The sequence below is a fragment of the Halichoerus grypus genome, chromosome 5 (assembly GCF_964656455.1).
Source record: "Halichoerus grypus chromosome 5, mHalGry1.hap1.1, whole genome shotgun sequence".
Lineage (NCBI taxonomy): Eukaryota > Metazoa > Chordata > Mammalia > Carnivora > Phocidae > Halichoerus > Halichoerus grypus.
In genome coordinates, this window is record NC_135716.1 from 34,004,864 (window position 1) to 34,076,952 (window position 72,089).

General features: G+C 44.6%; 1 long non-coding RNA gene across 1 annotated transcript; it reads right to left on the reverse strand.

The window, feature by feature from the left end:
• Positions 1–4,286: 4,286 nt before the first annotated feature.
• LOC118553154 (uncharacterized) lies at positions 4,287–47,361 on the reverse strand. Its single transcript, XR_013447753.1, has 5 exons — positions 47,283–47,361; positions 39,212–39,373; positions 10,690–10,752; positions 8,430–8,593; positions 4,287–5,697 (listed from the first exon to the last, which is right to left on the reverse strand). It is a non-coding gene; the product is annotated as an uncharacterized LOC118553154 (long non-coding RNA).
• Positions 47,362–72,089: the final 24,728 nt, after the last annotated feature.

Genomic DNA, 72,089 nt, shown 5'->3' on the forward strand with positions numbered 1-72,089 from the left:
ACAAAACATAAAAAGATGGAAAAGGAAATAAGAAAGGAATCAAAACAGTACACTACCAAAAAAAAAAAAAAAAATCAAACACAAAAGCAAAGCAATAATGGAGAAGCTGAGGAGCACTGATTTCTTTCCCAGGTTCTTCTCTTGATTTAACTTTTGTGTTAACGACTGCAAAATAAGATGAAAACAAGATACTGCCCATTGACGAATATTTTGCAATGTTTCTCCAGCAATTGGGTGTCACAAAACAGAAGCCATCGCTCGTTCGTCTGAGCCTCCCACTGATTCCTAGTCACTGCCAGTCCTTTCAGTGGACTGGGGTGATGGGGGCTTCCGTGGGGCTCCTGTAGGGCAGCACGGGCACTAGTTTAACTCATTTCTTGAGGTTTTATTATGCTGTTTGAAAGATGTTTGAGTTAACTTTCTTGTATTGTTTTTGACCATGATCTTATTTACATGCCTTTCATGTAAAATATTCAAAATACCTGAAGAAGCTCAAGTAGACAGTGAATGCAGGGAAGTGGCCTTGCTATGTCAGGGTCTATGACAACTGATGTTAGCATTTGAAATTCTCGAGCCCCTTTTAGTACAATTGGGTGTTAGTGAAACGAGATTTGGAAACATTCAGGCTCTTTCCGCCTAAGATAGAAACCCCGATGTAAGTTAAGAGGAGAAGAAAGCCTGTTGGCTCAAGAAACTGAGAAGGCCAAGGCTTCAGGCACTCTAACTATGTCCTCAGGACCTGTAGGTTCCCCCACCCCTGGGCTCTGCTGCTTCCGTGGTGGCTCACTTCTGAGACAGGTGCCCCCGTGCTGGTGACATCGCCGCGGCTCCTACAGCTTCACATCCTTCCCGGCTCAGGTAGAAAGGCCAAGTCCTGGGACTCATTCTGACCAGACTGGTCTTGGGTCTTGGAGGATTTGGGTCCCTGATATCCAGGCCTGTCCCGGAGTCTGGGTCGGAGCCCCACCCAGAGCACAGGGACAGGGAGTAGGGGCAGGGGTGGCTCCCCTAAAGGAACTCAGAGTGCTACCAACGGATGGGGTCATGGATGCAGGGGGGCCTCTGCACTCCTTCCTACATAGAATGCCAGATGGCACCAAGACCACCGACGTCCACACACTCTTCACGCAGATGCTCTAGAGGGGAGATATTGGCCAAGAAGGGAGTCAGTCCCAGGATGCAAGAAGCAGCCGTGTCCTCAGGGACCCTTTAGTCCAACCCCTTCGTTGTGCAACTAAAGAAGCTGAATCCAGAAACATTAATGAGGTCTACAAGGTTACCACTTCTTTGTAGAGCTTGGTTGGGAAGTGGGGGAGTCCAGGTATTCTGACCCTTCATGCAGACCACTCTAATAAGTACCCCTAGCAGAAGGGGTTAACTAGTAGAACTTCCTGAGTGCCTTAAGATAAAAATCTTCCTCAGCAATGGACAAAGATTATAATTTCTATTTTCTCTATCTCCCCATATGCCCAATAAGATGTTGAAGTAGATATTTGTATACGTACATGGGTAATACATACAGATTTATATGTATATGTGTGTATATAGATATTGCATAGATCTATGTGTGTGGGTATGTATATATATATATATATACACATATATACATATATATATGGCAAGAGAGAGAGAAAGAGATTGATTGCATTTTAGACTCATGCTTAAGTAGAAACACTTAAGTAAAGAAAGGTTTTTTTCCCCCTTCAAAATGCATAGAGTTATGGGATAATTATAGTTCAACACCAGGGAGAAGGAATTGATTATCTTCAAGTTCCCCCACAGTTTGTGTTATTTTTATTGATTTTTCTGAAGCTCGTTTCCAAACATCTGAGTAAATATACAAAATAAATATTCCTCTTAAGTCATTACTATCGTTGCTGGGGCTGGGAGCCAGGCCCTCGCATCTGTCCCCTTTCCCATATGCATCAGTAAAGTGCCAAGTGAACAGATGGCTTGTGTGCTCTGCTGAAACATCTGGCGAGCTTGGGTTGTGTTTGGCTACAGTCACAGATGCGGCTGGGCACTGCCTCCAGGCACAGCTCGTTTGACTATATCATACGGGGACGGAGGGAGAGGCCCTGAACTGAGGACATGAACATGGAAATCTCACACTTGGGACAGCGGGGTGTTTGTTCCTCTGATTTAAGAGACATCAAATGAATCTAATCCAATAATCCAGCAGGCGTACTAGGCCCAACATTTGCCCCCTCCCCCCCCTCCCCCGCCCACAGATAACCCAACATGCAACATATCCTACCAAAAATAAGCCTTGTTAAGACCTCCTTCTGTAAGTTGGCTGCTCACCTGGTCTTTTCATTGTGGCCACTAGTCTTGACTACAGTTTTTAGGTGTGGATCACATAAGTATCTAAAGGGGTCCTTTGACTTACAGCATTTTTTTAAAGATTTATTTTAGAGAGAGAGAGAGAGAGCACAGGGAGGGGCAGAGGGAGAGAGAGAAGCCCAAGCCGACTTCCCCCTGAGCGGGGAGCCCAACGCAGGGCTCAATCCCACAACCCTGAGATCAGGACTCAAGCTGATACCAAGAGTCGGACACTTAGCCGACTGAGTCACCCAGATGCCCTGACTTAAAACTTTATAAATGTAATAGTAAGAAGGGAAATATTAAGGGGGGGAAATCGGAGGGGGAGATGAACCATGAGAGACTATGGACTCTGAGAAACAAACTGAGGGTTCTAGAGGGGAGGGGGGTGGGGAGATGGGTTAGCCTGGTGATGGGTATTAAAGAGGGCACGAACTGAATGGAGCACTGGGTGTTATATGCAAACAATGAATCATGGAACACTACATCAAAAACTAATGATGTAATGTATGGTGATTAACATAACATAATAAAATAAAATTTAAAAAAACTTTATAAATGTATATAATAAAATGAACTTGGTACAGCCGTTTTTGAAGACAGGTTGGCAGTTCCTTATAAACTAAACATACCCTTACCACACCATCCAGCAATTGTGCTTCTTGGTCCTATATTTACCCAAAAGAATCAAAAGCTATCAGAAGCTTATGTCCACACAAAAACTTGCCCATGGATGTTTCTAGCAGCTTTATTCGTAATTGCCAAAACGTGGAAGCAACCAAGATGCCTTTCAGTAGAATGGATAAATAAACTGTGGTTCATCCAGGCAATAGAATATTATTCAGCACTAAAGAAATAAACTGTCAAGCCATGAAAAGATATGGAGGAAACTTTAATGCATATTATTAAGTAAAAGAAGCCAATCTGAAAAGGCTATATGGTGGATGATTCCATCTAGAATCATAAGATCTGTGGTTGTCGGGGGACGAGGCCAGGGATGAATAGGCGGAGCACAGAGGATTTGGGGTATGGTGAAAATACTCTGTACGATACTATAATGGTGGATATATATTATCATACATTTGTCCAAACCCACAGAATGTACAACACCAAGAGTGAATACAAAGATAAACTATGGACTCTGGGTGATGATGATGTGTCAATGTGTCAATGCAGGTTCATCAATTGTAACAAATGTACCACACTGGTGGGGGATATTGGTAATGGGGACAGGAGGCATATGGGAAATCTCTGTACCTTCCCCTCAATTTTTCTGTGAAGCTAAACATGCTCTAAAAAAATAAGATTTTTTAAAATTTATTTTTATTTTTTTTAAAGATTTTATTTATTTATTCGGGAGAGAGAGAGAGACAGGCAGAGGCAGAGGGAGAAGCAGGCTCCCTGCTGAGCAGGGAGCCGGATACGGGACTCAATCCCAGGACTCCGGGATCATGACCTGAGCCGAAAGCAGACGCTTAACCGTCTGAGCCACCCAGGCGCCCATAAGATTTTTTTTTTTAAGATTTTATTTATTTATTTGACAAAGAGAGAGATAGCGAGAGAGGGAACACAAGCAGGGGGAGTGGGAGAGGGAGAAGCAGGCTTCCCGCTGAGCAGGGAGCCCGATGCGGGGCTCGATTGCAGGACCCTGGGATCATGACCTGAGCCGAAGGCAGACGCTTAATGACTGAGCCACCCAGGTGCCCCTAAAAAAATAAGATCTTAATAATACAAATAAATAAATAAAATGAACTCTATGCAACAGCCACCAGTTAAATTGAAGCTGCTTACATTTATTCATTCATTCTAAAAACTATTACTGAGTGCTTCCTACATTCTAGGCATGGAGCTGCTGAGCCAAGGGCAGGAAGCAACACCTCGAATAATACACAATTGTTTTTATAGGAACCCATCCTCCCTCTTATGTAAATTGGTAAAAACCCTTAGATAGTCTTTTTTTTTTAAAGATTTTATTTATTTATTTGACAGAGAGAGACACAGTGAGAGCAGGATCACAAGCAAGGGGAGAGGGAGAGGGAGAAACAGGCTTCTCGCAGAGCAGGGAGCCCGATGTGGGGCTCGATCCCAGGACCCTGGGATCATGACCTGAGCCGAAGGCAGACGCTTAACGACTGAGCCACCCAGGCGCCCCAACCCTTAGATATTCTGATCCAGAAGTCTCTCTCTGTGATTCAACTCGGCTCCTTTCCTTCCGTTGTCCAGTAAACCTTTTCTCCCTCACTCAAGAGTTTGTGCTGTCAATAGCTGTTAATCCCACCTGCAGAAAATTTGCTCTCCATTTGTACATAAAGTTCATTCTCTAAGTTCAGCCATCTCTTTGGCAATAATATTCATGAATATGGGCTATGGCAGGAATCCACATACTGCTGGAATGTAGGAAATCTCGACTCTTTCAATATGTATTTTTCACAGTTTAGGCTGAAACCAGGTATCTTGTCACCCGCTCTGCCTGGAAATGCAGCTCTCACGATCCCTCAGAACTTCGGTAGAGTATTGAGAGGGCTTTCACAATCACTCACTCTTTGAAGGAAGTGAAAAGCTTCTAAGTTGAGAACAAATTCCAGGTACTTCAATTACCTGGAAGAGTTTCCTCTATTGCTAAGAAGTTCTTGAACTAGATGATACTTCCTGTTCAACATCATCAGGAGCTTCCTCTAAAGTTGGCATTCTTCCGGCTCCCCCAAATGGCTACGATTCTCTTCCATAGTTCTACCTGAAGTAGGGGGTTGCTAATATTAAATACTTTGTTTAGTGCACTAAACGGGAACTGAATGGTCCTGGGGTGGGTAATTGAGAGAAGGTCAAGGTGTCTCAATAGGAGTTTCCCATGAGACTCTTGGTTTCCCATAAGACTCTTCAGGACCTTATTCCAAACTCCCCTGCTCCCCTGACCTGCTCAGCTGGGCACTGTTCAAGCTCCAGCTCAAGCCCACTTGCCACAAGTCTACAATGGACTGTCTCTTTCCCTTTATGCATTTTTAAGAAAATGTTTCATTTTCAACAGTCATATTTAAGGTCAAGGGCACGGTCCGGAAAACTGCATAAAGTTGAGAGTTTTGGATGGCAGATTTGGCCAAGCGATCAGCAGTCCCTGTTCTGGCAAATTATCTGAAGGTTGCTTCTTCCGAAATTCACTGTTCATAATTACCAGGACTTGATTAGGTCAGCTTGCCAAAATTGGCCAGGTTTTTAATTTATTAAATAGAAGAAAACTGTTCAAACTATTTGTCCAGTAGATATCCCATTCTCTGTCTGTTCTGGTGTCCCAGGCTCAAGGCCCCCAGTGTCATCAAACTTGGTGTCCGTTAGTGGAGGGATGGATGAATAAGTGGGTAGGCTGCATACTGTGGAATCCTGTGCAGCAGATAAAGCAACAAATTAGATGATGGACAACAATTCTTAGCTCTTTAAAACACAGTACTGGGTGAGAAAAAAATAGTGGGAAAAAATAATACATAAAGTGTATATACACAAAATACTATATTTATAAGAAAGGCATATTTAAGGAACATAGGAAACATATGAAAGTGGCTACTTAAGGTGGGGCGTGGGGGGTTGGTGATAAAGGGGGAAAATACAATACAAGAGAAGCCTTGTTCAAATTGTGATCATAAGGTAGTGTGATCTGAGGATGAGATGGACTCTTTCGAGGTCTCAAAAAAGGCATCAATAAATAATTGTTTTCAGAAACATCATCCTGTAAATTAGTGTGTCCCAACGAGCTTCCATGGGACTTGAGCATTCTGAAAGGTGTTAATAGGTATTCCCCAAAAGCAGATTCTACGATCAAGCACATTTGGGAAACTTAGGTGACACAAAGCTAATCAGGGTTCTTCACTTTGGGTGTTCTCAGAGCATATAATACATAATGTAATCCAAGAAGGATATATGCAGCATTTCCCAAACTTCTTCGGTCTTCGAATGTTCTTTGCCAAATGCCATTTTTGCAAAGCCCAGAGCAGGAAATGCTATTGTAAACATTTACCCCAGTTAACTTTCTTCCCTCAGGACAATCTTTATAATCTATCCCTACCTGTGCTCCAGGCCTCACCTCTGCCGTGAAGCACCCTTTGCAGCCCACAGTAATCTCTATTCTGATTTTATTGCTACAACTCTCTGGCCTTCGGACAGAGGCCAATGAGCAATAAGACCAGAATACTTCACTGTTGCTGCAAAATAGTTATTACTGCGGCACTAAGATCAGAATACAGCAGGAAACTTTACTGTTGCTTTTGCAAAGACTGTTTGCTTTCTTAAGGAGGAGTGTGAAATAATCGTTCCTCTACATCCAAGCTTCTGGTTAAGTTGGCTTGAATAATTACAGGGAAGGTCCTTTCAGCCAATCATTTTACCCCATCTATTCAGATCAGATCACAGTAATATTTACTGTCTATTTCTCTCACTGGCAGGTGAGGGTGGGTGAGTCATATTTACAAAGCATCCTAACAGCCACAGGGGGAAAAAAAGTTTTCTTCAGAATGTTTTGATGCTTTAATAAATTTAAAGAAAAATGAGAGGGCGAAACAAGGAGCTTGCAAGCTTTCAAACACAGCTTCAAGTCGGTCAGATGGTTTCATAGCTTTGCCTAGCTGTGTCCATCACTAGTATTCAATGACGATGATGACGATGAAGAAGAGGATGAGGATGCAGGTGGTGGTAGGTAGCTACCTTATAAAGTCCATACTTCAGGCAGCTACTATGCTGAGCTCATCTTCTACCCTCACAGGTTTAACGAGAGAGGTCACTAAAAAGCGCCTTTGACCAAAACCACCTTCCCCACCTGCCTCCCAGAGACCCAAAATTTCCATCTTTATATATAAGTTCCTATAGCCCCTTCTACATTTGTAAAAATGCCACAAGTATTATTCTTGATGATACCTTTGTATAAATTTGTTTATTGTGGATTTTACTTTTTTTTAAAAGATTTTATGTATTTGAGAGAGGGTATGAGCGGGAGGAGGGGCGGAAGGACAAGCAGATTCCCCGCCAAGCAGGGAGCCCCTTGCGGGGCTCGATCCCAGGACCCTGAGATCATGACCTGAGCCGAAGTCAGACGCTTAACCAACTGAGCCGCCCAGGCACCCCTGCTTATGATGGATTTTAAAAAGTCACCCAGCAGAAGACATTGTTCAAATATTCAGCTTTGACTGTGGTGTGAGGGAGTACTCTTTGGGAGAACAGAGACAGATGAAACAAAGCAATCCAGTTTTCCTCCTAGTTTGTACTTAATTAAATACTTGACATTCACTGAAAACTCACTATTTATAAAAGATACTTTCAAGGTCCCTGGAGTTTTAAAGATCAATATAGACTACAATCTTTGCACTTAGCACTTATCAAGGAGGCAATCACAAATAATTATAATATGATAAAATGCTTTAATAAAGACATGAGAATTAGGTATGTCAATCACCCAACCCAGATGCTCAGCACAGAGGAGTTGCTTTTTTCTCCCTGTTCCTCTGTGCAAGTCAAAGAAAGCGTCACAGAGAAGCACTCTATCTTGGAGGAGAAGTAGGAATCTTCCAGGCAAAGAGTAGGAGATGACAATGGTGTGCTAGTGAATGTTTAACAACCGGAACTCCCAGAGGGAGGAAAAAAAAAAAAAAAAGCCCTGATGTGTAAGATTTGCTAATTTCCATGGTGTACATTTTCCTACTGTGGCAGATTTCAAGGTACCAACGTGATGCCACTGAACAGAGTTGGGACCAGAGATGTGCCTGAGCTAGTAAGAACCAGCTCCAGCATACCACTGGAGGACCAGATGGAGGGAACAGCACATGCTAAGGCATGGAGGTCTGAAAAAGCCGGTGATCGGTCGGCTCATGTCCTGAAGGGTGTGAGCTAGGGTCCGGAAAAGAGATAGAAATGGGGAAGCTCGCACAGTCTGATCCAGATAATCCCTGAAGACTAGATAGGTGTAGCCTGTGTGTGGAGAAACAGACCATGAAAGAACTTGGAAAGTGGTTTGGGAAGAGATTACAAAAGGCATTAAACTTTTGCAATTTTCTCTTTTACGCAATTGATAGCAATCTAAACCATCCAGGATTTGCCTCTAAACTCTAGTGGCAGTGTGGAGGACTTACCGGAGGACAGGGAGATGGGGAGGAAGGTGACTGGTTAATAAATTTTCAAAACAGTCTTGAAAAGAGCGCCAAACTGCCAATGCTTGGCATCTTTGGGCCACAACTCAGCCATTTCGGTCAGACTCATATATATCCCATCTTGTGGGGTTCTTTAACTCAGGTCTCTGGAAAACAACAAAAGGAAATAAAACTAATTTTTAAAACACAACTAAATAAAAACTATACAGTATAGTGCATGGCTTTCTCAAACATAAATGTTTGCATATATTTTTATATACAGTGAATTCTTTTGTGAATCCCTGTTCCTCCACAATAGGGAATACTTTGTCTGCTTCTGCTTATCTTCTTATTATTATCTCTTACTGCCTCTTCCTGAGTATCACCCTGGTCCCATTAAACTCCCATATTTGTGATATATTTGCTTGATGTTCAATTATACGAGTGCTCACCCCCTTAAGCACAGAAAAGTCTGTTTTTGCAGCCGCCGCACCCCGGCTGCTCATCACGCTGAGCCAGATTTCCCAGGTGGGAAGTGCTGTCACTGAACTCAGCACCCACCCTGGAGCTGTCAGACTTTCTCAGGCCTAAGCCACACTCCTGGCCCGCAGCCGCATGGCCGGGGCGATTGATGGCCCTGTGTCTCTGTCAGCTGACCGGCTGGAAGGCTCCCTGACATAGTTCTAGTTCCCTGGTCAATGGTGATCCATCAGGTGGTCATGTAACTGTAGCCTCTGCCACACATTACTGTGTGATGCTTTCCAGGGACCCGCAGTTCCTTGTGGGTGGTCCTGTGATTTACAAAGAGGGGGGTGAGCATGACAGTGTCTGCGGAACTCCATACCCTCTCTCTCTCTCTCTCTCCCCCTCTCTCTCCTTCTTTCTCATTTTTTCCTGTTTTCCTTTTCCTTCTGTATTTGGCATCAGAACCAAGCATTTATTACCAAAGGCTGCATTGCCCGGCTCCCTTAACTCTGGTACCACCAGCAGGTGGGGATAGCAGAAGCAACAGGAGAGCTCAGGAGGTGAGGGAAGGGTGGAAAAGTCCACTGCGGCTTCTCACGCCCTCTCAAGCTCACATCTGAGCCAACAAGGCAAGTCTGCTCACTTCCTCCCATGCACGCTAACCCATGTCTCTGCCCCACTGGAATGCAGGGGTTGAACGTGCGGACCCTAGAGTCTGGCCACCTGAGACAAACCTTGTTCTATCGCCTCCCAGTAGCGTGACCTCAGTAGGATTGCCAGATTTAGCAAAAACAAACGAATGCAAACCGGAGACTCATTTGAACTTGTCAGATAAACAATGAACACTTTCTAGTGTAAGTACCTCCCACGCAATATTTATACTAACCTATTATTTGTTATTTATCAAATGTAACTGGCTGCTCTGTATTTTATTTGGCAACCTTAGACCTCAGGCAAGTTACTTCACTTCTCTGTGTCCAAATTTCCTCGTCCAGAACTTGAGAATAATGAGCTGCCTACCAGAAAGGGCTGTCAACTTGAGGACTAAATGAGATGATATATATAAAGTGTTAGGAACCTGCCTACTGGTACACACTAAGACATGTTATGTGGATATTCAATATGGTACGGTGGAATGCATGGACTTGGGAATCATATAAGACCAGGTTCAATGTGACCTTGGGCGAGTTAAACTTCTCTGTGCCTCAGTCTCATCATCTACAGAACGGGGATAGAGTTCTTACCTTATGTTGTTGAGAGGAGTAAATAAGACTATACATGGAAATCATTTAGCACATTGTCTGACTCATAGTAAATGCAACCAGTAGTATCCTATGTAATATACAGTCATAAGAACACCATCCTCACTCCCTCCATGAGCCATCTTTTTTCTTTTCATGTAAGCTTTACTCCCGACGTGGGGCTTGAGCTCAAGTTCATGACCCCAAGATCAAGAGTCCCATGCTCCACCAGCTGAGCCAGTGAGCCACCCTTTTGTGTGGCACCTGTGCTATGCATCTTTTCCATCCTATTCCAACAGGCACTGATTTCACTTCCTCTGAATTTCTGCGGTCCTTGCTGATTTTACCACCAACTGAACCCTTGACTATATTCCACCATGCACTGTTTGCTAACTGTCCCGTTCATGGATGCCTTATCTCATCGGTCAGATCCCGGAGGCCTCTTCTTCCAACTGCTGCCTTCAGTGCTGGACACCATTTTCAGTACCTATCTTTTGACTGATTAATTTTTTTAGTGCCATCGTCATGGATGTAAGGACCGAAAGAAAGAGTCCAACCTGCATATCCAATGATCTACTTCCTGAGATGGACAGTGCAGACTCTCTCCTGCATGTAGAACCCTGGAGAAACAAGACAAAGTGTCAGGGCTACCATTATGGTGAGCTTGGTCAAGCAAACCATTACGTTGCTTGTCTTCTCCAAGTCTCTGGCACTGGTAGGCTCCTTCTCTCAAATCCTGCTGGTGAGGCTTAAGACATGAAGATGTCCAGCACACGGGTACCGAGCAGATCAATGATAATGCACTGGAAACAGCCTTAGTACTTAAGAAGGGACAAAAACAGGACGTTTAGGTACATCGGAACAGGGTGACAATAGTAAAACCTCTATCCCAGTGATTCTCAACTTGGACTTAATATTATAATCACCTGGAGAGCTTTCAAAACTACCAACATTCTGATTTAGTTGGTCTGGGTGGGGGAGCCTGGCTGTCTGGAGTTTTGAAAGTTCCCCAGGTGACTTAAATGGGCAGCCGTGGCTGAGAAACTCTGCTTATACTGCTTTAGATGGAAACTGACGGCCTGCCTGACATGTGATTTTTGCTAAGTACGGAAAGCTGAATTGGCAACAGGTTGAGACCTAAATACCTTTTTTTTTTTTTTGCTTCTGGACAGTAGATAAAACAACTCTAAAATGACTTGATGTTCTTCCAAATTACTGTGTAATTAACTATCACTGAAAAAACTTCTCGCAAGGCTTTGCCAATAGCATATTTCTATATCCTGTTCGGCGAGCACACGGAGAGCCAATTTTCCAGTGTGGGGTAAACTCTGGTTTGTGGGTACTGATTACTAAAATCACCGGGTGGCCCCCCGCAAAGGCCTGGCTCACAAAACTACAGACTGTTAGAGCTGGGATGCTGGAGCAGAGCCTTCTGCTCTTGAATGTGCACACAAATCACCTGGGGTCTTGTTAATGCCCACCTGCTGACTCAGTGGGTCTGGGGAGGGGCCTGGGACTGTGCCTTTCCAATAAGCTCCCAGCTGGTCCCAGGACCACATTTTGATAGCAAGGCCTTGGAGTAAATCTGCCTTATGGAGCTTTTAAAAATTTCTTGTGCCTAAGCCCCACCCCAGACCTAGTGAATCAGAATCTTTGAGCATCAGCATTTTTTCAAAGTTCCCCAACTGATTCTTATGCGAAGCCAAGACTGAGAACCACCCATCTGGCAGCTGAGGAAAGTGAGGTCCATAGAAGTGAAGTAGTAAGACAGCTGGCTGAGGGACCAATACTTTGAAACCAGCACCCCACACAAAAACCTTCTTCCTCTTCTTCTTCCATTGAGACAGAAAGTAGATTAGAAGTTGCCGGGCCCAGAGACAGGAAGGAAATGGGGAGTGACTGCTAATGGACACAGGGCTTCTTTTGGGGTGATGAGAATGTTCTAAAATTAGCCAGGGGTGATGGTTGTAGAACTCTATAAATGTACTAAATACCACTGGGTGGTGCACTCTAAATGGGTAAATGTTATGGTATGTGAATTATATCTCAATAAAACTATATAACAAACTTTTTAAACTTCCACTTCTCCTCACTATCATTTTCCTTTATCTGATTAAAGAAATTCTAACAAGAGCAGCTGGAGGTGGAGAGGGGGGCGGGGCAGGGTGTATATAAAGAGGTTGACACCTGCTTGGATGTAGGTTAATTCAGCGCTGTTCCTAGCTGAGCTTCTTCCTCCCTGGGCCCCGTTAACTACCATAATTTTAAGGCATCCTGGGGTCTTCATTCTGAATGGGCTTTCAGTTGCAGGGTGAAATTTGGGGTTGAGTCATCCAAGTTTCAGTCTCTGCCAGGTCACAGGCATCTCAAAAGCAGACCTCTTACACTTAGGGAAAGAAGACTGTTCTATGCAAATGAGGGCTGCCATAAAATAATTTCCTTGAGATGGCTTTTCACTTCAGAAGACAAGGAAATAGGAAGTGAAAATTTTTTTCCATAGAACTCATCACCATCATTTTAACATATTTATGGTTCAAGCATATTTATATTTCAGAAGATTAAGTAGATCCCAGTAATAGGTTTAGGGTGATAAACACTCAGCAATCTGTTCGTAACTGGTAGGCAAAGTGTTTAAAAGGATATATTCACCAATTTAACACTAAAATAAGGGAAAGAGATCCTGAAATTCTACATTCTTAATCCTCTTCATAGCAAAGAGTGGAGAAGTTAGGGAGAAATATCTTCATGGGATCTGATAGAGTCTCCTTTTTCAATTTTACCCAAAAAGGGTTTCAAATGACTCAGGCCAACTATGATTCCAGAACATTCCATGCCCTGAAAGACATTTTATTCTACCAGTTAATTCCTAAAGTTCAACTCTAGACAGTCAGGGAGCTGTTCCTCCAGTCACTGGACTCAGACTAATTGTTAATCCACACACAATTTCAAGGCCATTAACCAACAGAGGATTTCTTTATACACACTCTTCAAAACCTTTCTCTTAGGAATAGGAGGGTGAAAGAAAGCTGTAATTATTCTTTCATTGCTTCAGTGAAAATGGGAAGTCTTAATGATTGATGTGAAGGCAGGTATTCAAAACCATTCATTTACTGGGAAAGGATCAAAATCCCTTTCAGTTCGCAGGATGAATTTCCCATCCACTGAGGGTGGTTAAGGAGTCTGCAAGATATGGGCGCCTGGATGTCTCAGTCAGTTAAGTGTCTGACTCTTGATTTTGGCTTAGGTCATGATCTCAAGGTCCTGAGATTGAGCCATGCTGGGCGTGGAGCCTGCTTAAGATTCTCCCCTCCCCCCCCCCACTCTCTCTCTCCCTCTCTTAAAAAAAAAAAAAAGTCTGCAAGATAAGCCACATTTGTTCTGCGGCATCTTCTAACCTACCTTTAAGGGAAGATAAAAGACTTGGGTCTTTTTTTTTTTTTGCCTTTCTTTCTGGAAGGGTTTTTTGTTTTGTTTTGTTTTGTTTTTTGCCTTTCTTTCTGGAAGAAGCTAGGTCCTTGTTACTCAAAGTGGTGTCTGAGGACCAGCAGCCTTGGCACAACCAGGGAGCTTGTTAAAAAATGCAGAATCTCAGGCCCCTCCCCAGAACTACTACATCAGAACCTGCACTTTAATCAGGTGCCAGGTAATTCATTATCACATTAAAGTTTGAGAAGCACTAGTCCCAGTCAACTGTTGTTGAACTTGGCTGCACATTCTAACTACTTGGGAAACTTTTAAAAGTCCCAGTCTCTAGACCAATTAATCAGAATCAGACCAGGCATCGGTCGCATGAATATTTTTTAAGTTTCCCCAATGATTACAACGTGCAGCCAAAACAGAGACTAATGGTTCCAGGTCAGGTGTTGGCAAACGTTTTCTGTAAAGAATCAGATAGTAAGTATTTTAGGTTTCCTGGGCCATACTATTTTAATCACAATTTATCTGCCATTGTAGCAGGAGAGTATCCAAAGACAATATATGAATGAATGAGTATGGCTGTATTCCAATAAAGCTGACACTGGACGCTGAAACTTGAATTTCACATAATGTCATGTGTCATGAAAAAAATTTTTTTGTATTGTTTCAACAATTTAAACACATAAAAACCATTCTCAGCTTGAAGGTCATACAAAAACAGGTGACAGGGTGAGATTTTGCCCTCCAGCCCTGGTTTGCCCATCCCTTAACTGGGTCACTTCCTTACCAAAGGGAGGAAAAAGCCCTGAAGACTTTCACTTTAATTTAGGCTGATGCAGAAGACTGACGGCCAGCCACCAAATACCAATTAGCATTCTAATGCAGCGAGCCTGATTAGAATGCTCTGTCTACAGAGGACACTGGTGGTGCTCCTGGGATGACCCCAGGTGACTAACGAAAACCTAAATGGGAGTCCTCCCACTCAACTGCCACTGCTCACTTCGATTTTGAGGATTTGGGTTCACACAGCTCAGTGTCAATCCAGGCTCGTTGCCTGCAGGACATTTCGTTCGTTGCTTGGAGGAGTTTTAAAGGAACTAAAGAAAGCTAAATTCCTGTCCTTGAAGGTCTTGAAAGGTAATGGGTGAGAAGACAAAAGATACTGCAGGAAGCCGGACATATAGTATGCTTATTTTTTCTTGCTGGCATTTTCATTCTAAATAGGGAAACGGTTACGTGAGCATCTGGATCATGGTCCTCTACCAGATTAGCAATGCGCTTTCATTGGATATAGTCATGCCTGTTTTCTAAAGAAGTGATTCATAGACTCATACGGCAGTCAGGGGGAATAAGGGTCATTTAATTTTCTCCCTTGATTCAGCCTTGGTGCGGTGGTTTTGTGTGTGTGCACATCTGCTTTCCCGACGATTTAAAGCTGAGGTGTATTGTTTAGCATTTCCATTTCCTTTAAGATTTAGATTTGCCATGCATCCTTCCCACTCCCAGCCAGTTCCCAGTGTGATCCGGTGCCCCAGAGGAGGGGCGCCCCTTCGGTTGCCCTATGGTCACCTGGCCCCAGCTCCCTTCTGTAGGCTGCCTCAACGGGCTCTTTCTAACTTTCCTCTTAACCCTTTCCTGATGACTTCAAGAAGGAAGTCTCAATTAGCTACTAGTGGCCTTTAAGACTTCGCTAACAATTGGTACTTTAAAAAAATTTTTTTAATTATTTTTTTCTTAGTAATCTCTACCCCCAATGTGGGGCTAGAACTCGTGACCCCAGAGATCAACAGTCGCGGGCTCTACTGACTGAGCCAGCCAGACACCCTGCTATTTTTCTTTTTTTTTAAACATAAAACAGTCTTAGGGCTCAGGGCCTACAGTCAGCAATGGTATCCAGCTGGAATTCAATGACATCATTTTATCTTTATTGTACTACTTATCATTACACTTAGCTACAACCGAGCTATCCATTTAGAGCAGTGAAATAGAGTTTTCAAAATGAACTGATGTAATCATGGTACAAATGTATTTAAGTTTATAAAAGTAAACTGATTTAAATAAAAAATTATGAGGGCACCTGGGTGGCTCAGTCATTGAGCGTCTGCCTTCGGTTCAGGTCGTGATCCCAGGGTCCTGGGATCGACCCCCGCGTCGGGCTCCCTGCTCGGCGGGAAGCCTGCTTCTCCCTCTCCCATTCCCCCTGCTTGTGTTCCTGCTGTCACTGTCTCTCTGTCAAATAAATAAATAAAATCTTTAAAATAAATAAATAAATAAATAAATAATTATGTGTCCCGCAAAAAAGGAGTAATTGTGATGAGATAGAGGCATGAGCTCACACTAAGGTGGTAATCATGTTGCAAATATAAACGTATCAAATCAACAATTAAACTTACACAATATTATATGTCAATTATATCTCAATCAAAATAAAAATAAATGTAAACATCATGTAAATAGTCTGTATCTATATGTACAGCAGGTACGTACATTATCACAAATTGTGACATGGTATGAGAATAACTGAAATATGGGGAGCAAGCCTTGGGAAGAACGAACAGGCAGCTAGTGCAGCCCAAGGTCAAAGAGCTGAAAGAACCTAGGGGCTCAGGCAGCCTTTCAAAGGAGGTAATGGGAAGATAAAGAAGGGGGCCATGAGGAGTAGCTGGGCAGGGTGGAGAGGTCAGTACTCATTGTCTTCCTTCCAATCAAATCAGAAGGCCACTGAAACTTAACTCTTTAACTGCTCTGCAAATCTATTAAGCTTTTAGGAGCCTCTTCTAGTAGTTGCTATTTTAAGAGAGAAAAATGTAGCAAAGAAAAATATTTTTTAGTTTCTTTTCAAACCAATAAGAGGAAGGCAATATATGCTCAAGGAATAAAATATGTGTTTAAATGTGGAATTAGAAATAAAACTTGTAAAGTATCTTGATAATCAACACTTAAATACATATCAAGAGATTAGTAGATATTATATTAACTAATAGGTAGCATTTGTCAGTTTACAAACAGCTTTTCAAATACATTCTTGAAATTCACTTTTTTTTTTTAAGATTATATTTATTTGTTTGACAGAGAGGGAGAGCTGGAGAGCACAAGCAGGGGATGCTGCAGAGGAAGAGGGAGAAGCAGACTCCCTGCTGAGCAGGGAGCCCGATGCAGGACTCCTGGATCACGACCTGAGCTGAAGGCAGAGGCTTAACCAACTGAGCCACCCAGGCACCCCTTGAAATTCACTTTTATAATTGTTAGTGGTTTTCTTTTTTTCTCTATATTACATATCAAGCAGTTTGTGACCCACGGAGATCACATTGATTTCCAGATAACACACAGCTGAAGCTTGAGTTCAAGTGTCCTGCTTCCAAACTCCACCCCCTTTTGGCCCTGCATGCAATAAAACATCCACTATTGGAGACAAAAGGTAAAGTTTTAGAAGTGTTTTGAGAAGAAGGGACATGTTTTTATCCATCGGCAAATATTTCTTGAGGGCTTACTGTGTTCCAGTTGCTAGGAGGACTCCACACAAAGGAGTATGACGCAATTTCACGAATACAACTTAAAAAGTGATAAAGACAATGCTTCGGGGGCCACTAGAAACGGCCTTCAGGCTCTGCATCCCACATCCTACAGTGCAGGTGGATGTCGCCTGCGGTAGCCCAGTGCTGGTAGGGAAAAGGACGTTCTCAGTTCTCAGCTGGGAACTGTGAAGGTTTTTAGAAAGCAAGCCAGCAATTCTATTAAAATTTAAAATACATAGATCCTTTCAGCATGAGGGGAGCTTTTAGGGTATTGGTAATCTATTTCTTGATCCGGGCGTTGGTTACACAGGGGCATTCAGTTTGTAAAATTCAGCAAGCTGTACAACGTATATGTTATATTTTAATGTATATTGTTTCTGTATGTATATTTTAATAAGTTGTAAACTATAAAAGTATACCCTCTGATCCAGGAATCCTTTTCCAAGGAAGATATTCCATAGAAACAGGATGTTTATTCAAACATTCATAGTGACAAAATTTGGAAACATCATGAAAGCCCATTAATGTAGTATTTGTGGTACATCTGTGTGTGGAATAGTATTCACCTATTAAAAAGACCAAATTACATTTTTAAAAAAGAATGAATTATATGGACTTGGAAAGATTTCCATATTTGTTGTTGAATGAGATCTAGAGAGGTGGATATAATTTCATTTAAAAATAACATAAAAATTCCCCAGTACAAATATATCAAATGTCTATGTCAGATGTTATGGCACTGAGAAATGAGGGATGAATATACACAAAGCTGTTAACGTTGATTTCTGGGGAAATAAAGAGGGGATAAATTAATTCTTCTACCCATTATGAAGCAAGAATCACAATGGAATTTTTCTGAAAATAGACTTTGTTTTGTTTTTTAAAGATTTTATTTATTTATTTGACAGAGAGAGAGACAGTGAGAGAGGGAACACAAGCAGGGGGAGTGGGAGAGGGAGAAGCAGGCTTCCCGCCGAGCAGGGAGCCCGATGCGGGGCTCGATCCCAGGACCCTGGGATCATGACCTGAGCTGAAGGCCGACGCTTAACAACTGAGCCACCCAGACGCCCCTAGACTTTGTTTTTTTTTAAAAAAAAAACAAAAAACAGTTTGAGATTACAGAAAAATCTTTAGAGTACAGAAAAACTGAGCAGCTAGTACAGATTCCCCATATACCTCAGCCCTGTTAGTAGCATGTTACATTAGTATGGGACGTGTTACAATGAATCCACCAATATTTAAAACATTATTATTAACTCGAGACTATAGTTTCTTCAGACTTCCTTAGCTTTTACCCCAGGCCCTGTTTCTGTTCTGGGATCCCATCCAGGATGCCACAGTACATTTATTTAGTTGTCATGTCTCCTTGGGCTCCTCTGTGACAGTTTCTCAGGCTTTCCTTGTTGTCGAGTTGTGACATTAGTAACATAATGTAGACAGTGTTACAGTACAGGCATACAACACAGTGATTCCTCAGCTCTGTGCTCACCTCCTATGTCTAGCTGCCATCTGTCAGGCTGTCCTTGTTCTAGATGACCTTGATAGTTCTGAAGAGTATTGTCAGGTGCCTTATTGCAGGCACGGAGATGTGAGGCTAAACACGTGTGGTGGGGGGTGGGCATTAACTCGGGACAAATTCTGTTAACTGGATGGGTCTCATCAACCAGGCGGAAAGACAAGGGCAGAAAAGAACCAGCAACCTGGGGGGACACGTGCAGGTCTTCCTTCACAAACGAGAAATCAGACGCGGAGAGATTTTGTACGAGGCGGTGTGGCTTGGCAGTTTGGAGTGTAGATGCAAAGCCAGCCTGCCTAGCCCCATTCCCAGCTCTCCACTTGCCAGCATGTGGTCTTAACTAAGGTTCTTCACCTCTCTGGGCCCAAGTGTCATCATCTCCCCACGCTTTATTTTCTACTTCAGCCTCTCCTTTGTTTCCTTCCTTGCGGATGAAAATAGGCAAATCAATTTGTCTGATTACTTGCTTTTTTTGTGTCTTCCTGGTAGAATGTAAACTGCACAAGGTAACAACCCGGACTCTCCTGTTCACTACCGTGTCCCCAGTACCAACCACAATGCATAATACATACTAGATGCTCAATGAACGTTTGTTGAATGGATGTTTGGATGGATGCATAGGTGATGTAAAGACGGATGGATGGATGGATAGATGCAGGAATGAACAAAGACAAAAATAAAGTTTCTGAATCTGCAGGACTGATGACCTGCAAGGTCTAGTGACCTGACCAGGTCACATCTACCCACTAAAACCTATCCTGGAAAAGTCTCTATACACCTTTGCTATGATCTGCTTCCAAACTCATTTATTTGTAAAATGTCCCATTTTTTTATATTCCTTGCTGATATACTATATCAGCATACAAACCTAAGAATTTTTTAAAATTTTTTAAAAGATTTTATTTATTTATTTATTTATTTATTTGAGAGAGACAGAGATAGGGAGAGAGAGCATGAGCAGGGAGGAAAGGGAGAAGCAGGCTCCTCACTGAACAGGGAGCCCAATGTTGAGGTTCAATCCCAGGACCCTGGGATCATGACCTGAGCTGAAGGCAGCCACCTAACCTACTTAGCCACCCAGGCGCCCCCTAAGAATATTTCTTAAACATGGGATGGAAATCATCTACCATTTGAAGGAGTACTCTGTCTACTCTTCTCTCGGAGATAAAATATAGCAAGGCAGGTCCTATAGCAACAGAAAGTAAATTCTACACAAGAAAGGCACTTTTCTCTGCACTGGAAAGTCACATTTGTGTTTGGGTACGGTATCTAAATAATTAGATTCATTCCTGGTCCTAGAGTTCTTAGGGTTACCCACTGCTATTTGCACCTTATATTTGAGAATATAAGATATTCTGTGATCACACATAATTTTCTCTCCCACATCTTACAATCACATTCCTTGGGGCCAGTGGACGAGGATTAATCCAAACCATGAGGTGATCTTAGAGACACTGCCAGCTCCTAATATTGCCCCTAGCACCAGGCCCTGATGTACCCTTTGTATTTTTTTAGAATTCACATTTGTGAAAGACTAGATGGAAAGTAGGACTACAGGAGGGGGGAGGGTAGACATGTGATCCAAATCGGCCATTTGGAAGCTCACACCAAGACTTGTCATCTCTAAGGACTGACACAACAGTCCAGTGCGGGGACACTATTCAATATGGCGGCACCAAGGTTGAAAGTCCCCTGGAAGGTGAAAGCAGGTTGTGATTTCTTCAGCAGTAACTCCACAACTCCGTGGTTGTTTTTCCTGTGGTGTGACCCGGCCATGTTTTTCCTGCTGCTCAGCTCTCATGGCTATTTTCTGAGCCCCATTCTCCACCCTCCCATTGATTCTGTGAACACAGTATCCTTCTAGTGCATTCCAGTAAACAAGTTATTAAGAGTCTGTTTAGTAGTGTCTGTAATAGACACTGTGATGGGCTCTCCAAAATCCCTTTCAAGTCTGAAGAATTTATTTTCTCAGCTGTTGAGTGGGCAGCCCTCAGCTGTCAGCCCTCTTCAGAATGGCCTCAGCTGAGGAGTCTTATTACCCAAGGTCACACCTGCTTTACTGGACCAGTCTGAATCCAGAGACTGGTCAACATAGGGCAGAAAGACCTGACCCCTCAGCCCCATTCAAGTGGGATTGCCAGCTAAAAAACACAACGCTCAGATAATTTCAGATAAACAATGAAACATTCTTTCAGTATAATTATGTTAAAAGTATTGTATGAAGATACTTATGGTAAAAAGTTATCCATTATTCATCTGGGATTCAAATTTAACTGGCCATCATTTGTTGTTATTTGCTAAATCTGGCAACACTAAACTCAGGGCAACTCCAAAGTTCCATCCCAGCCTCAGAGCATTCCGTAGGCTTGGCTAGGGCAGCGTTTCAGCTAATCTCCTGCCTCTGCACATGCCGGCTTCCATCTCTTCTTTTCTTTTCCTTAGGTGGTGATCCCAACACCACCCTCTGATATAGCGGCTGCAAGCCGAGCCCTGTCTCAGAGTCTGCTCCCTAGGAAACCCAACCTGTGACATGTCTCTTCCTTGCAATAGGGTGACCAACTGTCCTGGTTTGCCTATGACTGGGATGGTGCTCAGATGAGTCAATCATCCTACCTTGCAACCAGGAATTCTAACAGATAGAACTCTTCATGGCTTGGGTGACCAGAAAGTGTCACTGCTGCTTGGCCCTCCGAGGTGCCTAATACACAATATGTGGACCAGGGCTTTTGCTTTATTTTCTGATCCCAGTGCTTCCATGTCCTGCCAGGACCAAATCTTTGTACTGAATCCAAGCCTATTCCACTGTGGCCCCGAGATCCTGCCTTCCCTCACAGGAGATCAGATCCTGTGCTGCCTGGAACTCTAAAGCTGCTACTTCCTGATGTGGGCAATTGTCTGGAGGCTGGACTCTCCCTGTTCTAACTGCAGGATTGGTCTACCCAACCCCCACCCCCCTTTCTTACTTGCCTCCAATTATACTTGGGATTTCTATTGATTACTAGCTCAGATGCCTTCTCCAGGGTCAGTCTCTCTTTCCAGAGATGACTTTTTCTTTTCTTTTCTTTTTTTTTAAAGATTTTATTTTTAAGTAATCTCCACACCCAACATGGGGCTTGACCTCACAACCCCAAGATCAAGAGTTGCATGCTTTACCAACTGAGCCAGCCAGGTGCCCCTGATACATATATAATATTATATATTAATAATATTTTATTTATTTATTTATTTATTTATTTATGAGAAAGAGAGAGAGTGTGCTTGAGCCGGGGTGAGGGGGAGGCAGAGGGAGAGAGAGAATCCTGGGGCAGGAATAGGAAAATGCAGCCCATTTACTTCACGGTGGGATAAATTTAGGCAGGATTCATACTGTAGGGGTGCCCTATGGGATCAGGTTGAGGCTGGGACTTTACCTGAAATCCCATCCTTATCTCTCCTCTTCCCCATCCCTGTTCTGCTACGCCCCACTCCTTTAGCTGTCTCCCTTGGAAATAGTTCCTTAATAAATCACTTGCACCTGAATCCTCTTCTCAAGCTCTAATCCTAGTGAGTCCGACCTAAAACAGCAAGTAAGTAAATAAGTAATGATAAGCTGTGATCAGTCTATGAAGAAATGAGTATGGGGATAGAGGGACCTACTGTAGACTAGGTGGACAGGAAAGGCTACCCAGGGGGGAGACATTTCAGCCAAGAAGGAACCAGATACATGAAAAGCCAGGGGAAGAGGATTTCAAGAAGAGGGAATGATGCAGCGCCTAGGTGGCTCAGTCGTTAAGCGTCAGCTTACAGCTCAGGTCATGATCCCAGGACCCTGCATCGGGCTCCCTGCTCAGTGGGAAGCCTGCTTCTGTGTCTCCCACTCCCCCTGCTTGTTTTCCCTCTCTTGCTGTCTCTCTCTGTCAAATAAAAAATAAAAAAATAAAAATAAATTTAAAAAAATTTTAAAAAGAGGAGGGAGTGAGAAGGACAAGTTCTCAAGGCATGAAAGAGCCTGGCATTTGGCATGTTCTAGGAATTGTCTGAAGGCTAGTGGAGATGGATGACAAGTCGTGATGGGGACAGGGGGACGGGAAGGCAGATGCCAACCCATAGAGGACCTTGTAGGCCATGATAAGGCCTTTGGTGAGATGGAAAACCACTGGAGAGTTTTCAGCTGGGGTGTGATACACCTGATTCACATTTTAAGACGATGGCTAGGGCAACTTTGTGGAGGTTTTGAGAGGCAGAAAAGCAGTTGGGATGCTATGACAATAGTCTAGTACTCACATAACAGGTGGTGTCATCTGGGACTAAGGAAGTAGAGGCGGAGAGAGAAAAGGTGTGTTTTGGACGTAGAATTGACAGGACCAGCTGACGGGTATTAGCAAGAGGGATTAAGAATGACTCAGGTTTCTGATTTTAGCAATTGGGTGAACATGGATGCCTTTCACCAAGATAGGGATCACCGGGAAAGAAGGACTGGGAACAGAGAAGCCCACACATCATCTAATTCTTGTAAAAGCCCTTTACCCAATGTGGAAGCAGGCAGGGAGAAGTGTCTGGCCGCAGTTTACAGCTAATACAGCAGGGGAGAAGTGAAACCCAGGTCTGAATACTGGCCTTGGCAACCCTGGGCTGTCACAGCAGGCCACCAGAATCTTATTTGCATAAGAGGCCCTCTGTTCCCAGAGACAAAGACTGAGGAAGGCTCATGACAGATGCTGAGCTTAGAAGAGAAGGGGGAGATGAAGCCACCCTTACCCCTCGTGAGACCAATCAGGGAGCTCACCTGGGAAGTTTTCTTAACTCCTATCAAAGGTTGGCTGAGAGAGCATCTCACAAAATCACCTACCATGTGGAACAGAAAAGTGATGCCTCTTTGCAGCTTTGGGGGAAGCTATGGGGTGGTGGGGCTTGCAGGCTGGTGTGGCCCAGACTCAGCAGACCCTTCCCCACCCAACAGCCTTAGCTGCCCAGGCCCCTCTCCACCCACGCAGTCCTGACTCCAGCCAGGAGCAGCTATCTGCTATTTCCTGCACGTGGCAAGCTTTTTCATACCTTTGTCAAAGCCTAGCTGTTCTCTGCTGGGGGACAGGGAGCGGGGATCCTTCCCAACCCTTTACCTTGTGGCAACATCTCCTTTGCATTGAGGACTTAGCTCTAAAATTAGCTGCTTTGTGAAGTCTTCTCTACTTCCCCGGCAGCATTAGTCACCTCTGTATTCCCACAATGTTCTGCCGAGGCATGTGTTATGGATTTAACTATCCCCGTCTTGCAGGCGGGGAAAATCTGAGCCTATACAACAACTGAAGGTTGGGGGCGGAGGGGATAGTGTGGGGCTGGAGGTGGGCACAAGAACATTCTATATCACATGAGCCAGATGGGGCAAGAAAGTTTCCAGATGACCCCTCCAGGCCTAACAGGGTGAGAATGGAGGATCCAGGAATGATAGCAATGAAGGCCAACTAAGGGAAGGCTCCTTGGGGAGGCTATAACATGGGTTATTTTATTCTGCTACTAAAACCTTTCCCCAATGAGGGTTACAAATTGAAATTATTCCTTGATGTGTCTTTTCTCCGGAGCTTCTAAAGGGACTGTGGACATGGGCACTTGACTCCATTTGTCTGCCTTACTCAAGAAGGTCCTAAGTGTGGCTTTTCACCAAAGTATCCTGGATTTGTCCTGTTTGCACACAGCACTGTGCAAAGCAAATTAAAGAGAACTAGACCCTGGGCGCCTGGGTGGCTCAGTTGGTTAAGCGACTGCCTTCGGCTCAGGTCATGATCCTGGAGTCCCGGGATCGAGTCCCGCATCCGGCTCCCTGCTCAGCGAGGAGCCTGCTTCTCCCTCTGACCCTCCCCCATCTCATGTACTCTCTCTCATTCTCACTCTCTCAAATAAATAAATAAATCTTTAAAAAAAAAAAAAAAGAGAACTAGACCCTGTTTTATATCTGTCACTGGGTTCCTACGAAAGTTTGCATTAATAGCATCCCCCATTTATGCAGCACCTTACCATTCACAAACCACCAAATTGTTTTAATTTTCACACAACACCAGGGTGTTCTGCTGTAAACCCACATAACAGATGAGGAAACTGAGGCTCCCACAGGTCAGGCACCCTGGGAGGAGGTGCAGAGCCAGGATTAGAACCCGGATGCCTCGTACTCCTTTAAAGAATGACCAACAAATGCTCCCTGAGGAAAAACCTTGCTTCCACTCCTCTAAAAGCCTGAGAAAATTCTAATTGCTTGACCTTTGGAACTCAGGAAGACCTTTCTGACTGTGGTTTGTGTCATGGCCAAAGAAAGCATTATCGCAGGGCCTTGCAATTATAGGGGCAGTGTGCAGCATGCCCTAACCAAACTGAGAAGAGCTCAATCCTAGGTTGATAAATAACCCTGCTTCCATAAAGGAGAGAAGATTCCAGAGAAAATAAGCATACAGCAAATTGCTCCTTGTAGTAGGAATGTTCCAGTGTGTGAGTACAAATAAGAAGCATTTTGTAGAGAAGGAAGAGAATGATGTGATAAAGAACTGAGAAGGAATACCAAGGAGCAAAACTCAGGATGGAACCATGGGCTGAAAGAAAAAGATGGAGAACGTGGGTCAAGAGAAAGGCCATGAAATGTCAAAGGTAGACATTTAACAATCCGAAAGTAAGAATGAAAAAAACTGTGAGCTTCTGTATTGAATTAATGGGTACTGAATCCCATAGGGTGATTGTGCCTTGAGAGACATCGGTGACAAGAGAGGGCAAAGATCCTACCAGTGCTATTTATTGAGTTCTTGCTATGTGGAAGGGGCTGTAAAGATATGATCCCATTAGTGTGCACAATAACCCTTTAAGAGTTTTGCAAATTGTACAGATGAGAAGCTAAGGCACAATTTAGGGACCTTACTCAAGATCAATTAGCTAGTTGGTGGCGAAGGCAGGATGTGAACCCAGGGCTCTTGAGCAGATGCCCTTAAGCTGTATGCTCCGTCACCTCCCGGTAGGTGGCCCGCCTTGACAACACAAGGTTTATATGAGAGTGTTCAGACTAACATTTAAATCCAACGAGCTCCAAAGTCATCTTAGCAAAAGGCAGGGTCTTGGGGGAAGAGTCTCTGGATAGGAAGTGCTAGCAACACAATTTAAACTGGTTTAAGCTCAAAGGGAGATTTTTGGCAGCAGACTGAGGTGACTCCCAGGATGAAGGAAGAATTTGATAGCTAAGCCTTGGGAGCTCAGGAAACAGGGAGTCTCTGAGATTTCAGCTCCTGGAATTAGGGATGTGAAAGGTCTCGCAACTCTCCTGTCACCCTGTTTCTCTCCTTAAGTTGACTTCATTTTCTCCTGTTGCTGGAGGGTTCCTTCAAGGGTGGTGACATGGCCTCTGGTAGCTCTGTGCACCTCACCTGACAAGAAACCCCACAAGCAGAGAGAGAGAGAGGGAAAAAAAAAGCCCTCTTCTTCCCCAACTTCTTTCCCTTTTCCCCAAGGTCAAAAAAGATCCCAGGGAAGAACTGTAATTGGTCCGGCTTGGGTCATGTGCTCAACCATGGGCCAATCACTGTGGCCCTGGGGGCAGGGTTCTGTGATTGTCAGCCCCCCCTCACTAGGGTTACATGGGGCTGTGACAGAGCTTTTCCCAGAAGAAGGGAGCTGCTGTTCTGGAGAGTCAAAACAACAAATACCCATGAGAAATCGGACTACTGGGGAGAAGATTACAAACATCAGAAGAGATGCAAAAACAGCCAAGAAAGAAGAGTTGACAGCAAGGATAAAATGTTCAATAAACTTCGGAAACAGTATTTAATGAAAACAGGATTTAGGCATGATGAGAGGAAATTTATCTAACAAAGTAGAGGGTCTAAAAAGCAATTTAAGAGATGAATTAGGATGTCAGCTCTGAAACCTTTAAATAGTGCTATTATTAAGACAGATGCATTCTGGGAGAATTAACTAATGCAGGGTCATGCTCCTAGTTCGTGCCCACTAACTACTAATTCATTTTGATGACAGGTTTTATTAGAAGTTATTGCTTGCAGCACTTACATATTTATAACATATTTTTAGCAGAATAATCTGCATATGTAAAGTTCTGCATAAATGCAACCAATAATAATTTATTATTGAGTCATTGAGCTTATGTTGACTCTTTCATGCATGCATTTATTCATTCACCTGTTAGTTACTAATCGAGTGGATACTGTATTTCAGGTACTCTGTTGGGCACACCTGTTTTTCTGCCTTCAAGGCGCTTCGAGTACAGGGGAGGAGACAGCTAAAATAAACTGCCTGGATGGGTAGATAGTAGACACTGTGGTGCACCGCCAGGTCTTCCCTTCAAGACTGAGACACTTTGGGGCGCCTGGCTGGCTCATTTGGTACTGCATGTGACTCTTGATCTAGGGGTTGTGAGTTCGAGCCCCATGTTGGGTGTAGAGGTTACTTAAGTAAATAAATAAAACTGAGACTCTTTTGCTGCCACTAATGGGGAGTGTGCTAATGTTAAAGGCTCACAGATGAGTCCATCCTCAGGAATTGCCCTTGGCTGATGGGAGGTGCCTCCACCAAGGTTATGACCTCTAGAGCTGGGGCAGTCCCCATCCTAGGACTGGTCAGTGACTGGTCACTGAGAGGGTACGATGGCCAGCCTCCTTCCTTCCTCTGAAGAGTCATCCTAGCCCCAGAGCTCCCTGTGGGACCCCCTGAGGCCTCTGTTACAACCGTGTCACAGCCCAGCTCCTTCCTTTGCCCAAACTGGCTCCTCTTACTCCCCTACTTGTTCCTGAGAATACTCTCCCCACAACAGTCTGCACGCAAATCTCCACTTCTGAGTCTTTTGCAGAAAACCTCACCTAAGACAAGGTACAACTCAGAAAATTCTCATCAGATAAAGCTGTCATGTTCACAAATTACCAGAGCCTGCTTTCCAGACAGAAAATACTAGTCACCTTGGAGCAAGTCTTTGCTGGAAGAATCACCTGGATAGTCCCTCTATTTTTTTTTTTAAATATAGGAAAGAAGGTACCCTTTGCTCTAAAGGAAGAAAGTAATAGAACATTCTTTGCAGCATGAGAAAGCCTGGCCCTCTCCATTGTTCCAGCATACACAGCGGGTCTGCTGAGGAGAAAAAAGGGTATTTTGCATAGCAGACCAGGAGCTTCCCAGGAAGGGAGGAATAGAGACTTGGACCCTCTCCCTTGTGAGGTTCAATGTTATCATAACCCCTCTGATAAATGGGATGGTCCCTACTCAGGTCCCCTGGTGAGAGAGGAGGAAAAGGTCCCAAAGAGGAACTTAACCAGAGCAAAGGGGGAGTCCCTGGAAAGCCCCTCCTGTCCTGGCCGACTGGTATGCGGGGTGGGCTTTGAGAGAAAGGATGAGCACAAAATTGTAAGTTAAAGAGTCAAAGAGAAACATTTCTTTTTTTTTAGGTTTTTTTTTTTTTAAAGATTTTATTTTATTTTTTTATTTATTTGACAGAGAGAGAGATAGCGAGAGAGGGAACACAAGCAGGGGGAGTGGGAGAGGGAGAAGCAGGCTTCCTGCCGAGCAGGGAGCCCGATGCGGGGCTCGATCCCAGGACCCTGGGATCATGACCTGAGCTGAAGGCAGACACTTAACGACTGAGCCAGCCAGGCGCCCCAAAGAGAAACATTTCTAACTCAGGACAACTCTGAAGGGATCTTCCCTCAGAGGACAGTGAGGAATATGAAATGCAAGGCTGTTCATCTCTGTGGTAGACAAATTTATACTATTTTACAAAACCAACTTTCAGTATCAACCCTATAGAATAGTAACAGAATCAACCACGAAGTAAAATAGGGGCCCACTAGGGGACTGATGACATTTCCTAGTTCTCATTTTCGAATTCAGGCAACCGGAGTCCCACTAATTGGGGAAGGGAGGCTGTGAGCAATTTATTTAACACTCAGAAGAAATGCAATTGCACTGGTACTTTAATCTGGGAGAAGGTGCTGTAAGGTGGCAAATAATTCCAAAACAATGTGAGGAGTATCATAGGAAGAAGAATGCCTGCTGCCAGGGAGAAAGCCTTCCTAGAGGAAAAGAACCAAGCCAAGTCTTGTAGGCTGAGCAGGAGTCAGAAGATGAATGATGAGGGGTGGTCATTGGTCGGAAGAGCATCCAAGACTTCCCAGGACAAAAGCACAGAGGCAGGAAGGCATTCTGTCCCCTGTACCTAATCTGTGTGGGTTTGGAGCCCAGGAGGCTCTGAAGGACTAACTGGAGACAGGGTGAGACAACAGAAGGCCCAGAAGCCAGGACAAGACATTGAAACTTGCCCAGGTTACCAAATCTTGTCTAGAAAAGCTGTAATTCCTGACTTTTATCAGACAGACCCAGATTTTTTAAGATGGCAATTATTAAAAAAAAAAAAAAAGATTTTTATTTATTTGCGAGAGAGACAATGAGAGACAGAGAGCATGAGAGGGAGGAAGGTCAGAGGGAGAAGCAGACTCCCTGCTGAGCAGGGAGCCCGATGTGGGACTCGATCCCGGGACTCCAGGATCATGACCTGAGCCGAAGGCAGTCGCTTAACCAACTGAGCCACCCAGGCGCCCTAGATGCTGTTTTTTAGAAAAAAACTGATCACTGGGACCTTTGCCACTCTCGAGAGTTCCATAAACAGAGTGAGCTTGGTTTAAACAGACAGTGAAAAAGAACAAGAGTTAAGACCTACCTTTTAATTTCTGTCCTCTTACTGAGCCCTCCAAACAGTCCTATTCGTCTCTTTCTGGAGATAATACCTGCCCCAGCAGGCTCAAGATGCAAGAGGAGCCAATGTTTCAGATCAAATTCAAATGCAGGGAAAAGCCCAGGGTCCCATCTCGAAGGCAGTCAGGCAGAAGACTTAGTTAAGGAAAAGTCAGCCCTTTTGTTCTATTCAGGCCTTCAACAGATTAGATGAGGTCCCATCCACAGTAGAGAGAGCAATTTGCTTTACTCAGTCTATGGATTCAAATGTTAATCTCATCCAGAAACATCCTCACAGAAGCATCCAGAATAATGTTTGACCAAATGTCCGGACACCCTGTGATCCAGTCGAATTGACATATAAAATTAACCATCACATACTTTTGAGTATAAAATGAAACAACTCATTTGAAACTACCTTAGACAGTTCAAGGGCTGTACAAATATAGTGTAGTAAGTGGAGAAAAAATTCATTGCTTATAAGGTACTGTTGAATATTTTCCTATAGATCCATTGCCTCTCCTGCCCTGTGCCTGGAAGGCTGGTCTCTGCCCAGCCCAGTACGGGGACTCCCTGAGCCTCTGGTTTCTGTTGGGAGGTAGAGCAGAAGATTGAGACTCAGAAGAGACAAAGGCTGGGCAGGGCATTGACTCTCCCAGGGGAGGCTTAGGTCCTGCTGGTGTCCCCTCTTCCTTGACTGCAGCTGCCTCCCCTGCCCCAACAGGCTTAGAGCTAACAGCTTCCCTCTGCTTGAGTTTCTGGGTGCTTCTCCACCCCTCGTTGCGCTCTTACCCTGTCATAGAGCAGGTATCCAGTAACTGTCTTGAGAATATTAATATTAAATTCATCCCTAAGCTCTCAGAGGAAATTCTTTTTTTTTTTAAGATTTTATTTATTTGACAGAGAGATAGCGAGAGAGAGAGAGAGAGAGAGAGAGCACAAGCAGGGGGAGTGGGAGAGGGAGAAGTAGGCTTCCCGCCCCCCAGCAGAGAGCCCGATGCGGTGCTCGATCTGATCCCAGGACCCTGGGATCATGACCCGAGCCGAAGGCAGACGCTTAAGGACTGAGCCACCCAGGCGCCCCTCAGAGAAAATTCTTATCTATTCTATCACTAATCTCAAATCAATTCTTGCCATTTTTTTTCTTTTAATAATGACCACTTAAATATGAACATGTTTGACCCTCAAGAAACTGTCATATGGCGAGGGGAAGAGTGAGCCACTATTGAAAGGAGTGCCTGATGCTTCGGCATGGATGGCATGCTGTTCCAGCCGGTATTCATACATATCAAAGCTCCTGATAACAGTAGTCATTTGAATATAGTAACTTCTTCAAATACTGGGTCACTTCCTTGGAGTAGGAAGGGCCTGAGCACTACGGGAGTGGTGACACTCTCGGGCTGCTCCAGCCACAGCACGGGTTTCATGCGCCCTTGCAGGGTCTCAGCTCCTGGAGGGCCGCCTGCTCCGGGGTCTCAGGGCCACCTCGCGCGTGCGCTGCGGGCCCTGGGCGTGCGCAGCCTGGTGCGCGTGGTGGCCGTGGCTGTGTGACAAGCCTGCGCTACCGAGGCCCCCACTGGCCAGGAGAACAGAGCCCGCGATAGGGCCTTTAATAACAGCAACTGTTGCACCAGGAACTGCGGCTTTGTGCCCAAGGCTGCCGCCTTCCTGTCCTACTGCTTGCCATCTCCACTGCTGGTACCCGAGTCCATGCCACCATCTCTGTCCCAGGTGGCTGCAGTGGCCTCCTAACTGGCCTTGATTGCTCCCGAGCGCCGGGTATTTATCTGTGGTCTCCGAGATCCCCTTCTAAGCTCTGCTCTGTAATAGGGATTTGGGATGATGCAAACTTCATCTCCCCACCCCTCGTAGCTAGCCGGCCTCCTGCTGGGTTAGGCAATGTGAAGCATTCGAAGGAGAAAGAAGAGCGGAGAGAAGGGAGAAGGAAGAAGGGAGAAGGAACTTCGTTCCTGTTTTTCACTTCCCGTTTCTCAGTTGTTGCTCCAGCGGCAGCATGTAACTGGCCCCAGCTTCCAGGGACTTGGTACCCCAGGGGCCGGGCCTGCCCACTCCCTCACCTGCTGAGCAGCGCCCCTGAGAGGTCTGAGAATCTGCAGAGCCACAGTCCTTTGGTGAGAGCCCCAGCCAGACAGCAGCCCCTCCTCAGAGGTCTGAGCAGGGTAGGGCTTCCCTCCGAGATCCCAGCACCAGCTCTAGGAAGCCCCTCCTCCAGGCTCCTAGGTCCGGGTCACACAACCTGTTCTCCAGCCTTAGGAGGTAGGAGCTGCTTCATGCCGTTACCAATCCCTGGCTTATTACCCTCTTCCTTTTTTCTTGTACTCTTCCTTTTACTTTCAGCCTTCTAAGGCCTGTGAAAGCAATTCTTTATAGTAAAGCCCCTCTGTTTGAAATACCTACTGTGATTTGTTTCTGATTGGCGCTTGGCTGATACACCTTTTAAGCCGTTTCCCCCTTGGCAGCCAGTTATCCTTTGAAAAGGCGCCTCAGATTGCATCCCTCCCGGCTGTGCTAGTCAAGGTGCTTGGCTTCCAACAGCGCAAGCAGCGCTGGCTGACTTCCAGAGAAAGACTGGAGACCAAAGTACAGAGGAAGGCATGCACGGTGAAGCTCCTGGAATGGTTTGCTGAGGATGCAGTCCCTGCTTGCCTTCCACAGGACGCTTAGGGCAGCCAGGAGCCGGTGGCCATTGATCACCATATGCCGGACTCCGCTGCCCCTGTGCACGCATCCCTGTGCACTCCTGACTGCACAGTGGCCACCCTAATAATTTCTAACTGGCCTTGCATCTTTGAGACACACCCTCATGATGCAAAGTCCCACAGTGGGGCATCAGATTGGCCTTGTTCTAAATGTCCCTTCTAAGCCTTGGCTTCCATAGCGAGAATTGGGACCCTGCCTTCCATTACTTTTGTGATTATCACAAATAAGAAGAGCGCTGGCATGCTGGCCAGCCAGAGTGACAAACGTCTGCCATGCTGCCTAAAACCCTTCAATAGCTTCCCCCGCCACTTAGAGCAAAATCCCCTAACTGGGCCTTCACGGCTGGCATGATGGGGCCCATCAGACTTTTGGACCTCACCCCATGCCATTCTCCCTTGCTCATGTTCCCATCACATGGGCCTTCTTTCATGGCCTTTGAACATGCCACACTCGTTCCGACCCCAGGGCATCACTGTTCCCTCAGTCTGGAAGGCCCCTCCCTGATCTTTCCAAGGCACTTCCTTTTCACTATCAAGTCTCAGCTCAAATATCTCCTCCTCAGTGAAACCTTCCTAAAGGAGCCTCTACCACTTCCTTCCTCTTCCTCACAGGTTTGCCCCTGATATTTTCTTGTGTGTGTATTTGTTAGTTTGTTCATTTTCTGCCTCGCTTTCTGCAGAATGTGAATTCTACTTTGTCTGTCATTGCTGCAGTATCCCAGCTCAGGGGAGAGTGCCTGGCGCAGAACAGGTGCTGAATGTTTGTTGAATGAATGATCGGGTGGATGGATAGCTCAATTCTGTTTATGATGGAGTTCTATTTGATGATGAAAGAAGCAAAACAATTTTGTAATGGAAGCAACGGCAAATCGGATTCCATGAATGCTTTTTAAAGTAATTAACTTTTTGGAATCCATCCATGACATTTCTTTTGGAGGTTTTACTAAGGAGTAAGGGAACTTAGGTGGGTCCTAATAAGTCTGTTTTGATCTTTTGGAGAAACCATGGGTCTCCTTCTAATGGCCATAGCTAGTGGTCCTCCATTTTGTCAATTAAAGTAGAAGGTAAAATTGGGGTAAGGAAAACCACCACGTGCGCCATATTCATGCTGAGTATGAAAGAGACCATACAGTTACAGTTGCTATAAGGATAATACAATTGTTACATGGATTTGGTGTCAGACAGACCTGCGTTCTACTCCCACATCTAATTCCTATTAGCTGTGTGTTGTTGGCTCTGCCACTTCTATCTGGGTGACCTTGGGCAAGTCACTGAATCTCTCTTTGCTTCAATTTCCACATTTGCAAAATGGGAATAACAACAGCACCTACATTTTAGGTTGTTGCGAGGACAAAGTTAGTCAATATATAGAAACAACTTAGAAAAGTGTCTGGCATACGTGCTTTGATAAAGCACACTGTAAGCATGAGCTATTATTATAGTTAGGATTGTGTTTGTTGGTTGATAAAAGAAACTTGAACAAGATAGAAGTTTATTTATCTCTCATACATGTTAGAGCTAGGCAGCCCAGGGCAGATGTAGCAGTTCCAAAGTCATCAAGGACCGAAATTCCTTCTTTCTCCACTACCATCTAATACGTAATTTATAGCCTCAAAGTACAAGATGGCTACTGAAGCTCCTATCACCATGTCTGCATTCCAGGCATCAGGAAGAAGGGATGAAGAAGGACCTCATGGCAGAGTTAATACCCTTTAAAGAACCTTCCCAGAGGACCCACACAGTACTCTCATTTGCAGTTTTTTTCACTGGGCGCATTACCACCCCAAATAAAACTGGCCTTGTTTACTGAAGAAGAAAGAGAGAATGGATATTGCACCTTGTGCAAGTTATTTAACTTCCCCCCCAATTCTAGTTTTTTTTCATTTGTACAATGGGAACAATGGTACAAATCTCCTACAGCTAACTGGAAGGTTACATGAAATAAAGCCTAAAAACCGCTAGCACAGTGCCCACCACATACTAAATAAACCTTAGCCATATCATAAGAAGGGCAAAATGTATGTCTGAATACTTTTTTAAAATAAGCTAGACAAAACCAAAAGGAACCAAAAGTAGAAAAAATATCCCTAAAATAAAGTACTGATTAACTCCAGAAAGAAACCTACTCTGTCTACAGGTTTCTTCCACCTTTTCATTACTTTGGCCCTCTTTATCTCAACTGGTTTTCAGCTGACAAAGTTCCAGCTTTAAATATCACATCACGCCGCCATGCTCGTAACAAAGGGCCACTGTGTGTCTGGGTGGGGCCATCTCAAACTCACTGTTCTGAATCTTTCTGGTCTCGCCCACCATCCAACTTCTGTCCAACTGTGTCCAGGGTTCTAGACCCGTGGCTTATGAACCCGGCTGGTCCTAAGACTCACTCACTTGGAGAGGTTTGTAAAAATACAGATTCCCGGACCCCACCACAGGAATCAACTGGAAAAACGTCTACATCTGCCTCAGCTGTGTCAAACGGACTCTGGGTTTTTGGATTAAATGACTCACCAGCTTGAATGTTTACATAATACAGATGAATGTACTTTGAAACACAAACATTGATTGAATGTTACGAGGGCCTGGCATTGTTCTAAGCATGTTACATGGGCTAACTCATTTAGATACTATGATTCCCCTTTATACAGATCAGGAAACTGAGGCACTGAGAGGATAAGCAAGTTGCTCAAGGTCACGCAGCTAATAAATGGGGAAACTGGGAGCTGGCATTCAGCCCAGACAGTCTGGCTTCTGAAAGTCTGTATGCTTAACCCCTATACCTCTATCACCCTCCAATCTATATAGAAGAGTGAGGCACTCCAATACAAATTATAAAAAATCTGAACAGACTTCCTCCTAGCATCTATCAAGTAAATTGCAAAATATTCTTATTCATGATCATTTATCTTCCCAAGCATGCTGTGGCATAGGTAAGTGGGTTAGAAAAGTATTTCAAGGCAAGTATCAAAAATGGTGTTGAAAACTATATTTTTATGTGTGCATACGTTCACAATGGTGTTCTTTATGTAAAGAAATATATCTGCACACACATATACATATACACGCTGTATAGGCCTATAGAAAATCCAGGGGGAAACGTAGCAACACGTGACCGTTAATTCTGGGTGCTGGTTATTTATCTGAAATACACATTTGAATTTTGCCTAATAAAAAATTCTTAAATTTTAAAAATAAGGCATTTTATGTATTTTGAAGCAAAGACAGTATAAAACAGCAGCTATATCCTGTTTTCTTGGAGAGTCTTACAAGCCCTTCATCTGAAATTCCTCCTTGCGCCTCCGGCGAGGCAACGAGAACCGGAAATTCCTCCTCAAAAAGAAATCTGATGGAAAGTTTGGATTACAGGTATGTTCGCCTGGTGGCCGAGCTATTGGTCTTAGAGTCTAACGGATGTGGGTTTATATGCTAGCTGTGACATAGAGGTCAGGCAAGTCACGGAATGGTCCAGCCTCACGCACGCTCGGTATAAAGGTCCGGAGGCTGATGCCTTTCGCAGGGCTAAACACACACACGCACAGCTCAATACAACATAATGATCACGGTTAGCAAGAAGTTATCATCATCAGAACATAACTCAGAATTGTTAAATGCCAATCGCCAAACCAGCACGTTTTGGCTAATAATAAGGGTCATAAATAATTAATTAGAATTAAGTGTCCACTCTTGCAAAGAAGTTTGAGGATGGAAAAGGTCAGTCTGCCTTCGGGGATCCAGCCGAGGTCAATTTAAGTATTGTTTCTAGTTCAAAGCATGGATGTTCCTTGGGACAGGGCAATCACCCTAAGCCCTGGCCTCTCAGCTTCTGAACTTTCCATTTTCCAAAACACAGATCTGTGTGAGTCACACCCTCGTGTGCCTTTCTGCTGTTTCTGCGGCCTGGCTGTTTCCATCCTACCCACAGCCATCCCCACCCCTTCTGCTCTAAGAGCAGCTGTTAAGGCCTTGCTCTCCTCTCTGCTTCCATCTGGATTCCTCCCCACCCCCCACGCTGCAAAAATTGCAGTCTCGAGGGTTACCAGTGACATTCTTCTTGCCACATCCAGGGTTCAGCCTTATCTTCCTGGACCTTGCTCTATTAATCATCACTCTCTCCATGTCTCCAGGCACCTTTCTTTCAGTCTATAAACGTTCTCCAAGCTCCAGCACCCTTAAAAAAATAATAAAAATTAATAACCTTGGCCTCATGTTGCTCTCTGGCAACTGCCTCATTTCTGGAATTCCAGCTTCTTTGTGGTCAAGAGTTTAGATTCTGGAAATCTTAGTTCCCAGTTCTGCCATTTGTAACTATAGGACATTTTGCTTCACCTTCCTGTGCCTCAGTTTCCTCCTCTGTAAAATAAGGCTATGGATACTATCTACCTCTCAGGCTGTTGTGAGAATCAACATGTCAATGCAGAACCTCGTCATACAGAAAGTGGTCAATGTTAACTATTATCGGAGTCCTACATTCTCCCTTTCATTCTTCAGTGTACCAGAACCTGGCTCAGGACTTACTGCTCCTGAGATACTTCTCTGAAAAGGTCACCCGTGACTTACTACTTGTTAGTCAATGGCCCTCTGTTGCATTTGACATTACTGGTTACTTCCTCCTTCCTGAAACACTCTATTCCCTCATCTCTTGCCCCATCCTGCTGCGCACGCACGTCATCAGGCCCTAGTTAAACTGAGTGCTGCACGCACGCACGCACGCACGCTCTTACCTTCAAGCCTTTGCTCTTGTGAAACTGTACCACCGCCATCACCATGGAAGGCTCCCCCTCAGTCCAGGCCTCGCCTCCGGTGCTCAAGCCCTCACTCTCCAGGGCCTCCTCCCCTCGTGCCTTCCTCAGGTTAACTTCCACTTGTCCTTCAAGATTCCTCTCAGACCTCGCTTCCCCTGGAACCCCTCCCTAACACTCCTCTCCCACCAAAACTGGGCTAGGCGCACCTTCCTGGTGCTTACATATCTATCACTCGTGCACTTCTCATGCTGTGTTATCGTTCTGTCTCCCCAAATGACTGTGAGCTATCTGGTAAAACTATCAGAATCGTTTCTGACTCCTTTCTTAGTTTCTAGCACTTGATAGGGCATGAGATACATAGGAGGAACTCAGTCCATGTTCATGGAATTAAATAATCAACTAATTAGTATCAATCAACACCCATCTATATCCCCTGAGTCTTAGGTAGTAGATGCAGAACGACCCGACTTGCCAGGAGTCAAGGGTTTAGAAGTCAGAGGCAAGGCAAAGAATAGGCTGGGGGCTCCTGGCTGGCTCAGCTGGTAGAGCATGCAGCTCTTGATCTTGGGGTTGTAGGTTCAAGTCCCATGTTGAGTGTAGAGATTACTTAAAAATAAAATCTCTTAAAATGAAAAAGAATTTAAAAAAGAATGCATAAGGCTTGACAACATGTGGTAAGGAAGTTGGCAGAGCTGGGCAGTTTGGCAGGAGTGGGGTGGGGGCTGTCATGTACATAAACTCTCAAAATGGAGAGGTGGCACCCTTTGGAAAGCTGACTTCACCTTCCTTTAAGCTCTCAGGTTCTCGCAGAAAATCGCTAGCTAAAAGGAATGCCAAAGAAATGTAAAGAAATGTATATTCCCTTTCTTGCTTGCTTCTTTCCAAAAGAACCCAGTTAAAACGATAATGCTAGAAAACTTCTGGATACATGCTATTTGTTTTTAAGGCTAGAAAGAAAGAAATGCAAGAAAGAAAAATTTGTTTTCAAAAACTTAGGAGAAATTCAGAACATTCTCTGCAAGCTGATATACATTCCCACAGGCACAGTTTATTATCTGCTTGTGGGCATCTCTTTGCAAGCCAACTATTACACCATCAAGCACAGAACCCAAAGAATGTCTGGATATTTAGTATCTTTGTTACCAATGATTTCCTTCTGACATTAAGGCAGATTCACCATTAAGCGAAATTCACCATTGCTAAAACTAGTCATCAGTTAGAGGCATTGGGCATTCAGAGTTCTGGTTAGACAAAAGAATACATAAACATGTACATTTCCCCCCTGCTGTCTGCTTTTTGCTATTTCCAACTATACATTGGATCTTACACCTTGCTTTTTTCGCCTAACAATCTATTTTGGAGAGTGTTCCACATGAGTGCATGAAGGAACCTTCTTATTTTATTGGTTACATGATATAGATACCCCATGATTTGTTTAACCATTTCCCTGCTCACAGACATATAGGTGGCTTCCAATATTTTGACACTCAAACAGTGCTGTAATGAATAACCTTTACATACATCATTTTGCATGTGTGCCCAGGTATCAGTAGCATAAATTCCTAGAAGGGGATTAGCTGGGCCAATGGGAATGCTCGTGTGTAATTTCGTTAGCTATTGCCAATGTTCTCTCCAGGAAGCTGGTTGTACCACTTCACTCTCCTGCCTGCCTCCTTATATCTCCATCGACAGTGTTAGCCGACTTTCTAGGCTTTGCCAATTTGGAAGGTGACGAATGCCATCTCCATGTACCTCTAGCTTGCATTTTTCTTATTTTGAGTATGGCTATACTTTTTCTTCCCTTTCTCTTCCCTTCCTTCCTTTCTTCTTCTTCTTCTTTTTTTTTAAGTTCTCAGTGCTATTCATATTTTTCCCCTCTTGGTATGAAACAACCACCACAACCGCCACAATAATAATAGCTAACACTTATGGGGCGGCTTACCATCTGCCTAATACATTACAGGCATCTCATTTACACCTCTCAACAGTTCTGTTGTTGGCTGTTTTGTTGTTGTTTTTTTAAGATTTTATTTATTTATTTGACAGAGAGAGAGAGCACACAAGCAGGGGGAGCAGCAGAGGGAGAGAGAGAAGGAGGCTCTCTGCTGAGCAGGGAGCCCGATGCGGGGCTCGATCCCAGGACCCTGGGATCGTGACCTGAGCCGAAGGCACTTAATCGATGGAGCCACCCAGGCGCCCCAACAGGTCTGTTGTTGTAGGTATTATTACTATCCCCAATTCACAAATGGGGAAACTGAGGTATAGAGAGTGGAAGTATTGGTCAGGGTCTCAGAGCAATATACGGCAGTGCCAGGGTTTGAACCCAGGCTTTCCTGACCACAAAGTCCATGTTCATAGAAACAAGGCAACTATACCCACTGCTCAACAACCACACCACAGAAACAGAGGCCCTCAGGCATCAGCTCCCAGATTCCAAACTCCCTGAAATTCCACAAAAGTCGCCGGCTAATGTTCTCTCATGCTCTTACCTCCTTTTGAGGTTACTGCTTCTCAGGCTCTAGCCTCCTTTCGAGATGTGCTCTTCAGGGACCACACTATCACACGGGCTCGGGCCCCCCAGAAATGCAGCCATGTGAGAGGAGTAATCGAGCATCTGAGTGGACATCAGCTCACGGATAGCAACCGCAGGCCTAAAGTAAGGAAGACGTGACGTTCGTTCGGCAAACATTTATTGAACATCTATTATGTGCCAGGCACTCAGACACGGCAGTGAACAAGACAAACCAGGTTCCTGTTCTCATAAAACTTATATTACATTGGGCAATAAATAAACAAGAAAAAAACTGGTAGTAATCAGTACTACGCAGAGGGCTAAAACCTTGTAATTTGGAAAAGGGGGGCTTCTTTGGGCCGGTTAGTTGGTGAGGGCCTCTCTAGAGGAGGCGGCAGGTACACTGAGAAGCAAATGACGTGAGGGAAGCAGCTATTGCCGTTCAGGCGGAGAGAACTGCAGGCCGAGGAACAGCCAGTGCAAAGGTCCCAAGTCGGGAACAGGCTGAGCGGGTTGGCTGAAGGGAGAGGCCAGTGTACCTGGGAGCCCAGGGAAAGGGAGCCGGGAGGGTCTGTGAGAGATGTGGCCAGAACTCGCCTCAGGGCTCTGAGGAGCCGAAAAGAGAACCTGGATTGTGCTACGCCCAGTGGGAAGCTATGAAGTCTTAAAACTGCTGTGGGGGGGGCGCCTGGGTGGCTCAGTCGTTAAGCATCTGCCTTCGGCTCAGGTCATGATCCCAGGGTCCTGGGATCGGGCCCCGCATCAGGCTCCCTGCTCAGCGAGGGCCTGCTTCTCCCTCTCCCACTCCCCGTGCTTGTGTTCCTGCTCTCACTAACTCTATCAAATAAATAAAATCTTTAAAAAAAAAAAAAACTGCTGTGGGGGATGCGAGCATGTGTATGTGTGTGACATAATCTGATTTAATTGATTTTAGAAACAATCCCTTTGGCTGCTAGGAGGACAGCAGCTAATAGTGGGGCAAGGGAGCAAATATGGAGACCAGCTGGAGGCTATCGAAGTGGCTTGGACCGGCGGAGACCATGAAGGCTTGGACCAGAGTAGTGCTTCTCAAGCTTTAGGGCTTCAGAATCCTCTGGGGGATCCCAAACCCTGTGTTTCTGATTCTGGAGAGGACTCTAAGCTTTTTGCATTTCTAACCAGCTCCCAGGGGGTGCTGACGCTGTGGGTCTGCAAATCACACAGCGAGCGGTGTTGGACTAGATGGAAGAGGGGAGAAGTGGACAGATTTCAGCATATTTTGGAACTAGAGTCCACAGGACTTAGTAATGGATTGCAGGAAAGAGGAGAATCAAGGGTGACTTTGGGGTTCTGGTTAAGCAACCGAGGAACCAATACCTCGGGCATACACTGAGAAGTGGAGAACGTGCGCAGGAGCAGATGGGGGGTGGCAATCCAGACTTCTACTGTGGGCATGTGGAAATGTCAGTCGTGAGGTGGTGAGTTCTGGTGTTGGGGTGAGAGGTCAGGCCTGGCATGTGATTTAAAGTGACAGCACGGGAGGAGGTGGCCTGGGGAGAGTGTGTACTTGGGGAGAAGGAGCATAGGTCAGAGCCCTGGGCATCCAGCATGTAGAGAGTCAGGAAGGGCAGGGGAATCTGTGGGCAGGCCACGCAGCTGGAAGCAAGGTGCAGGATGAGAGACCCAGACTGCAGAGGACAGCACCCTCTGGAAAAGGAAAAGAAGAACCAGTGAAAGTGAGGGAAGGACGCCGTGAGATCCTGTAACCTTAACCGCAGCTAGGTTCTTCACACATCGTGATCAACCATCAGCTCCAAATGCTTTTCTTCTGGGAAAGTGAAGAAGGTGGAAACCCCAGCCATTACAGCTCCCTCTCCAGCCAGCCTCAAGTCCTGGAATGGTGGCAGCATTTGAGGAGAGAAAGAAACAGACTGAGTTCTGGGATTGGGCCTGGAAAGGAGACTAGGGATTCAGAAATGACCATGGATGGCTTCTCAGATAGAAGGCCTACACCATTTTGGAAACTTCTTCACTTTCACCTCGAAGAACAAGCATCCCTACTCCTCTCTCCAAGAGCAATTAATTCCTCACCCGGTGTTTGTGAGCCCTGAGCCTCTGAGCTGAACCCTGGCTCCAGGGAGGTCTCCTCCCTCGTCTGCATTTTTGATGGCTTCCTCTGGCCTGGCTCCTTCCCCTCAGACTACAATAATGCCACTCCAACCTAAAATAAAGCTCTGTTCCTCCACCCTTCCTCCCCTGCAGCTACTGCTTTCATTGCTTTTACCCCAAACTTCCTACACCGATGCTCATGCTTCCTCACTTTCTTTCTCGTCTGCACCCCCTGGAATTTGGCTTCTGTCCCTGCCACTGTCTCCGAAGCCACGGCCACCTCCTCTCAAACACAGGGCCTGCTCCTTTAGGTCCTTGGCTCAGCAGTGTCTGTGCGGCATTTCACACAATGATCACCCCCTCCTTCTGGAAACTCTCGCCTCTACCATTCCACACAAATGCTTCCCTCTCCCCCAGTGTGGCCTTGGAGTCCAGGACCCTCTGAGTCCTACCACTGGTGGTCTGGTCTCCTTCTCTGCCCTCTCCTGGATGATCTCAGCCATACCTTTCCACAATCACTTGGCCATGAACTGATGGCTGATGACACTGGTATTTGCAGCTGCCTGTTTGACATTTCCATGTTCCCCAGGCATGTCAGAGATATCCAAAGCAAAACCTAGAGCCACAGGGCGCCTGGGTGGCTCAGTCGTTAAGCATCTGCCTTCGGCTCAGGTCATGATCCCAGGGTCTTGGGATCGAGTCCCACATCAGGTCCCTGCTTGGTGGGAAGCCTGCTTCTCCCTCTCCCATTCCCCCTGCTTGTGTTCCTGCTCTTGCTATCTCTCTCTCTGTCAAATAAATAAATAAAATCTTAAAAAAAAAAAAAACTAGAGCCACAGTTTGCACTTAAGAACGTATAGTAAGTCCATTTTTTTTTTCCCCTGGCTCACGCCGATCTCCTACATATTAAAGAAAAGGCAATAAGCAATAAACAGAACACTAACACCTCTTCCCCTTCTGTCTGTGTTCGTGGAGTGACCTCACACCCTCCTTTCCCACTACATCTAATTGGTCACCCAGCCTTGTAGATTCTATCTCCAAAATGTTTCTGGAATCTTCCTGCTTTATTCTTTTCTGTTCCTACTCTGCTGTTATTTCCTTTTCTCCAGCTGACCAACAGTAGCCTAACCCCGTGGTTCTCAAAGCTGGCTACACATTAGAATCACCTGGAAGATTTTAAAAATCCTGACACCCAGGCCCACCTAGACTAATTAAACCAGAATGTCTGAGGGGTGAAGTTTGAGCACTGGTATTTCTAAAAAGCTCCACAGCTGATTATAGTATGCAGTCAGATTTGTGAACCACAGATGGTTCCCCTCTCTAATATCTAGTATTTCCCTCTAAAAAAATCATCTCTCTTCTGTTTTAAAACTTCAGATGACTCCCTATATCTTATAGCAGGATTTTAAACTCAGGATCCGGTTTCAGGGGATCTGTGAACTCCATTAAATTATACCCAAAATATTGTGTGTAGGGAGATGATTCATCCATTCTCAAGGAAGTCTGATTCAAAACAGGTAAGGAAATACTAGCTGGATGGTAGTTAACAGTTATTCAACACTTACTATGTGCTAAGCACTTTAACATACCCAAGTCATTAATACTCAAAACTAACCCATAAGTATGAGTATCACCTCCATTTTACAGCTGATGGTTAAATAACTTCCCCAAGTCAGCAAGCCCTTGGAGTCTGGACTTACACCCAACTAGATCTACTCTTCACCACCTTCCGGATTTGCAGGACTAATCCAGACCAGGTAGTTCTGGTAAACAAGGCCCTCCACCATATACCTAACCAAATGCATCCCTCCTCCCACCCCCATGCTCTAGCCACCCACTTCTCTCCATTTCCTGAAATCACATAGTCCATGCCTCTGTCCCCCACACATGCTGTGACCACTCCCTAGAATGTCCTCCCTACACTTCCTTGCCAGGCAGAACCCTACTTACACTTCAGGACTCAGCAAAAACGTCCCCTCCGATTCTCTGAATCCTTCTCTCCCCCACCCTCCTTCCCCAGAAGACATGGATTACGGCACTTTTAGCATCAGATGATAGAGAGTGGTGTTCTCGTCTCTCCCCTGACAGGTGGAATTCCTTGAGAGAAGCAACTGCGTCTTGTTCATCTGTGGCATCCCAACATTTCACAGCACCCTGGCCCACAGGATGGGCTCAATGAATATTTGTTGAAAATAACATAATTTAATTGTATGAGGACCCAGATTTGATCCCCAGCATCTCCACCGGAAGAAAGAGAGAAAGAAAGAGAGAGAGAGAGAGAGAAAGAAAGAAAGAAAGAAAGAAAGAAAGAAAGAAAGAAAGAAAGAAAGAAAGAAAGAAAAAAGAATATAATTTAAGTGTGCTTTCTACTTACTAGGGAGTACCCGTGTTCTAAAGTAGGAAGAGTAGGCCTTTGTCTTGTGAGAATGACGTTTAGGATGTTCTTATGTTGCCAAGATGTCCCTGCCGATCTCATGGAGTTATTGTTAAGATTAGATGAAATAATTATTTAAAAGCACTCTGTATTGTTAAACACACTATGAAAATGAAGGCCCGAGTATTAACTAACTGTCTGCTCACGTCCAGTGGCTAACGGGCCATTATGAATGTCAGGAAATGTAGATTGAACAGCCACCAGCTACATGACTTATGAAAGTGTCTGTCATTGCATCGGCATCTCCTGCTCTGAAACAAACAATTTCCTCATTGCTGTGGCATTCTGCACAGCTGAAAGAACCACACCAGGAAGGCTCCATTGAATTAATACTTACTTAAAATTGGTTTTGTAAAACATGCCTCAAGTGTCCTGAGAGGTTCAGACAAAGTTGCTTTTACCGGGGGTGAGAAAACAAAGAGGCATCGGAGTGCAGTTAGACACGCATGCGCCATTATGAAGCTTCCTGATTTCAATAGTACCTGCTAAGGTAATCCTAAAATAGAGCACTTGGGAATGAATAAAACTGGTCTTTTAATGAAAATTACAGAATTGTGGCAAATTCATGAGGTTTGACATATCTTAATTTTGAAAGTTCCCACACTAAGTATTTTTAAAAATTACCCTAGCTTGCCCCACTTGCTAATGAAAGATTGGGAATTTTCATTTGTGGAGAGTGATTTCTAAGCCCAATCCTACAGTGGCAGAGAAAATCATTAAACTGATGATGGCATAATATACCAAGCATCACAGAGTGTGAGGCATTTGGCAAATGCCAAGAAAGAAAGAGAGAGAGAGGAAGGAAGGAAGACGGAGGGAGGAAGGAAGGGAGGAAGGAAGGAAGGAAGGAAGGAAGGAAGGAAGGAAGGAAGGAAGGAAACTAACAATGGAAAGTCTATAAGGACCGAGTGAAAGGAAACATTACCTGACTCCCCTTCAATGGACACCATATTGAAAAACGTTTTCACTGGAAGAGTTACAAGCAGTATCATGTGTGCACACTCACACTTGTGCATCCTCGTGCACATACACAAAGCAGAATATTTTTTAAAAAGTCTCTATCCATTCATCTGTTGAAGGGCATCTCAGCTCTTCCCACAGTTTGGCTATTGCGGACATGCATGGAGCACTGGGTGTTATACAAAAACAATGAATCATGGATCACTACATCAAAAACTAATGATGTAATGTATGGTGACTAACATAATATAATAAAATTAAATTAAATTAAAAAAAGAAATATCTGATCAATGCTATGAAATTTTCAATAAAGGTAGGACTTTTCAATCTATTTAAAAAAAAAAAAGTCTCAGACCAAACCAACTCCTGACCCTCATTTAATTTTTCTTAGACAACAGTATGATGAGCATAATGGTTAAGAGTTCTGGCTTGGAAGTCAAAATGCTGGCTTTAAATCCCAGTTCTACTTCTGACTGTGGTAGAGATCACTATTTGTCCTCCAGTATCTATTCTCCCCCTTTCCCCTGAATTTTAACTGGACATGCGACCTTCAAGAATAACTACTACATTTCCTAGCATGCTTTGCAACTATGCATGGTCATGTGATGACATTCTGGCCAATGGGATCTGAACACAACCTCAGGTCACGCCCTTAAAGGGGCGGGCTGGATCCTCCTTTTCCTTTCCTCCTCTGTTGCAAATAGGGAAGAGATATTGCTCCATCCTTGACAAAGCGGAATCACATAGCCCCTAAGGAAGGCAGAGCTACATGAAAGAGGTCTGCCGCCCCGACAAGGTCGAGCTGCCTTCTCAGCCCTGGACTGCTCATGATGAGACTAACATAAGAGAGAATTAAACTTCTAAGCCATTGTTACTTTGGGCGTTGTTAGGAGCCGAACTGACATCCTAACAGAGTGACTGATGAAAAGCAAGTCACTTAACTTCTACCGGCCTCCGTTTTCTCATCTGTCAATTGTGCAAAATACAGTTAACAGTAAAAACAGCTGCAGTAATAATACCTTCCTCCTAGGGACAGGGCATGTAAAATGATGAGACCAATTTCTGGCACCTAGTGCGTACTTACAAGTGTTAGCTATTAGTAATACTGAAGCTGAGTTACTGAATGCTGATTGTATATGCGCCATGACAGTAGCCTCTGGTAGGTCTAAGTTCATGCTCTACGCAGCTGTGCCCTTCTCACTGGCATTTAAACATCTGTGTGAAATTACTAAAGCTCTCTTATATCTGGTGGGTATCCAGTTGTATCCCGTGAGCATTGTACAGTGTATTGTTTTGCACATCGTGTATAAATAAGTTCCAGAATATGACTTTCTTAGTTAAGAACATCCAGGAGAAGCTTAAAGTTAACCATGAAAGGTATAGACTTGAGAAAATTTGCAGGTGGGCAGCTTTGAAACCCCATTAAAGCCAGGATTTATGTTTATGATAGGAGGCTGAGAGGTCACAGGGATAAACCCAACATGTTCAGAACTGATTTCACCTCCCTGGCCCTCCCCAAACTCAGTCTTCCTCCTTTATGATCACAAACTTACCCACTTTATACTCTGAAAAGAACTCAGCCCCAAGCATGTGAAATCAAAAACCGCTCGTGTCCCTAAGTCCTTGGGGCTGAGCTGCTTTTGTGTGTGAAATGAGGTGGTGCTCCTTTCAAGTGGTGCTCCTCCTTGCAACCTGCAAGAACTTTCTGGAAGGAAACAGTAAGACCTATAGCCTCCTCTTTATTTCAGGGGGAGGGGCAGAGGGAGAGGGAGAATCTTAAGCAGGTCCCAAGCCCAGCACAGAGCCAAAATCAAGAGCTGGACACTTAACTGACTGAGCCACCCAGGTGCCCCCAGCCTCTTCTTTTACTTTCAAAGTAAATGTGATATCCTTGCTGGACTCAGGGTGCAGCCCGAGGTGGCTTGGGCTGAGGTCGGCTGGCAGGAAAGAACAGCCAGCAGTGCCCCTGAGTAGGGGTTCTCTTTTGGAAAGCTAACTGTGGGAGCAGTGCCCAGAGCTGGTCCCCTGTGGTCTAGCCACTTGACCTCACGGGTGGGCCCAGGGAAAATGGCTAACGGTCACTGAGAATGTGGGTCCCCTTGGCTGTGGAGCAGTCATATCCAAGCATAATGCAGGGCTCCTCTGTCCGCAGCCTGAGACCGTGGGTCCTCAGTGAAGCCTGTGCTTCCCACTGTGTTCATGGTCTCACCTCGACTGCCCGGTGCTGACCAGCATGCATCCCTCAATTACTGCAGTAGGTCCAGGAATGGAAGGGGTCTCCTGATGAGATAAGGCCTCGCCCTGCTGGATGCCTTTCTGCCTTGGGGCTCTTATACCTTCAGGTGCTGCAGAGGAGAAGGGCTTATCAGTAGATATAATCATAGCCAGGACTGACTCCTTAAGACTGAATGATCTCCCTTAGGATTTCTTAAACTTACCCTGAGAAGGAACCTCAAGAAGGAAAAGAAATAAGATGAGAAAGGGAAGAAAGTATCATCCTGTTTTCTCGGATATACATTTAAAAATGTCTCTGGAAGGATACCTAAGGAACTAGAAACGTGGTTACCTTTTGTGGGTTGGGGGAGAATTGAGTGCATGGGGAACAGGTGAGACTTCATGGTCTTCTTCTACTTTCTTGATTTTTGAAGCATCTGTGAAACTGAGTAAAAAAAAATAAAATAGAATAAATTAAAAGCAGTAAATAAAAACCAGATGATTGAGGGAGGTTGAGCCAGGGTGAGAAGAGGAAGGAGGGGGTGTAGCAGTTACAGACCTAGTTCCTATGCCAGGCTCCACCTCGATATAATAGAAGTCCAAGATGCAAAGAAAAATGTGGCCTCATTTTGGACCTCCATCTATTAAAATAGTTACAGTTATTATCTTGTCTCTGCTACTTCTGAACTTGCTCTTCAATCTGGGCTTGCTTTCTCTCTCACCTTCATTACTCTGACAGCCTTCCAACTGGCCTCCTTGTGCCAAGCTTCTAATCCCTCAAGTCCATCCCCCAAACTTTAAATTTCTTTTTGGAAATGAAAACCTGATTGCACCCCTCCAGGCTCCCTCCATGCTTAAAGTCCTTTGTGGTTGCCCACTGAGCATATGATAACCTCGAAATTCCTTCCACATCCTTCCAGGATCTTGCCACTCTCCCCCTCACCTTGCTCTACCCACACGTGCCTGCTGGTGGTTTTCTGAATGGCCCATCTGGCCGTGTTTTGTGGCTTTGCACATGCCATTCCTTCACTCTGAAGTCCCCCTTCGTGTTTTGTCACCCTGGAAAGCTCCATTCCTTCGTCCGGATTTGGCTCAAATACCATCTTCTTTGTGATCCATGGTGTCCCCTCTTCCACCCCCAACCCTGACCCATCACCCCACAACACTTTGGACACACGCCTATTAACTTTTAGCACTATTTCTACAGTTTTATTAGACTCTCAGCCTCATAAGAGCAGGAGTCATGCCTTATTCATCTTAAATTTTTTTTATTATTGAAGTATAGTTTACACACAATGTTATACTAGTTTCAGGTGTACAACATAGTGATTTGACAGTTCTACACATTACTCAATGCTCACCGTGATAAGTGTAGTTACCATCTGTCACCATATAACATTATATATATATATATTTTAAAGATTTTATGTATGTCAGAGAGAGAGCGAGAGAGCACAGGCAGGGGGAGCGGCAGGCAGAGGGAGAGGGAGAAGCAGGCTCCCCGCTGAGCAGGGAGCCCGACGTGGGGCTCGATCCCAGGACCCTGGGATCATGACCTGAGCCAAAGGCAGATGCTCAACTGTCTGAGCCACCCAGGCATCCCACAACATTATATATTTTTCAAAGATTTTAAGTAATGTTTACACCCAACATGGGGCTCAAATGGACCACCCCGAGTTTGAGAGTTGCATGCTCTCCTGACTGAGCCAGCCAGGTGCCCCCACCATACAATGTTATTACAATATTATTGAATATCTTCCCTATGCTGTACTTTTCTATTCATCTTTATACTTCCAATATATAGAAGAAAATTGGGTTGGAAATGGATGAACGGTTTGCTCCAAATGAAATCCTCAGGGTTGGCTACAGAGAGCAACTGCTGAAGGTATCCTAAGGTTAAGCTTGCCTTGCAGAATTCTGTAAACTTGGCTCTGTCCCTGTCTAAATAATAATGAAGTTTAAACACTACGATTGGCTCTGTCCCTGACTAAACAATGGCTGGAGTTTAAATTGTAGCCAGATAAATCCTTAGCTTACTTTTTTTTTTTCCCTTAATGATTAGGTACTTGAGGGAGATGTGGCCTGATACCAAGGAGCACAGAGTGGTTTTATGCACTACGTGAATGCTTTGGAAGTCAGGACATGTCACATTCCTTAGTAACAGCATAGTGATAGTGTAGCAACAGGTAGGGTCCAATAGCAACCATGTGTGGACAGAGTCACTTTGGGGGAACTCCAAGGAGTAGAGTAGGGGTGTTTTTAGTTCCAGCTTAGAGCGCCAAGTGTGGTTTTCACATGGTACTCCTCTCTGTAGGGTAGGGGAGGTGAATGTTAATGGAATTATAAACTGCTCAAAGACTAAACTCCACAAAACTTTTTGCATAACACTTTTTTGTGATTTTTTTTTCACTCTGGTAAAATATACAGAATTTACCATTGTAACCATTTAGGGAGTAAACTTCAATGGCATTAAGTACATTTACAATGTTGCATAGCCACTGTCCATTTCCACAATTTGCTCGTTATCCTAAACAGAAGCTTTGTCTCTACTAAATGTCTCATCCCCCCCCACCCCGCCTCCAGCTCCTGACAACCTCTATTCTACTTCCTCTCTCTATGAATTTGCCTCTTCTAGGTACCTCCTACAAGTGCAGTCATACAGTATTTGTCCTTTTGTGTTTGGCTTATTTCACTTAGCATAATATTTTCAACGTTCATCCACGTTGTATCAGGTACCAGACCGTCATTCCTTTTTATGGCTGAATAATATGTCATTGTATGGATATACCACATTTTGTTCCTCTGTTCACCCACTGATAGACATTTGGGTGGCTTCCACCTTTTGGCTATTGTGAATAATGCTGCTATGAACAACGGTGTATGAGTATCTGAGTCCTTGCTGTTCATTCTTTTGGGGTATATACCTACAGCAGCTCCACCAATTTACATTCCCATGAACAATACACAAGAGAGAGTTCCACTTTCTCTGCACCCTTACCAACATTTGTTTCCCTTTTTTTTTTTTTTTGTAATAGCCTTCCTAATGGGTTTTGTAGTTTCAATTTACATTTGCCTAATGACTAGTAATGATGAGCAGCTTTTTCATGTGCTTACTGGCCATTTGTAGATCTTCTTTGGAGAAATGTCTGTTCAAGTCCTTGCTTCATGTTTTTTGTTTTTTTTTTTTAAGATTTTTATTTATTTATTTGAGAGAGAGAGCATGAGGGAGGAGCGGCAGAGGAAGAGGGAGAAGCAGACTCCCTACTGAGCAGGGAGCCGGACATATGTGGGGCTCGATCCCAGGACTCCGGGATCATGACCTGAGCCGAAGGCAGACGCTTAACCGACTGAGCCACCCACGCGCCTTCTTGCCTCATGTTTTAGTGAGGTAATTTTTTTCTTTTTTTTTTTTTTTTAAGATTTTATTTATTTGACAGAGAGAGCACAAGCAGAGGGAGAGAGAGGGAGAAGCAGGTTCCCTGCTGAGCAAGGAGCCCGATGTGGGACTCGATCCCAGGACCTTGGGATCATGACCTGGGCCGAAGGCAGCCGCTTAACCGACTGAGCCACCTAGGCGTCCCGAGGTAATTTTTTTTCTTGTTGAGTTGTAGGAGTTCCTTATATATTCTGGATATTAATCCCTTATCAGATATATGATTTGCAGAGATAATTTTTAAACTCCATTCAAAAGAAAGCAGTAATGTTATAATCAGTAGCCACCAAAGTGGTGATGCCCAGCCTTCTGAATGCTAAAATGAAAACTATGTTGCCAGCTGGGAGATTCAATCCCTTCCTGTCAGCGCCTAAGAAATGGGGGCAAGGAACCAACAGCAACAGGTGGCAAGAATGAGAGCCCAGTGAGGCCAAGGAAGGAGGGCAAGGATGACCAGAACTCAGATGGTCAAGGGAAAGACCCCAGGGTTGTCCCTCCCCATTTCCCCTGCTGCCTCAGATGTTGACTAAGAAAGCCTCTTCTGATTCCTCCTCCCAGTGCCCACCTGGGGATATCCTGCCCCAACTTCTCCCCTCCCAACCCTGTTCCCCAACTGGGAGTCACATGTTATTTTAGGTCACGCTTTCTTTTCACTTTGTTTCTGGGGCCTCATTCATTCAAGGCTGACAGTGCAGCTATTATAAGATGGGTGAAAGTCCCCATCTCCCCCAAACATTAGCTGCGGTTAAGAAAGGGGCATCAGGTGTAGCACCATGTTTAAGCTCCGTCTTGGAAGCCACTGGCCGCGTTTGAATGCTGGATCCCCTTTTTACGAGCCCTGTGATCTTGGGAAATCACTTCTCTGTGTCTCATTTTTTTCATCTGCCAAAGGGGGATAATAATAGGATCCACATCAGAGGGCTGCGGCGAGGATTAAATGAGATACTTCCTGGAATGTGCTTAGACCAGGGATGGCGCGTTGTGAGGGCTTCATAAGCATTAGCTATTATTATCCTCACTGCATCCAAGGTGCCTCTTAAGTTCTGCAATTGGCACATTCCCGTGAGTGACCCCACACATTGTTCCTCCTCTGATGTTCTCCTGTGTGTCTTTCCCGGATGGCTGACTGCATGTTCTACAAATAGGTAATGATGCGGCCAATGGTGTCCGGCATCAGAGTCAATAACATTAGAAACTGAGTCACAGTGCCCGCAGGAGAAGCGTTTGTCCCAGGGGAAGGGGAATCACTCAGAGCCGCCCTGCAGAGAGCGCTGACAACACCCTGTGATATTTCCCTGGACTACCCAAAATACCACGGCGTTCACCTGGGAATGTGGTATCTTGCGCTATTGCAGCCAAGGGCCAGTGGGGCGCCCAGGAAGAGACGCATGAATGAACACCTGGCTCGGGCCGAGGGCGCTACGCAGAGCAGCTAAGGGTGTGAGTACTAGAGTCAGGAGGCCTCAATTCCTACCCTGGCTCCGCCACACATCAGCTGTGTGACAGGGGCAAGGCGCTGAACCTCTCAGGGCCTCAACTATTACCACCTGTAAGATGGGGACAACAGTACTGCCCACTTCATGCCAACTAATACAGGTATAGGACTCAGAACAGTGCCTGGCATATAGTAAGCATCCTCTTAAAAATACATGTAACGCTCTGGATTCATCAACCAGGACACAAACACAGGTAATGGAAGAGCAATGTACCTATCAAAGACAGACAGACGGAGAGGGTGACCCCAGGCCCACCAAGCAGCACGTTAGGCTGGGTGGCGAAGGAGAAGATAGCTTGGTGCCTTGCGTCGGTGTTGGCACTCACTGGAGCGGACACCCTCATTATCACACAGAGACACCTGCAGCCAGTGGGGTGGGGCTAGGAAGCTGAGGGGAAGAAGGATGAAGAAGCCTCGCCGGGGCTTTTTTGGGGCTAGCTATTGGGAAGTATCCAGGGAAGGGACATTCATCTCATTCAAAATCTCTTGGAAGAAGACCAGTTTATACTTGCATATGACTTAAGCAACATCAGCTTATTTTTTTTTCCACCAGCCCTTAGCTGTGAGATTACATTAAAATAAGTTGTAAACCCTTCCCATGGCTCTCTGTACCTCTGCAGTTTGCAAAGTGGGTTAGTGTCAGGCCGAGGGTGGGCTTCTAGTCAGGCATGCGGGCGCTGCTGTGGGGGTCCCCACTTGGTGTCCCAGAAACACCTCCACTGGCCCTGTGGTTTCCCAGGAGTAAACTGCCAATTCTCAGGTTTCAAACTCCTCTCGGTTTGGCATTTTGGCAATGGCTCCCCTCCTGGCTCAACTGGCACTTCCTGGCACCCACTCCTGTTAAATTCAGCCGCTTCAAGCAGGCGTACAGCCCGATGCTTCAAAGTGCGGAATCGGGACAGTTCAAACCTGCTTTCAGGACTTCCTGGCTACATGAGTTGAGGCCGATCACTCCATCTCTCAGAGCCTTAGTCTCCCCATCATCAAGATGGGGACCACCTGCGCCTTCCAGAGCTGCCGTGAGGATTACAGGAGACAAGTGAGCCGTGCTTAGCGCATCCCTGGCATGGCTGGTGCCACATAACTGGGAGCTATTATTAGCCCGCAGAGGCAAGCACAGCTAGGCCCTGCAGCTGCTCTTCTGACTCCCTACCCCTCCCTGCTCCCTCCTTCTTCCTGGGCTCCAGGTTTTAGGAGGAAGATAATTACGAATGTGTTGAAATCTGAGTGGGGTGCAGGTGTATCTAAAATTACAAACCAAAAAAAATAGACATAAAAAGAAATAAAATTACAAAACAGTTTGTGCCAAACTATTCCAGCTGTCCAGATTGTGGGGCCCCACTTGCCCCAGGCAGCTAATTGTGGCTGTTTTGTGAAGTAATTTGAATGGGGGGTGGGAGTGAGGACAGTGCGCTTGCGCGCATGCGGTAGGGTCCCAGATGCTGGGCTCTGTTGTTGGCTGATCTGGGAAAAACTCTAATGGAACCCACCCACAGGAAGGGGGAAGTCAGTCCCTCTCTTGTTCTCTGTGTCCTAACTGGATGACATGCAAGGGCTGGGGACAATTGAGCCAGAAGCGGGAGGTATTAGGATTTGTTTTTGGCACCAGGGTAACCAGACTCTAAAGTGCTTGTTAAACCCACTCTTGCAAAACAAAACAAAACAAACAACAACAAACCCAGGTGTCTTTGGCCAATATTAAGCAGGATCTTGTCTTCCAAAGGGAGTTCACAGAAAGTTACTACAACAAGGAGTGCCAGTATGCGTGACCTTCTCCAGGGCTGGAATGAGCTCTTCCAGAGAGTGTCTTCCAAGAGAGAAACAAAACACAGAGATCTTGGGTCCTTTAGCTCAAAGGAAAACAGTCTTTATCTCTTTGAGGTCAGTCTCTTCCCTTCTTGTCTAGTTTTATTAATATCAAATGAAGGACACAGAAAGGTCAAACGTGCCCCTGCTTATCTCTTGGCCAAATCCAGCCTTTCTTTGCTGAAAGCAAGCTTCTAAGACAGGCATTTCAGGGAACCAGATCATTCTGGAGTTCCCTGGGGCTGCCGCCCTTGGGGCCCCAAGGCCCCCCAGAGGTCCTTCTTCCTACCAGGAAGTATCAGGTTCCATCCTCCTGGCTTCGTGAAAGAAACTTGAAGTAACATGGCTGTAGAGACTCCGTAGTCCTTCCCTGTTGCCTTTGTGCAGTCCAGACTAGAGCTTTAGGGTGAATGAAAGGGAAACAGGGGATCTAGGCAAACACAAAGTTCCCTGTGGCATTTCTAAGTGGGGCTGTAATTATACACACACAGATATCATTATCTGCTCTAAAGACAAAACTTGTGATTTTTGGGGGGGTGCAGATTAACTTTCCCTGAAAAATCTCCTAAGAGAATCCTTGCAATTGGTTTTTCTCCTCCTCTCCCTTTCCCCTCATCTTTCCTAGTTCCTTCTTCTCCTCTGTGGACACTTCTGGAGGGAAAGCACATCAGCTCTATCAGTCCCTGCAGAGCTTGAAAATGGAAGTCGAGATGATGGGACCCGCAAGCGGTGGCACAGTTTTCCAACCTTGCACAGAATCCTCTAGTAGTCAGTGCCTCTGAACAGAGCTGTCCCGAAACAGCCAGAGAAGTCTTGAGTCACTGGCTTATAGACTCTTTTCTTGTCTTTAATCCTCACGCCCACCAACTCTTGGCAGGTCTCTTGGGGCGATCTCAGAAGTGGCCCCCTTGTCCCAGCCCTCTCTGCTCCGTCCCTCCCACAGGGGTCTGGAGCACCCGGAGTGTTCTGGAGTGCTGACGTGAACACCGGAGTGGCTAAAACCCCGTGGGTAAGTGTGAGCAGATGAGGTCCCTGGGCCTGACCAGACAACACACATCTGAGCCCCAAAGGACTGGAAAAGGAAACAAAAATCAAAAAAGGAACCCCAGAGTCTCATCTACAAGCTCCTAGGTTCCTTCTTGATGAGGTGGGTGAGCAGGAACTTCTCCCCACAGAAGGGCTGGGCTGCATCGAGGGTTCGCCTCCCTTGAGAGGAGATGCAAGAATCCCTTTGGTATGCAGGGAAGCCAGACCTGGAGTCTCCCTGGGGCTTCTCTTGGGCCCCTCAGTTTCACCTCCGCTTTGGAATTGGAGGGAGGTACCAGGATGGTGGGAAACCCACCCCCACCCCACCCCACCCCCGCCTCTACAAAGCTGCCCCTGCCCAAGAAGGAAAAAGCTGTCCTTCCCTTATACACGGGAGCCTTGGACATAAGTGGTGCTACTTGATCTGTTCTCTTTGTTTTTCTGTGTGTGCATGGGAGCCCAGAAAAAACAAAACCAGGAGGGTGGTTGTTATTGCTATGGAGATTTTTTTTTTTAACAGTTAAGCAAAGTTATAGAAGAATCTCTAAACTTGTTGCTTGGAGGGGTAAACATAACCCTCACTCCTTGAAGGAGTCCTGGAATACTGTTTAGGTGAGCAGAGAATCCCCAGTGATGCCACAGGGTTTTTGATCTTGGCTCCCCGGCCTCTCCACACATGCTGAACGGACAACGTGTCCTAACCCAAGAAGCTGCAGTCTTGTGAAGTTCACTCAGAAGGTTGTGTGAAGGGGGCTGAGAAGCAGCAGAGCAGCAGGCCTGCAGAGACACCAACAGTAGCTCACACTGCTTTGCACGCACGCGCCGTGCCCACGCTGTAAACGGATTATCCCACTTGAATATCACGATGCCGGAGGAAGGAGGCATCACATTTACCCCCATGTTACAGTTCACGAATCAGTGTAGGATAGCGGCCCAATGCTCAGTTCCTAGAGTCACACGGTGAGGTTCAAATCCTCACTCCACCACTACCTGGCCGTGTGACCTTAAGCAAACTCCCCGACTATCCCATGCCTCAGTTTCCTCACCTGTCAAATGGGGACAGTAATAGTGCCTGGAGTTGCTGTGAAGAGTGAGAAGAGACACCAAGTGATGAAAGCAGGGCCAGGCATGTAGAGAATTGCATTTTATCACTGTGACCTTGTCCAACCAGATCAGAGGCCATGGAGCCATGATTAGATCAGAGGATTAGATCCAAGTTATCTGGCCGCCAAGGTCTCTGGCTCCAGGTTCTGCGGGTAGCTTCTAGGAAGCAAGAAGCAGGGAGCTGCTGACAAAGCCCCGGGGCATGGCCTTGCCTCTCAGGCTTCAGGTGTCTCTGGCTCACCCAGGTCTGGGTTTTCTCTTTCACACGAAGGCTAAGCCGCAGTGCAAACACCCTCTGACACCTTCAGCAAAAGCAAATCACAAACAGACCAGACCTGTGAGATCCCTTCTGTCCCTGCCATGGCCAGCTTGTGACGCAAAACCCTGCCCTGAGAAGCGATTCTGGGAGGCCTTTACTGTACCTTTCAGCCCTGATGTCCTGCCAAGCACTGTGCTTGAGGCAGCCGCATTCTCCAGCCCTGGCCTCCTGTGCACCGCTCTTTTCCATGAACAATTCAATGAGCTCTTTCTTCAGCCCAGCCATGCATCAGCAAGGCCCGACGTGGGTTTGGCTCACACTGCCAATCAGTGGGATTGCTGGATTCCCATTACCAGTGTGTGTGTGGGGGGGCTCCCTGCTGGGGGCTGCTCTTTCTTGGGTATTCCCCTGGCTGGTACCCTCACCCTGGTAACTACTCCCCAGGGACTTCTGTGATTGTTGCTAAAGCAATCACGCCCTACCCCCACACCCGCAGTCAGGCAGTGCCGCCCTGAGCTTAGGGAAACAGACCCAAAACTCGGGCCCATGTCACTGCTTAGTGGAAAGGCTCAAGGAACATCTAGGAACTACCATCCCAAATATCTTCCCCACTGATCAACCTTCCAGCCTGAGCTCCTCTTCATTATAGGCATTCTTTTAGGTTGTATTTAACCTAAACCTGTGTTCCAGGTTGCTAGGACACACCCAGTTTACACCTGTTATCCGAGCATACTTGTTAACAGGGTCCCTTTCATTCTCAAAAGTTTCTTGGTTTGGGCATAAACTAGCTGGTCCTCCTAGTTTTAGTACACGTTCTCTCTGGGGGACTCCCGTTAACATACACACAGTCCCTGGGCCCTTGTATTCACTAGTCCAAGGTACAGAAGAGTCCTTATGGGACTTCAGGGTATTGCTCTAGGTTTGTTCCTTTGGTGGGGGGCAACGAGGGCAGGGGGAAAGGGGATGAAAGAGGGGAGAGACTTCAGATCAACTGGGCTTAAGAAAGGACCAGAGGCTTCCATCCTCACCTTTCCTGCCAACCCCAGTCTGGTCAGGTGCCACCCTCTGAGTTTTCTGACCTTCCGTGGGTTGACTCCAGGATGGCAATTGTCTGTTGATCTGCGAGATTCTACACCAGACCATCAGTTTCCTAACGGCAAGGACTACATGTTACTCAGCTTTCTATCCCCAGTGTCTAATCTCATGTTTGTCACATAGTAAGCATTCATTAAAAATTTTCCCTGGGGGCGCCTGGGTGGCTCAGTTGGTACATCTGCCTTCGGCTCAGGTCAGGATCTCAGGGTCCTGGGATCAAGCCACGAGTTGGGCTCCTTGCTCAGTGGGGAGTCTGCTTCTCCCTTTCCCTCTTCCCCTCATTCCTGCTCTCTCTCTCTCAAATAAATACAATCTTAAAAAAAAATTTTTTCCCCTGAATAAGTGAATCTGAGACTCAATTTCTGCATCTGTAAAAGGGAAAACCTAGTCTTGCAAGATGGGTGTGAGACATAGAGATATTTGTGTACACTGTTTAGCACATGTCCAGCTATTATAGACTTCCATTAAATAAGAACTGAGATGCTATCATCATTATTAGTCATACATCAACCTCAAAGCAGTCCCACTCAAACCAAGCTGGAAGATTGGAACTGCACCTCCCAGAGAGCTGCCACCTTATTGTGATATACTTCTCCCTCTCTAGGCTGCTTCTAAAGTTCAATGTCAGTTGGGTTCCTGTACAGGGACTTTGTGGCATAGGAGGGGAAACACACAAGGTGATTTGTTCCACACTCACTTAGGGTCACCTGTTCTTTGAAAATAAAGCAAATAAATCAAATGGGTGGGGGAAGCACTAGGTGTTTGGGAAGGGGCTATCACATCATTGGTTGCAGAAAGTGGGGGTGAGGTGCAAAGCGTACAGAGCAAACGTGAAAAGTGGGAAAGGTGTTCCAAGGTGTTCATCTGCTTTGCAGTATTGTGCAGGACCAGGATATCAGCTCCATTCCCTATTCCATCCTCAGAAAGTCCTATGAGATGGGGTTTTATTACCCCATTTTCACTTGAGAACACTGAAGGGGGTGGTTAGATAGCTTACCTAGGGTTCAACGGCTGTTGAGATGCAGCACTGAGCACTGGGATTCACTCCTGGTCTGCCTGAGCTGGAGCCTACACACATTCTTCCCAGCTTGCTGTCTTCCCCAAGGTGGCCAGGGTAAGGAAAGCAAGAAGGATCTGAGATGAGGTAGCCTAATTTCATGTCCTGACCCCAGCTACAGGAGGTGGGACAACTGGGGCTCACCCCCCAGCATAGGGCCTGGCCCACAGTAGGCTCTTGGCAAACATCAAATGGAGCCAATGAGAACTGAGCTCAGGTGAGCTCTTGCCAGACCATGGTAGTAGGGCAGGAAATACCATTTGCATCATTTTCAAATGCCCTTTATTTGCTTCTTCCACAGGTTCCTGAATCAGGAACCCAGAGAGAAATGTAATTATATATGGTTTGCTCAGAAACTATAACTTTTCATTCTATTGATTGATTGATTTGAGAGAAAGAAATTGCGTGTGCGAGCTCATGCGTGAGTGGGGGGAGGGGCAGAGGGAGAGAGAGAGAAAAATCTCAGGCAGACCCCCCACTGAGCACAGAGCCCCACCTGTGCGTCTTGATCTCCCTACCCATTAGATCATGACCTGAGCCAAAACCAAGAGTTACTCTTAACCGACTGAGCCATGCAGGTGCCCCTCATTTTATTTATTTTAAATAGGAGAGATAAGAGTGCCCATGAGATGCCTATAAAAATAGAGTTGGCCTAAATAGCATATATATATATACAATTTATGCTTAATAAACTTTTCTTTCATTCCGAGACATTTTAAAATGAGAATTTATACTTACAGTATTTTGGAGCTGGGAAGAATCTTGGCGTTTATCTGATCAAATGCCTCATTCTTCAGATGAGAAGGGTGAGACACAGTATCATGTGGTTTGTCTAAGGCCAAGCTCTATGGACTGACCGAACCGGTTAGAAAGCCAGAGCACTCTCTCTAGGCCACATGTTTTCAAATTGTGGAGGGCGAGCCATTAGTGAGTAGTGAAATTGATATTACAGGCTACAACCAACCTTTAATTTAATTTTATTTTTAAAAAAGTATTTTTAATAGACTTCATTCTTCAGAGCATATTTTGGTTAATATAAAAATTGCACAGAAGATAAATCTGTTACAACTGCTGAACCAATATTGATACATGGTTATTAACTAAAGTCCATAGTTTATATTAGGGTTCACTATTTGTGTTGTACATTCTATGGGTTTTGACAAATGCATTATGTCATGTGCCCATCACTATCATATTATACAGAATAGTCTCAGTGCCCTAAAAGTGCTCTGTACTCCATCCATTCATCCCTCCCCTACTTCTCATGGACCTCTGGTTCAATTTTTTAATATATAAGAATAGAATTTTAAAAATCAGAGTGCATACATTATAGTATGGGTACTATTTCATGAAACCTTTTCTGGGAGGGGGCAGAGAGAGAATCTCAAGCAGGCTCCACTCCTAGCATAGAGCCCAATGTGGGGCTTGATCCCACAATCCTGAGATTATGACCCAAGCCGAAACCAAGAGTTGGACGCTTAACCTACTGAGCAACTCAGGCGCCCTGAAACTTTTTAGATATATATGTAAATATGTGTATATTTAGGTTAAAATGTAAAATATATTTCTTACTGTGGATTGGAGGGGAAAAAAAGTCTGAGAAACACTGCTCTGTGAACATTCTCGTACACAAAATTCTAGGGAATAAATCCAGAAAATGAATACACAGATGGAACATTTCACATATAAGACCAAAACAAGAAAAAAAAAAAAACATAACTAAGAGACATTAAGAAAATAAACAAGCATACAAAAATTCCCTGAAGAGTGAGTACAAAGAGGTCGGAAAGTTACGGCTTTTCCCCAAATCAGTTTTGATTTTAGTTTCTTTGTTGGGACCGCAGATCATTCAGATTCAAAAACTTTAATATTCTCAGGCTCCAAGATACAGAAAGGGGGAGAAGTGTTGGGTGGGAGCGAGGGTTTCATCCTTGCAAACTAATTCTGTTCAAAGTTTCCAAAAATGTTATCTCTGGATGGTAATCAACAACAACAAAAAATTGCTTTTCAGGAGGGTTTATTGAGGGTCGTTTGGCTCTACAGCTATTGACTTTTTCATCAACAGAGCTACTGTTGTATTTAACTTCATGTCATGCCAAGCGTCTGAAGATTTCCAAAGGATTCGAATTTATGCTTGAGTCAGATTCCTCAATTTTTAAACATCTCCTTTCCATATATATTGGTACTTCATCTGTCCAGGGGAGATGTGGAATCCAGATACACCAATGTGTCTCAGAGAAATCCTGATTTCAAATTTTGAATTGCATTGGCCCATTGTGCAGCCTACAAATAGCCTAGGGCTCAAATCCCGGGTCCTACTAATTACTGCATGAGCCTGAAAAGGGATTCTCTTAGTATTCTTTTTCAAGAATGATATATACAAGTTCTATATTAAATGATCCTAAGATTATATTAGGAGCCTCTCTTTGTATAAGCAACTTGCTGGGCTAAGCTCTCTGGATAGGATTTCAAATCCTAGCAATAACCTATGACATAGAAATTAGCGTACCCATTTAACAGTTGAACACATTCAAGCTCAGAAAGCTTAAGGAGATGCCCAACATCACCCAGAAATATAGTGGTTAAGCTAAATTGGAACCCATGTCTGGAAGAGCATGTGTCCCCGGGGCCTAACGTAGTACTTGATACATAGTACGTGCTCGGTAACGTTTCCTGTGGAAATGCCTGATGGAAGAGCAAAGGCTTAGCAAACATTTGGGGGTGGTTTTAAGGATAAGTAAGATAGTACTACTACTCTGTCATTCATTGAGCACTTTGTGTCAGGTACCGTGTTAAAGGCTTTCCGTGTATTATATACACAGAGCACGTAAAGGAATTAACATGAGGTCGGGCATAGAGTAAAGACATCAGTGCCACCAACATCATTATAGATCACTATAATGGTAGCTATCATCATTATGGCCAAAGAGCTTCTAACGTTATGATCCCTTCGTCCTACACACTCAGTGCTTTTCTCTGAGCCGTACTGACCAGGTCAGCTGAGGGTCAGCCCTTTCAGCAGGGAACCAGCCCCCAACCTGAGGTTTCCCTCCACTTCTTTCTCACTCAGGCTTACGACATGCTGTGTTGGCCAATCCCCTCTCCCCCCACCCCCACCCCCCCACCCGCCGCCTTTTTTAAAGTAGACGCGCTGCTGAAGCAAGCACGGTGTTGGCCAATCCCTAAATTACATAAGGAGCCCCCAGGGTGCTTTTTGGTGGGAGGGAGGAAAGGGGTTGTGGTCCGGAGCTGGCACCTCATTTGCATAACGTGCTCGGCGCTTTCGGGTTGAATTGAGAAAGAAGCCATGCGGTCTGGTGGCAGCAGCTGGGAGGGAAGAGTGGTGACTCAGCAGCGCTGCGCGCGCGGAACTGTACGGGGCAGCTCTGCGCAGCCGCAGCCGCAGCCGCAGCCGCAGCCTCCTCCCGGCCACGAGGGAGCGGCGGGCTCGCGGCAAAATCAGCCCCGCGGACAGCGCCCCGCGACAGGAAGGAAAGGAAGCCAGCTGCCTGTGGTGGGACCCGGTCAGGCTGTGTCCGTGGGCTTGGGGACAGTGTGAAGGTCTGGGGCACTGAACCATGCGGTATCGTCTTAGTACTGGAAGTTTTTTGTGACCTGAGCAAGTGGGGAAGTACCAGGTATTGCCCATGGGTCTACGTAAGGTCTTGAGCGCACAGCCTTGAAATTAAACTTCTAGATGGTAACCGGAATCCTCATGAAGCACATGCCACGAGCAGGAATATTATGCATATTTTTAGAAATAGAGCCCTTTATCACAATCAGAGGTCTTCCATCTAGTGGCCCGACTACCGAACTCAGTATCAATACATTTTGAAACAGGACTCCTATAAAGTCACTGTTAACCTGATGACTTGAAAGACTTTTCAACAAAAATTCTAAGAGAAATCTTAGAGTTTATTCCTTCGTTTGTTTACTCACTCATTCAATCTGCAATTTATCATCCTTTTGAGAAATTATTTATATTCTCTGAGGTACAGCTGATGGTGACCTGAGTAGAAAGTCTAGTGTTTGAGTCCCATTTTCACTAGGATTTAATTGTGAGATCTTGGGAAAGCTGGTAAAATGTGGGTAAAAATTCTTTGCCTATATTCTAAGAAACCTAAAAAAATTCACCTGAGATAATGTATGGAAAGTGCATTAAGTGGTAAGTGGTAAAGTACTATAGGAAATTCCTGTGTTTTACCTATTAAAGAAACCAAGACATAGAGTGAACAAAGAATTTGCCCAAAGTCATAATTAGCCAGTAAGGGAGGGCCAAAGATGAAATATAAATTCAGGTGACTGGACATGTTACAGGCTGGAGCTGATTCAGCAAAATGATATCTTTTTAGCAGTCAGGATGATTGTGACTGTGAGAAACATCGATCCATGTTACTTCCTTAGAGTATATGCAGATCTCACAGGATCCAAGGATGGACAACAAAGTGTTGGTGGGCTTCATTCAAATTGGCCAGAGAAGGGGGAAGCCCTCAGGAACAGGGGGTTGCTCTTCCCTGTGTTTCTCTGTCTCTGATTCTGAGCCAGCTCAGCCTTTCCTCCATCTTGCCTGCCTTCCTCCACTCGTTCATCCTGTGAGAGACACAACACGACTGCTCATCCTGGACCTACACCATGACCACCAAGCTCCAGCACCCACCGGCAATTGGCAATCCACCCTGAAATTCTTTCAGGGATGAGGGAATTAGCCTGGGTCACAGGAGTCATTTCTGAGCAAGTGATTGGTTCTTCCCAGGTCAGGTGTGTGCCCATCCCTGGTCCAATCAGCTGTGGGCTTCCCCACCTCCACCATCACCACCACCCATCTCTAGAAGTCACATTATCTCACATTACCTTGTATAGCTTCCAGAGAGCTGTGGGAGGCAAGGGTGCTAAACTGCCAGGCTGGATGTTATCACATAGAGAGAGGAACTATTTATAGGCAGAGTGTACTTGGAATGATTTTATGATGTATTTCAGTTATGAAATTGAAGACCCAAATTTCCTGGTCAAAAAAATCAATTCAAGTTAATAAATATTATGTTGGGCTCTGAAGATAGACATATATGTCTACAAGATATGCCCACAAATAACCGTAATATAAGACAGTCTATGAAAGTTTCTTAAAAGATGTCTTACAAAATCATATGGAAGCACAAAAAAGGATTACATCTCCTGGGGGAGCAGAATGGTTTCACTGAGTAAGTGCAATTTGAGATATGTCTTCAAGTATTCATTTAGCGTTTCCAGAGAGAGGTGGGAGATCAGGAGGACACACATGAAGTAGTGGGAAAAGAATGAGCAAAAAAATGGGAGTGAAGTTAACTTGTGGCTCTGAGAGGTCAAAAAACTACAGTGTGGCTGAAGAGCAGGGTGCAGGGGGAGGAAAAGAAACCACCAGGAACTGACTGCCTTGGCTGTATGCCAGACATTTCCAGATGCTCCCTCATTCAATCCTTTCAGCAAACCTCGAGAAGGCACCTATTGTCCCTACTTCACCAAGTGCACAAAGGCAGAAACCATGCCCTCCATTGTACCATGATGAGGATGAGGTGGTGAGGGTGTCAGAGGGCAGATGGAGGGAGGTCTGCCTGCTATGTAACAAGTCCATGCTTGGCATGCCTGGCTGGCTCAGTCGGTAGAGCATGCGACTTTTGATCTGGGGGTTGTGAGTTCGAGCCCCTCGTTGGGTGTGGCGATTACTTAAAAATAAAATCTTAAAAAACCAAAAGAAAAAAAAAACAAAAACCAGTCCACACTTGATTCTGAAGCCACTGGGCAGGAAGTCATGCAAGAATTCTGAGCAAAGAACGGAGACCAGACTGTCAGGGGTAATACATTACAGAAAAATGTTCTTAACTCACAAACTTGAAAACCCATCCTTCTCAGACCTCAAAATGTCCCATCTGTCTGCCAATCCCTGATGCTCCCTCTTTCTCCATTCCCTAATGTGGCGAGGATGCCATATTAACAGAATAGTCTCTTTGGGGAGTCACCTGATACAATAAAAAAGAAGATAGTAAAACAAAACAAAATTCTGAGCAAAGAAGAGCATGATCAGATCTGAATTATAGAAAAGTAATGCCGGTGGTAATGTGAGGATTAAATAGAGTATTTTTCTTTCTCCTTCATTCATTTCATTAAAAATATATATTGAAGGGGTGCCTGGGTGGCTCAGTTGGTTAAGCCTCCGATTCTTGGTTTTGGCTCAGGTCGTGATCTCAGAGGCCATGATATCAGGGTCGTGAGGTTGAGCCCTGTGCTCAGCATGGAGTCTGCTTGAAATTCTCTCTCTCCCTCTCCCTCTCATCCCCCTCCCCCCACTCATGTGTATTCTCTCTCTCTGTCCTTCTCTCTCTAAAATATATATTAAACTTACTGTGGGCCAAGATCTTTTACCAGGCCTTAGGAAAAACTGTTACACATGCCAGACACAGTCCCAAATCTCATGAAGTTTATAGTCTCTCTTTGTGTGTGTGCATATAATAGCTTTATATACACTTTTCTCTATTTTATAATACACACACGTACATATATATGACAAAAGTAAACTTTTACATTTTAACTTCTTTTAGCTCACAAAAATAGTAAGATGACATTCTTTTAAAAATTATCTATATATTCTAGATATTAATCCCTTATCAGGTACATAATTTGCAAGGATTTTCTCTCATTTTGTGAGTTGCCGTTTTCTTCTGTTAATAGTGTCTTTTGATGCACAAAAGTATTTAATTTTCATAAGGTCAAATCAGTCTATTTTTTTCCTTTTTTTGCCTGTGCGCTGGTGTCATATCCAAGAAATCACTGCCAAATCCAATGTCATGAAGATATTCCCCTATTTCTTTGGTAAGAGTTTTATAGTTTTAGGTCTTATATTTAGGTCTTTGATCCATTTGAGTTAATTTTTGTCTATGATGTAAAGTAAGTGTCTTCATTCTTTTGCATGTGGATATACATTTTCCCAGCACCATTTGTTGAAAAGACTATCTTTTCCTCACTGCATGGTCTTGGCAACCTTTTAAAAATCATTTGAGGGTGTCTGGGTGGCTCAGTCGGTTAAGTGTCTGCCTTTGGCTCAGGTCATGATCCCAGGGTCCTGGCATCGAGTCCTGCATCAGGCTCCCTGCTCAGTGGGGAGCCTGCTTCTCCCTCTCCCTTTGCCACTCGTGCTCATTCTCTCTCTCAAAAATAAATAAATAAATAATCTTTAAAAATCATTTGAAAATCATATAATTGAGGGTTTATTTCTGGGTTATTTTCTTTCATTGATCTATATGTCTGTCCTATGCCAATACCACACTGTTTTGATTACTATGGCTTTGTAGTAGGTTTTGAAATCAGGAGGTATAAGTCCTCCAAATCTGTTCTTTATCAAGGTTGTTTTAGCTATTTGGGATCCCTTGAGATTCCATATGAATTTTAGGAATTCTATTTTCTCTTTCTGTAAAAAAAAAAAAAAAAAAAAACCCATTGAGATTTTGATAGCAATTACATTTGAATCTGTAAATTACTTCGGGTAGTATTTATATAGCATTTTGAATACATGAAATGCCACTGAATTGTATACTTTAAAATGGTTAATTGTATGTTATGTGAATTTCAGGTCCATTAAAAAAAAAAAAAAAAGATTGGGCAATTATACCTGAAAAGCAAGTATGGGGGTGGCAAAAGGCAGCTGGAAAGGCAAGGAGGAACGCTGGGATTGAGGAACTCTAATGCAGAATACTTTAGGGTAGGTGAAGATCTCTGGAGTTGAGCAGTAAAAATGCTGGGAGGCTAAGATGCTCCAAAGGTACCTACAAAGACACTGTTCACAGGGAGATTCAAGACTGCGGTTTCAGGATACATGTGAGGCCGGGAATGGTGGTCATCGCTGGAATGCAGTAGAGATAGATGGGATTATAGGGGAATTTTACTATTATAGTATCTTTTTAAAGAGAAAGAATAATGAAAATTGTCTTGAAGTTGTAATATAGTAACTTTAATTTAGGAAAAAGAAGATAATGAACTAGATGCCTTTTTTTTTTTTTTAATTATCATGGGAGTGGCAGGAAGGTGTTACATGATACAAGCATGAGTAGGGAGTGGGCATGCCAGCTGGCTTAATCTCTTATTTATTTTCAGAGTAATGGTCTGGCAATAGTACTGAGGAGCTGGGAAAAAGCCAACTCTGCTTCCCAACCCTGAAGTATATGAGGTTTGGTAGAGCAAACATGCCTCGATTCAAAACTGAGGCAGGGGAAGCTATGTTTTTTTTTTTTTTTTGCGGTTTGGCATAACATTTTTTTTTAATTTTTTTATTGTTATGTTAATCCCCATACATTACATCATTAGTTTTAGATGTAGTGTTCCATGATTCATTGTTTGTGCATAACACCCAGTGCTCCATGCAGAACGTGCCCTCTTTAATACCCATCACCAGGCTAACCCATCCTTCCCCCCCTCCCCTCTAGAACCCTGTTTGTTTTTCAGAGTCCATCGTCTCTCATGGTTCGTCTACCCCTCCGATTTCCCCCCCTTCATTCTTCCCCTCCTGCTATCTTCTTTTTTTTTTTCTTAACATATATTGCATTATTTGTTTCAGAGGTACAGATCTGAGATTCAACAGTCTTGCACAATTCACAGCACTTACCAGAGCACATACCCTAGGGGTAGCTATGTTCTTATAAGATAACCAGGTTTTAGTTAAGGCAAGCAATGGGAGACAGTTCTGGGCTTGTTCACCATGAAATGGGGGTCCAAAGGAAGCAGCAGAAGGGCGTGAGAAAGAAAGGAGCAGCAGGGGAATGGGTGTAGGAAGGCACAGGGCAGTCTGGGGTCCAGTGTGCAGGATAAGATGGATGACTGGAGGCATTTACATTTTAGGCACTTATATAGTATGCAAATAGGGTGGTTCAGTGAGGAATAGCAGCCATAAGGGCCCAGAGAGACCTGTGACGTCACGTTTAGTAACAGTGGAACAGGCCTCCTGGGATCCAAACAAGATGTTCAACTTGAGCTGGGACACTGGATGGTAGAATCTGGGTAGACAATAAAATAACAGTACAAAGTCACAGAAGTAGACAGTAGTGGATTACTTTAGGGCCCTTGAGCAAACCAGACTAAAGCTGAAGGTTTAGGTTGGGATTAGAATGCTATCTCCCAAGGGTGGGGCTGGGTTCTGGAGAGATTTATAAGCCAGCAGAGGAGTCAAGACATGATTTATAAGAAACAGAGTTTCATTACAGGCTTTTGCCAGTGGAAGGACAGATGAAAGGAGCATTTAAGGAAGATTAGTGTGAGAAATACCCATGCAGAGTGAATAAGGGCTGGAAAAATTGGACTTGCTACATACTTTTCTATCTAAACATGACAAGTGGTATAGGATTAGACTAGGAAGGAGAAGATAATTTCAAAATAAAAACAAGCAGCACTTGTTTTATATATGGATGAGGTGATGAAAAGAAAGGATTAAAATTTACAATACTTTGAACCTGGCTGATTGAGAGAAAAAAGGAATAGGATCAGTTGATGGGGAAGGAGTAGATAGTGATGAATTTAGTTTGGGACCTAGATTTGTTTGAATCTTATAGCTAAATGAGACTTTTACATCTGTCCATGTATGACAAATATGACAGAAGAAGAAATCTTGAGTTTGAGATGACACAGGACATCCTAGAAAAGATGTCCTAGGGGCTCCTGGCTGGCTCAGTTTGTACAGCATGCGACTCTTGATCTCAGGGTCATGAGTTCGAGCCCCACATTGGGTGTGGAGAGGACTTAAATAAATAAAACTTAAAAAAAAAAAAAAGAAAAGATGTCCTAAAGGCAGCTGGCTGTTTATAGCTGCACTGTGGTGACAGAACAAAACTAGTGATGCCAATTTTTGAGTCATGAATAGTCTTGTCAAACAATTCTGTAAGAATGGATGAATTATCCAAGAGAGAGGACATAGATTGAGGCGAGAAGACAGAGGACATAGAAGATAGCAGAGAATTGAATCTAGAGGTAGAAAAGAGACAGGAATTGGGACTTTGCTATTGGATAGCTCTAGGAACTTGACAACTTACTGACTTCCTCTGGGTCTTAGGCTGCAGTCTTATCAAGGCTTGGGGGGTAGCAGGGAGGGTCTGCTTCCAAGCTCACTCTGTGGCCTCTGAGCTCTGCTGGCTGTTGGCTGGAGTCATCAGGATGATACTATGTGGGCCTCTCGGTAAGGGCACTTACAACGTGGCAGCTGGCTTCTCTCTGGGCGAGTGAGTGAGGGAAAGAAGGTGCTTAAGATGAAGTCCCAGTCTTCTTAGAACCTAATCTCAGAAGTAACATCTCCCTTTAGCCAAATTCTGTTCATTAGAAAAAAAGTCAATATGGGGCACCTGGGTGGCTCAGTGGGTTAAGCATCTGCCGTCAGCTCAGGTCATGATCCCGGGGTCCTGGGATCGAGTCCCACATTGGGCTCTCTGTTCAGTGGGGAGTCTGTTTCTCCCTCTCCCTCTGCTCCTCCTCTGCTCATACTCGCTCTCTCTGTCTCTCTCTCTCTCAAATAAATAAAATCTTAAAAAAAAAAAAAAGAAAGAAACAAGTCAGTAAGTACAGCCCACATTTGAGGGGAAAGGATTGCACAAGGGTATGAACAAGAGAAGGCAGGATTACTGGGGGTCATTTTAGCAGGTAACACTTACATTCATAGATGCTCATACTCATTTATTTTTGTAGCTAGTTCACCTAAATTGGGCAAGTCAATAAATATTGCATCCACTGAGCTGCATACAGACACAGTTGGGGCACAAAGAAGGCAAAAACTTTTTTTTACTCAGAGGGAAAAGTCACAGAAATTTCCAGAGAGGAAAATTATGCTTGCACTGATTCCTAATTAAAGAATAACAGTAGTTTATCAGGAGACAAGATGGCCAAGTTAAAAGCTTAATGATTAGGGGCGCCTGGGTGGTTCAGTTGGTTAAGTGTCCAACTCTTGATTTTGGCTCAGGTCATAATCTCAGGGTCCTGGGAATCAAACCCCACATCGGGCTCCCCACTCAGGGGGATGTCTGTTTCTCTCCCCCTCCCTTTGCTTCTCTCCCCAACCGCCCCCCCACCCCCAGGGCTTGTTCTCTCCCTCTCTAAAATAATAAATAAATAAACCTTGAAAAAAAAGCTTAATGATTATAATTTGGACTGTGGAGTTGTTTTTTTTTCCCTAAGATTTGTTTATTTGAGAGAGAGAGAGAAGGTGCACGTGAGCAGGGGGAGGAGCGGAGAGAGAGGGAGAGAGAATCTTAAGCAGGGTCCCCACCGAGGCTGGAGCCTGCCGCTGGGCTCGATCCCACAACTCTGAGATCACAACCTAAGCCAAAATCAAGAGTCAGATGCTCAACTGACTGAGACACCCAGGCGCCCCTAGACTATGGAGTTCTTACGTACTGACTTTAAAGCTGGAAATATGGCAAGCATGAAGAAAATATTTCATAATTTGAAAAATCTCCATCTTATTAAAATATGAAATATTGATTCATAGAATTTTATCATGATTTCATATATATCTTCAGAAATCCTAATAGTTTAACTTAGTCAACGGTTTTTAGAAATCAGCGCTCTTGTCTCATCTCTTTTCTAAAAATATTTTAGGAGTACACTAACTAAAAACTTGCATGAAATTGTTCAGAAATTTAAGATTACAATTCAGATGTACCTAGGAAAAACATAAAGGCTGTTCTCCTATTTCAAGGCTATCACTCTGTTACAACAAAGCTGATACTCTAGTTTTGTTTTTCATTGTTAATTTTATTAATTCCGTGAGCTTTGTATGCCTCCATACTTGACCCCACATTCTAGCACCTTCTTGCTTTCTTCACCTACAGATTTAGTATTCTGGATGCTGGTTTAAGAGTATGGCTGAACTTGAAATAAGCTCATTTGGCAATTTCCCAAAGTGACACACATGACAGAACATGCAGTGGGTTTTCCAAGGGCTTCTCTCCTCAGAACTAGGGCTGTCACTGTAGAAACGGTTGTCCTGTGTTCTTCCCCACAAGTCTGCATTAATCTCTGGGGCTGTCTGATCACCCAGACTTTGGCCCAATCTGATCTGTCTCCCCCAGATCCAAGCAACCAGAGGGGCAGATGAAGCATCGATGGGAGGCCCTAAGCAATGCCAGCTCATCATTTTGGAAGAATACTGATTTTGCTTCTCTGACCATTGTTCTCTAACAACTAAAAGGTTGAGTTCATCATTTCACTGTGGTATTAGCCAGACAGTGTTGGATCCCAGTGCTCGAAAGTCATGTAATTCTGCCGCCCGAGGGTCCAGTGCCTGGGAAGTAGGAGGCATGCCACAACACACTCCCTCTGCATTAGATCAGCTCCCACTCGAGAGCTGCTGCTGATATTTGATTTAGGAGTCAATATGCTGTTAAGAACCATTGTTTTGTGTACAAAGAACAATGACTGGCTTTTTTTTTTTTTAAAGCATTCTTGATGTTGTACTAGTATAGTGTTCCTCATTTTCTATTCATTCACTTTCTTTGAATAGCAAACACTCTTTTCTTGGTAACTAGGTACACAGATAAAATACGAAACACCCCCGTTTTTGTTTGACAGTTCATTCCCACTTTTGTGACTACAACTTAAAATTTATTTTAAAAATACTATTCTTCCTCTCAAAGTAGACACAGTCATTTTCTTTTCTTTTCTTTTCTTTTTTCTATTGTAGGCTATTGATGTCCCTGGGAAGAGGAGGACTCAATAAAATGGCCAATCGCAGATAAAAAGCATCCTAACTTTCATATAAGCAAGTGAAGAATGATAAAGAAAACTTCTTTATATGTTGATATACAATCATCATATTTAAAGTTAAAATAATGTCAAATTCTGTTTTTAAAAAATAGTATATAATGAACAGCAATGAGTATGTTTCACCTCTACATTGTGGTTAGGGAAGGAAAGTGTTTAAGAGGTCCCTCGGGTCCAACATCCTCCCAGGGCAGAAACCTCCTCTGTACCTCTGAGCAAACCGTGGCAAGATAGCTTTCTGCTCTGTGAGACATCCCATGGCATTATCCGTTATTACCTCGTTGGGAAGTAACTAGAGGTCTATGTGTAAGGTACCGTGCTGAGTGTTCTGTAAGATTTTAAAAAACTATCAAAATCCTTGCCCTAAAGCAGCTTAATACCTTGCTCACAAATTCAGACAATATTAACATAAGACAAAGAAGTAAAAGGGGCATAGTAAGGCCCAAACCAAACCTTGTGGGAACTCAGGGCAAGGGATAAGATGCACATCTAGGCGAGGGAACCCACTGGTCCTAGCTCTGCCATCTGGACTGACACCATAGTTTCTCCCACCCATCCATCTACAGAGCCTGACATATTCGATAGATGTGGTCAAAGAGGCAATATGGGTGAGGGGCTTGAAGCTGGATCTTGGGCATTAGACATCTTTGGATACAAATCTGGACCTTCTCTTTTCAGCTGGGTGACCTTGAGCAAGCTGCTTAACCTCACCGTACTTCTCTTTCCTCCTTTGTACAATGGGCACAGTAAGACCTACCTGATAGGCTTATTGAAAGATTAAATAATTAATACAAAGGGCTTTAGAATAGTGCCTGGGACTTGGTGTGTAAAAAAAATGGTAGCTTTTGTTTGTACTTTTTTCATTTTCCCTCTGTCTTTTCCTGCCAACCTCTAACATTTTTATCATTCCTAGTAATATGTTGTTTTCTAGACTCCTCACCTGTATGGCTATCTTCCTCCAAGCTGTGTGGTTTTCACTCTCCTGTACAATGTACTACCTAGAACTTTACAACAACAAAACTGTTTGCAAGTTGTTGTTTACAAACCCCAAAACAGAAAAGCTACAGTTGGGGTTTAAGCAAAATAGTAAACTAAACTGCTACCTCCCTTCTGACCTGT